This window comes from Lactuca virosa, chromosome 4 (genome assembly GCF_052849685.1).
Source record: "Lactuca virosa cultivar CGN04683 chromosome 4, Lactuca_virosa_CGN04683_v6, whole genome shotgun sequence".
Lineage (NCBI taxonomy): Eukaryota > Viridiplantae > Streptophyta > Magnoliopsida > Asterales > Asteraceae > Lactuca > Lactuca virosa.
This window is the reverse complement of record NC_136429.1, coordinates 44,196,353-44,268,441: the sequence shown is the minus strand read 5'-3', so window position 1 is coordinate 44,268,441 and position 72,089 is coordinate 44,196,353. Positions and strand designations below refer to the sequence as shown.

The 72,089-nt window shown below is 35.6% G+C and overlaps 1 protein-coding gene and 1 long non-coding RNA gene across 2 annotated transcripts; both read left to right on the top strand.

Moving 5' to 3' along the window:
- The first annotated feature begins 17,280 nt into the window (after positions 1-17,280).
- On the top strand, positions 17,281-18,339 carry LOC145109830 (uncharacterized). The gene is made up of 3 exons (XR_013709244.1): positions 17,281-17,548; positions 17,683-17,919; positions 17,992-18,339. It is a non-coding gene; the product is annotated as an uncharacterized LOC145109830 (long non-coding RNA).
- A 19,135-nt stretch (positions 18,340-37,474) lies between these two features.
- LOC145104366 (uncharacterized) lies at positions 37,475-40,488 on the top strand. Its single transcript, XM_079041629.1, has 4 exons — positions 37,475-37,484; positions 38,011-39,098; positions 39,176-40,145; positions 40,205-40,488. The coding sequence occupies exons 1-4, from the start codon at positions 37,475-37,477 to the stop codon at positions 40,486-40,488; spliced, it is 2,352 nt and encodes a 783-aa protein (XP_078897755.1).
- The last annotated feature ends 31,601 nt before the right edge of the window (positions 40,489-72,089 follow it).

The following is a 72,089-nucleotide window of genomic DNA, read 5'->3' as shown; positions in this document are numbered from 1 at the left end:
AGCCGGGGTGGCTGAGATGACATGGGCCGAGTTTATCCGGCGATTTGATTTGGAGTTTGCACCACCTATTTGTTGGAGATAGTGTCTAAGTCCATAACTATATTTGGTATGTACTTGACCCGACCCGGCATGGTCCATTTGGGTTGCACTTCACCCGAACAATTTATGGATAATCTTTTGAGAATAGTATAAGTTATGATTTATTAATGTATTATAAGTTCTAATATATTAATATAAAATCATATTATTTAATTAGTGTTGATCTATAATTAATTTAGAATTAATTTAGAGATCAAAAGTATGACTAATTAAATATGGGCTCTTGTATTTATATAGTGTGGGCTAATGCTTATTTGGAATGGGCTAGGCTTGCATGGAAAGTCCATGGATACTCCATGGAGCTTTAACTCATGGATCTCATGGAAATGAAAAGACATGGGTATTAGGGTTTACATGGATGTAACCGTAATCCACCACACTATATAAAGGAGGCTTTGGTTCTTGAAATAACACTAGTTGATGTGTGTAAACCAAGAGGGCCGATTTCAAGAAGTTTGTGACTATTCTCTAAAGTTTCCAAGTTTGTGGTGATTTGTGACTTCCATTTGAGGCATCCACATTATTGGTGCTAGGCTCTCAAACTCCAAGCAATCAACTACTACTACAAGGTAAGTAATTCTACTAGTTTTATTTGATTCAAGTACCCCATGCCATGCTAGTTAGGATAAGAACCTTGGAAAAATAATTATTTGCATGTATCTTAGTCAAACATAGATCCAAGGTTTCTAGGGTTGCATGTACACCATAGGAGTGTTAGAATGCTCAAAACCCATCAGTGGTATCAGAGCCTGGTTTGTTTATTTGATACTTGATGCAAAAAAAAAAAAAAAAAACTTGAAAATCGAAGTTTTGTTCAAAAGCTCATATCAAAATTTCAAGTTTTGTATATGTACTTACGATTCTTGAAATTTTTGATATGAACATTCATAAACATATGAGTTTAGAAGATCATAGAAATTATGTGCTAATAATTGATTAGATTAATTCTTGATCTTTATGTGTTTTAATGGAGTCCATAACTAGTTCTTAAGTTATGGATAACCAAAAGTCACATTTATAAATAACCATTAAAAGAACACATAGGTTACAAAAATGAAGAGTCTTCATTTTTAATAACCATTAACTCATAAGTTATGAGAAATGAAAAGTTTTGAAAGTTTACAAAACTTGCCCTCAAGTTTTGGAACATGTAAAGTCATATTAAAAACTTTAGTTCCAACCCTAAAATTTTAAAAGTTAAAATTCAACCCTTATACTTTATAATATTATAAGTTTAATAATATTTATATATGTATAAGATCAAGTCGTCTTACCGCTAGTACACCTCATTCACGAAGCCGATCTATAAGGGGGGTATAAGGTTGTTGCCTATAAAATGGCAACTTAATGGGTGTACACTCTCACCCACCGCTTCCTTGATCGGTGGAGGGTCGTTAGCCGAACGGGTAGGACAAGGACTTATAAATTCTCATTAAAAGTATAATGATAATACTAAAGTAACTAAACTTTATTGAATTCCCAATCTTAGTTATTTTAGGAAAATGTGAATAAGGTGCTAATCCATGAAATTACACTTTACACTTTGTTTAAGTCGTTAGTGGAGCGTGTGTGGTTAACCGGCACACTAACTTGAACTTAACAAGGTAGGTAAATGGTGACTTAATGTTTATCATAGTATCGATGGAGCGTGTGTGGTTAACCGGCACATCGATTGAGGGGTAATACATTAAGGGTACCAAGTAATTTGCATGGTTACTTCACACCTTGTTTTGTGATCCTCGGCATCCCAGTCATAAAACTTGAAGGGCACACTCGAGATTGAAACATGCCATTGAAGAAAGTTCAATGAATCTCAAAGAATCTAGGAGTTTCTAAACCAATTAAAACCTAATTAAATATTTTGTTTTTCATGGTGGAAATTGGTGAATCGTCATTCACCTACCTTCAAATATCTTATAGCTTAGATTACGACATCCCTCTTCTAAGTTATAAAATATTGTGTTGGGTCCTAGCCTTAATATTACATTTGGGTGTTTTGTTAAGGACTATCTCTATATATAATCTAATCTATTCCCTCTTCTTTTCAGATGTCTTCCAATAACAATGCTTCTGGCTCAAACCCTACTAGCTCTTTCTCTCTCATGAATCTTTGTGGGAGAGTCATCTTTGATGGGTCCAACTTTACAGATTGGATCAGAAACATCAGGATGGTCACTCGGTATGAGAACAAAGAATATGTTCTCGACAAGGAGCTGAAGGTACCCGAGCCAACTGCTACTCCTGAAGAGCTTGCTGAATATGAGGTACATGAAAGAGATGCTACAAAAGTGGCATGCATCATGATGGCCACCATGACAGCCGAGCTCCAAAAGTCCTATGAGGGACTATTATCCTTTTGAGATGCACCAGGACTTGATGGACCGCTACCATCAAAGTGCTCGTCAAGAGCGATATGAAATAATCTCCTCCATGATAACAACCCGAATGAAGGATGATGAACCCATCACGGGCCACATGCAGAAAATGCAAAGGTATGTGGACCGTTTACTGAAGCTGAATGTGAACTTCCCTGAGGAGTTAGAAATAGACATCATTTTGCACTCCTTGCCATCGTGTTATGATCAATTCCGCATGACATATCACATGAACAAGGAAGAAGTCACCCTCAACAAACTTCAAGGACTCTTGAAGACCGCCGAAAGTGGTCTAAAGGGTAAGTCGGTTGTTACTACTCCTACTCCTACTCCAACTGCGGCCAATGTCTTGGCAATCGGGCATGGCAAAGGGAAGAAGAGAAAGAACCTTCTAAGGGTACCAAGGGTAAGACCCTTGAAGGCTCCTCTTCAAGAAAAACCAAGAAAGGTTTTGTCACTCCTTCTGCTAACCCTAATGAGGCTGAATGCTTCTATTGCCATGAAAAATCGCACTGGAAGCGAAACTGCCCAAAGTACCAGCAAGATTTGAAGGATGGGAAAGTAAAACCCAACCATGCAGGTATATACACTATATTGTCTAATAACTCACCTCATTCTAAGTCTTGGGTACTTGATACAGGTTGTGGTATTCACATATGTTGTTATTTTCAGGGACTAAAAAGAAGTGAGAATGTGGAGCAAGGAAAGATAAACTTGATCATGGGAAACATGAAAGCTTCACCTGTCACCAAGATAGGAGTTTATTCCTTAGTTCTAAATAGTGGGTTTACATTATATTCGAATAAATGTTATTATTCGCCAGAAATGGCAAGAAATGTTATTTCCTTTCATGCATTGTATAAACAAGGTTTTACCTTTTATTTTGATAATAATAATGGTAGTATTGATGCTTTCTTTAATAATGTTCTTTATTTTAAAGCATTACCTTGTGATGGCGTGTATGAAACTGTATCTGTTGTAGATAATCTAGGAAATAATGTATTGTGTATTAACTCTTCCACTAGCTTAGATAAAGCATCCTTATGGCATTGTCGTCTTGGACATGTAAGCAAGAAACGCATAGGCCAACTCCAAAAGGATGGAGTCTTGGAGTCATTTGACCTAAAGTCAGATGATAGTTGTGAATCTTGTTTGCTTGGTAAAATGACAAAGTCACCTTTTACTGGCACTTGTGCTAGGGGTGAAGGTTTGTTGGACCTCATACACACGGATGTATGTGGACCCTTCAGAACCACCACAAGAGATGCTAATCGGTTCTATGTGACTTTTACTGATGATTTTAGTAGACATGGATATGTCTACCTAATCAAGCATAAGTTAGAAACCTTTGAGAAATTCAAAGAGTTTAAGCAAGAAGTGGAGAATCAGTTGGGCAGGAACATTAAGATGCTTCGATCTGATCGTGGTGGTGAGTATCTTAGTACTGAGTTCCTTGACTATCTTAAGGAATGTGGGATTGTCTCACAATAGACACCTCCTAGGACACCACAGTTGAATGGTGTAGCTGAGAGGCGCAATCGGACCTTGTTGGACATGGTTCGTTCCATGATGAGTCGAGCTTCGCTACCAATCTCATTTTGGGGGTATGCCTTAGAGACTGTCGCCCATATCCTTAATCTAGTCCCTAAAAAGAAGGTTGCCAAAACACCTCACGAGGTGTGGACTGGAAAAGTTCCCAATCTAGACCACATCAAGATTTGGGGTTGCGAGGCTTTCGTGAGACGCGAGACTCACGATAAGCTCGAACCCCGAAGCGAAAGGTGTATTTTCATCGGCTACCCACAGAAATCCTTTGGTTACATCTTCTACAGACCCAATGATAATGTGGTATTTGTAGCAAGAAGAGGATTCTTTCGAGAGAGAGAATTCATGAGCCAAGGAGACAGTGGGAGGCAAATTGACCTTGAGGAAATTCAAGAGTCAAGTGGTGAAGGAACCTCAAACCCTAGCCCTCAACCTGAGGATGAAACTCCTGTTGAGCCGACTGAAGAATCTATACCTCTGAGACGTTCCACCAGAGTTAGGAATGCACCTGAGCATTATTATGGTTTTCATATTACTGCAGAAGGTGAGACACTTATCAGTGATAACACACTGGTAAATCTGGATGAGCCTAACAGCTACACGGAAGCCATGGCAGGCCCTGAGGCTGCTAAATGGAAAGAGGCTATGGATAGCGAGATACAGTCCATGTATGACAATCAAGTTTGGAACTTGGTTGACAATGTACCTGATCGTAAGATAGTTGGGTGCAAATGGATCTTCAAGAAGAAGACCGACATGGATGGTAATGTACACACTTATAAGGCACGACTGGTTGCAAAGGGTTATTCTCAAACTCCGGGAGTTGATTATGATGAGACCCTTCAGAACCACCACAAGAGATGCTAATCGGTTCTATGTGACTTTTACTGATGATTTTAGTAGACATGGATATGTCTACCTAATCAAGCATAAGTTAGAAACCTTTGAGAAATTCAAAGAGTTTAAGCAAGAAGTGGAGAATCAGTTGGGCAGGAACATTAAGATGCTTCGATCTGATCGTGGTGGTGAGTATCTTAGTACTGAGTTCCTTGACTATCTTAAGGAATGTGGGATTGTCTCACAATTAACACCTCCTAGGACACCACAGTTGAATGGTGTAGCTGAGAGGCGCAATCGGACCTTGTTGGACATGGTTCGTTCCATGATGGGTCGAGCTTCGCTACCAATCTCATTTTGGGGACATGCCTTAGAGACTGCCGCCCATATCCTTAATCTAGTCCCTAAAAAGAAGGTTACCAAAACACCTCACGAGGTGTGGACTGGAAAAGTTCCCAATCTAGACCACATCAAGATTTGGGGTTGCGAGGCTTTCGTGAGACGCGAGACTCACGATAAGCTCGAACCCCGAAGCGAAAGGTGTATTTTCATCGGCTACCCACAGAAATCCTTTGGTTACATCTTCTACAGACCCAGTGATAATGTGGTCTTTGTAGCAAGAAGAGGATTCTTTCGAGATAGAGAATTCATGAGCCAAGGAGACAGTGGGAGGCAAATTGACCTTGAGGAAATTCAAGAGTCAAGTGGTGAAGGAACCTCAAACCCTAGCCCTCAACCTGAGGAGGAAACTCCTGTTGAGCCGACTGAAGAATCTATACCTCTGAGACGTTCCACCAGAGTTAGGAATGCACCTGAGCATTATTATGGTTTTCATATTACTGCAGAAGGTGAGACACTTATCAGTGATAACACACTGGTAAATCTGGATGAGCCTAACAGCTACACGGAAGCCATGGCAGGCCCTGAGGCTGCTAAATGGAAAGAGGCTATGGATAGCGAGATACAGTCCATGTATGACAATCAAGTTTGGAACTTGGTTGACATTGTACCTGATCGTAAGATAGTTGGGTGCAAATGGATCTTCAAGAAGAAGACCGACATGGATGGTAATGTACACACTTATAAGGCACGACTGGTTGCAAAGGGTTATTCTCAAACTCCGGGAGTTGATTATGATGAGACCTTTTCACCAGTGGCCAAGATTAAGTCTATTAGGGTTCTGTTAGCCATTGCTGCATTTCATGATTATGAAATATGACAAATGGATGTCAAAACCGCTTTCCTTAATGGAAACTTGGCTGAAGATGTTTACATGGTTCAGCCAGAGGGTTTTGTCAGTACAGAGTACCCTAGTAGAGTGTGTAAGCTCGAGAAATCCATTTATGGATTAAAACAGGCACCTCGCAGATCGAATCTTTGCTTTGATGAGAAAGTCAAAGAATTTGGCTTTTCAAGGAGTGAAGATGAATCTTGTGTCTATATCAAGGCTAGTGGGAGTATAGTCAGCTTTTTGGTACTGTATGTGGATGACATACTACTCATAAGAAATGACATCCCAACCCTGCAGGAAGTAAAGTCCTGGCTTGGGAAGTGTTTCGCTATGAAGGACCTTGGAGAAGCTGCCTATATCCTAGGGATAAGGATTTTGAGAAACAGGAGTAAAAGACTAATTGGACTTAGTCAAAGCACCTATGTGGACAAAGTGTTGAAAAGGTTCAACATGCATAACTCCAAGAAAGGAGAGTTACCCATCCAGAGTAACGCCAGATTGAGTAAGACACAAAGCCCTAGTACTGAGGCTAAGTAGCAGAAATGAGTCGAATACCTTATGCTTCAGCTGTAAGATCGATCATGTATGCTATGACGTGTACTCGACCTGATGTAGCCTTTGCTTTGAGCATGGTTAGCAGGTATCATGGGAACCCTGGCAAGGCACACTGGACTGCGGTAAAGAATATCCTCAAGTACCTACGGAGGACTAAGGACTGGGTCCTTACCCTCGGTGGCAGTGAGGACTTGAGAGTTGTAGGGTACAGTGATGCTAGCTTTCAGACTGACAGGGATAATTTCCGCTCTCAGTCGGGCTGGGTCTTTACTCTAAACGGAGGGGCAATTACTTGGAAAAGTTCCAAGCAGGAGACAGTGGCTGATTCCACTTGTGAATCAGAGTATATAGCAGCAAGCGAGGCAGCAAAGGAGGCTATATGGCTAAAGAACTTCATCGGAGACCTTGGAGTTGTACCAGCTATAAAGGAGCCAATGGAGATTTTCTGTGACAGCAATAGTGCGGTTGCCTTAGCCAAGGAACCAAGAGATCATGGGAGATCCAGACACATTGACAGAAAATATCACTTCATCAGACATCGAATAGAAGAAGGAATCCTCGTGGCAAAGAGGGTATCATCGGATGAGAACCCAGCAGATCCCCTCACGAAGGGACTGACTCGGGCTAAGCATCTCCAGCATGCTCGGAGCATAGGGCTGAAGGATGATATTAGTTTTAGTATTTAGATAATCTTGAAATTTGTAAAATGTAATTGACATTTGATGATAAATAAAAGCTGTTATTTATGAGTAAAGTGTTGCTATCTCTTGTCAATCGTTTACTATTATTTCTTTTTGCATGTTTTGACTTCCAGAATAATTATGTTATGGTTTATATCATATTATTCAAACTCTCCGCAGTCGGTCATATGTTGGAAGTAGATATGAATCAAGACTGTCATGGGTTGGCTTGTAGAGGTCTAAGATGTTAGACAAAGCGGGGTACAACACTCATGAGTGCTCATAAGTTCTGAGTATTGGATTCAACCCACGCTCACTTGTATCACTTCATGGAATTTATCTCGAGTGATCGTGAGACGGTAATATCATATAAGTCTTCAAACCTAGAGATATGATTTGTTGCCTATGAGTTGGTTATGCATTGATTGCACGAAAACGCATTGGTAACTCGATGTTATAAACCGTGCTTTTGTGTGTAATTCAACAAGTAGTAGAGCAAACATATGAGTCGAAGTTTATCTGTTCCTTCTAGAATTAGAAGCGATATCTGGGCCCCTCGATGATTTTGTTTTGACCTATGTACCGGGCCCGGTCAGATTTAAATTGATGTGTTCAGTTAAGTTCTATGTCAAACAAATCGGAAATCGGGAAACAAATGCTGGACAATAAGCAAGACCATGTTCCATGTATTTGTCCGACTGATATCTAGAACAGAGGATTATATGATCACTTATCTAAAATGGCGCTTCATAGTTCAACCGAGTTTTAAGAGCTACGATTGCTGATCGGTTCCTGAAGTTATATTTGCAACTATAGTTATTAGACTTATCCAAGTGGGAGACTGTTGGAGATAGTGTCTAAGTCCATAACTATATTTGGTATGTACTTGACCCGACCCGGCATGGTCCATTTGGGTTGCACTTCACCCGAACAATTTACGGATAATATTTTGAGAATAGTATAAGTTATGATTTATTAATATATTATAAGTTCTAATATATTAATATAAAATCATATTATTTAATTAGTGTTGATATATAATTAATTTAGAATTAATTTAGAGATCAAAAGTATGACTAATTAAATATGGGCTCTTGTATTTATATAGTGTGGGCTAATGCTTATTTGGAATGGGCTAGGCTTGCATGGAAAGTCCATGGATACTCCATGGAGCTTTAACCCATGGATCTCATGGAAATGAAAAGACATGGGTATTAGGGTTTACATGGATGTAACCCTAATCTACCACACTATATAAAGGAGGCTTTGGTTCTTGAAATAACACTAGTTGATGTGTGTAAACCAAGAGGGCCGATTTCAAGAAGTTTGTGACTATTCTCTCAAGTTTCCAAGTTTGTGGTGATTTGTGACTTCCATTTGAGGCATCCACATTATTGGTGCTAGGCTCTCAAACTCCAAGCAATCAACTACTACTACAAGGTAAGTAATTCTACTAGTTTTATTTGATTCAAGTACCCCATGCCATGCTAGTTAGGATAAGAACCTTGGAAAAATAATTATTTGCATGTATCTTAGTCAAACATAGATCCAAGGTTTCTAGGGTTGCATGTACACCATAGTAGTGTTAGAATGCTCAAAACCCATCACCATTGAGGTGCAACGACTAATGCGAGAGTTTCATGCTTTGTAGCAGACCACCGAGATTGTGGCGGAGATCACCGCCAAGTTTCGGGAACGAGCTTTGTTGATCCCACATTATGCTACCAATGAGGAGATGAGACGGACCCGATATCATTCCATGCTGAGGGATGATATCCAGGAGTTTGTGAGCTTTACGAGGTGCAAAACCCTGAACGAGATGGTGGAGAAGGCCCGTGAGAGGGAGATGGAGTTGGATTCCCGCACGAAGCGGAAGACTGAGCAGGTGCAGACAGCAGGGGCTCAGGCTAAGAAGCCTAAGACCTCTGATTCTTCAGGTAGAGGCCAGCAGGGTCGGGGCCAATGTGCCAAGTGCGGGAGGTTTCATAGTGGGGAGTGTCGGACAACTGGGATATCAGGATGTTACTCTTGTGGTCAGCAGGGCCACGTGAGCAGGGATTGCTCCAAGAAGGGCTTGATATGCTTCCACTGTAACCAGACTGGCCATAAAAGGCTGATTGTCCGAGGTTGCAGGGATGGGGAGGAGCAGTGGTGGCGCCCGCGCCCGCCATAATGAGGATCACAGATGGCCGTCCTGCTAAGGCGGATGCTCCAGCGGTGAGGAGCCGCGCCTTCCAGCTGACCACCGAGGAGGCACGTGCAGCGCCAGACGTTGTGGCTGGTACGTATTTATTCTTATCTACTCTATGTATCTGTTTCGCTTATGTGTACTATATGCTTGTATAGGGACCTTTTTGGTCAATGGTATGTCTGCTCATGTCTTGTTTGATTCGGGTGCTACCCGATCGTTCGTATCTCTTGCGCTTAGCAAGAAGTTTCGAGACGCGTCAGGAACCTTGGATTCCCTACTTGAGGTAGAGATTGATGAAGATCGCACCGTTAGTGCTGCGAGGGTATATCAGGGTTGTGTCCTGAATGTGTTAGGCGATAGGTTCCGCGTTGATCTAGTTCCGATACCGTTGCGAGGGTTGAAAGTAATTGTCAGAATGGACTGGTTGGGGGCCAACGGGGCCATGATTGATTGCGAGCGCCAGTTGGTTATGGTTCGAACCCCAAGTGCGGGAGAACTGGTTATTCATGGTGAGAGGGCCTCGCAGGGACCGACCCTCTGTTCGGCTGCGAGGGTTAGGAGGATTTTACAGCAGGGTTGCACGAGATTTCTGGTATATGTCTCGGATACAAGAATAGAGACCGTGACGGATGTGGGCAGTGTGCCAGTGGTAGAGGATTTTCAGGACGTCTTCCCTGAGGAGTTACCAAGAGTGCCTCCGGAGAGGTAGGTGGAGTTTCGCATTGACTTGGTGCCGGGTGCCGCTCCGATAGCAAAGGCACCATACCGGTTGGCATCACCGGAGATGCAGGAACTCTCTACGCAGCTTCAGGAGCTGCTAGACCGAGGGTTCATTCGTCCGAGCAGTTCCTCGTAGGGAGCACTGATTCTTTTCGTGAAAAAGAAGGATGGATCGCACATGATGTGCATCGATTATAGGGAGCTGAACAAACTAACGGTGAAGAACCGTTATCCGTTGCCAAGGATCGATGATTTGTTCAATCAGCTTCAGGGTGCGTCATGGTTTTCCAAGATTGATCTTCGGTCGGGATACCATCAGATGAGGATTCGAGATGATGATATACCGAAGACGGCTTTCAGGACTCGTTATGGGCATTATGAGTTTGTGGTGATGCCGTTTGGGCTCACCAATGCCCCAGCAACGTTCATGGATCTTATGAACCGGGTGTGCAGACCGATGCTGGATCGGTCGGTGATCGTTTTATTGATGATATCCTGGTCTATTCTAAGACAAGGGAGCAGCATGAGCAACATCTGAGGGAGGTATTAGAGACCCTGAGGGCGGAGAAACTTTATGCGAAGTTCTCCAAGTGTGATTTCTGGCTGCGGGAAGTATAGTTTTTGGAGGCATGTCATCAATCAGGAGGGTATTTCGGTTGATCCATCCAAGGTTGAGGCTGTAATGCGGTGGGAAGTACCGAGGAATGCATCAGAGATTCGTAGCTTCTTGGGTTTAGCGGGCTACTATCGGAGATTTATTCCGGATTTCTCCAAGATTGTTGTGCCATTGACCCGCTTGACCAAAAAATATGTGACTTTTCGGTGGGGTACAGATCAGAAGATGGCTTTTGAGGCCCTGAGACGGAGGTTATGCGAGGCTTCGATTCTAGTACTACCTGAGGGGTTAGATGATTTGGTGGTGTACTGCGACGTGTCGATTTCAGGGTTAGGTGCGGTATTGATGCAGAGAGGGCATGTAATAGCTTACGCCTCGAGGCAGTTGAAGCCTCATGACGCAAATTATCCCACTCACGACCTAGAATTGGGGGCAGTGGTGTTTGCCCTCAAGATTTGGAGGCATTACTTGTATGGAGTGCGGTGTACAATTTACATCGACCACAAGAGTCTGAAGTATTTGATGGACCAACAGAACCTCAACATGCGACAGAGAAGGTGGTTGGACGTGCAAAAAGACTATGATTGCGAGATTCTATACCACCCAGGGAAGGACAACGTAGTGGCTGACGCTTTGAGCCGTAAGACGGCAGGTTCCCCGATTGGGAATATGTGTTTGAGGATGACGGTGATCTCTCCATTGTTGGAGATGATCAAAGAGGCTTTGGGTGAGGGAGTGAAGAAAGAGAACTGGAAGGTAGAGAGGATCCGAGGACAGTATCCTTTGTTTGTTAAGGATAGTCGAGGCCTTTTGACGCAGTGTGGTTTGGTGTGGGTACCGACGACTGGGGGAGTGAGACAAAAGATATCGGAGGAAGCGCATAAGTCCAGGTTCTTTATACATCCAGGAGCTACGAAAATGTATAGGGACTTGAGGCTGAGTTATTGGTGGCCATGCATGAAGCGGGAAATTGCTTGGTTTGTAGAATGGTCCTTGACCTGCAGGAAGGTCGAGGCCGAGCATCAGCAACCTCATGGTAAGGTCCAACCGTTACCCATTCCCATGTGGAAGTGGGAGGAGATCACGATGGACTTCATTACGAAGTTGCCAAGGACGGCGAGGGGTGTGGATGTCATATGGGTGATTGTGGATAGACTGACGAAGAGTGCCCATTTCATTCCGATATCCGAAAGTATATACGTAGAGAAGTTGGCGGATATTTACGTGCATCAGGTGGTGGCTAGTCACGGGGTGCCTGTGTCGGTAGTTTCTGACTGCGATGTTCGGTTTACATCTAGGTTCTGGAAGAAATTCCACGAGGAGCTAGGCACTCAGCTACACTTAAGCACGTCGTATCACCCCCAGACCGACGGTCAGAGCGAGAGGACGATTCAGACGCTGGAGGATATGCTACGGGCATGCGTGTTGGATTTTGGAGGAAGTTGGGATACGTATCTTCCACTGGCAGAGTTTTCGTACAATAACAGTTATCATGCCAGTATCGAGCGAGCCCCATTCGAAATGTTATATGGTAGAAGGTGCATGACCCCGGTTTGTTAGGATGAGGTTGGACACCGGGTAATGGGGAGCACTGAGGTAGTGCTCAAGACTACCGGACTGAATCAACAAGTGCGCGACCGACTGCGAATTGCGCAGAGTCGTCAGAAAAGTTATGCCGATCATCGGCGTTCAGACCTGGAATTTAAGGTGGGGGATTTTGTACTATTGAAAATGTCACCCTGGAAAGGGATCATCAAGTTTCGGAAGAGGGGCAAGCTAGGGCCCCGATATATAGGACCGTTCTAGATTGTTCACCGGGTAGGTAAGGTAGCCTACCGCTTGGAGTTGCCGACATAGCTTAGTCAGATTCACAACACATTCCATGTGTCTCAGCTTCGGAAGTGTGTCACCGACGAAGCTGCGGTTGTCTCGTTGGATAACATTCAGGTGGATGAGAGCTTGAATTACATAGAGAAACCTGTTGCAATTCTGGATAGGAAGACCAAGGTTCTTCGGAACAAGGAAGTAAGGTTGGTAAAGGTGAAATGGCAGCATCAAAAGGGTTCCGAATGGACTTGGGAGTCGGAGGAGGAAATACGAGGGTACTATCCGGAATTGTTCGTTTCAGCAGACTTCGAGGACGAAGTCTAGTTCAAGTGGGGGAGACTTGTAACATCTATTTCGAGGATTGGCTGTAGTTTACCATTTAAGGGGAATTTTATGCATGGGCTCGGCGAGTTGGGAGTCCAACTCGTCGAGTAGGGTCGTGACATCTTGGACGCGGGTCGGAACTGACTCGACGAGTCGGAAGGCCCGACTCGGCGAGTCAGAGCTGTTTAGAGAAAACCCTAATTTCGGGGTTTGCCCCCTATATAAACGTCATTATCCGCCCCAGTAGCCTCCCTTAGCACCATAGAAGAACGTTCACGGCCGCAAACCCTCTAGTGTGTGAAGTAAGAGCAACTGGGAGCTTATCTTTGAGATTTTGGGGAGGATTCCAAGTTTGAAGGTTATGGCTAACCTTGAGGAGATGGAAGCAAACTTAGATCTGGACCTACCACAAGGATATGATTCAAGATCTGGACCTCCTTAGGTCCCAAATATCATAAAGTTGCACCTTTTATTAAGCTTATTCCCTCTCCATGCATGAAAACTTTGTTTGAAGGTTAGTCTTGGTGTTATGGCCATGTGAGGCATTGCATGCACGTAAAGTTTGCAACTTTACGTGTTATCTACACTAGTAGAGGATAGATCTGAAGTTTGGGACCTTGAGTCCCATTGGAAAAGGCTGTAAACATAATGGACTAAGAGGACTCGGCGAGTTGTGCAAGAGAATCGGCGAGTCGAGAGGGTTTCCTCGTTCACGGTCAAGGGTTCACGGCCAAGGATGTTCGGTTGGGAGTTTACGACCGTAAACATCAAGGAACTCGACGAGTCGCTCGGGTGACTCGGCGAGTCGATGAGTTAGGCAGGGAATCCGACGAGTGACTGATTGTACTCAACGAGTCAAGGTCAATATGGACTGTTGACCTTGACTATAGACCTTGACTTTGACCAGGGTTGACCCTGGGGGTATTTATGGGATTAGGCTGAGTTATTTACTCATTGATTATAGGCAGTTTAGGAGGAGCAGCGTGGGATATATCTGACTTCAGTTTGCCAGTTCATCCTTTGAGAGGTGAGTCTTCTCACCATACCCATGGGTCTAAGGCACCAAGGCCGGCCCATCATGTGATTATGATATATGTGTTAGTCGTTATGTGTTTTGGTATGTCATGTGAATGTGTGTTTTGCATGGAAGACCTCGGGGGGAGCCCGTGGCATTGGATGTAAGACCATGCGGGGTAGCCCATGGCTGTCCTAGGTAAAGACCATGTGGGGTAGCGCATGGCATTGGATGTAAGACCATGTGGGGTAGCCCATGGATTTCCTAGGTAAAGACCATGTGGGGTAGTCCATGGCATTCTTACATGTTTTATGTATGCATGACTTATGTGCTATGTGTGTAGCTTTCATTAGCTAACAGGATATGTGTATGTGTATTGTGTGTGGTATGCTCTGGGGAACTCACTAAGCATTTCGCTTACATGTTGTTGATTTGTTTCAGGTACATCTGAGCCGAAGGGCAAGGGCAAGGCATGATGGCGCTGCGTGCACTCTCTCCCAGACGATTTTATGGGACACTCTGATATTTGAAAATAAAGTTGTAATGAATATGGATTTGAAACAATTGTTTTGGAATTTCTTGATTTATGGAAATGTGTTTGGTTAATTAAAAATGAAAATTTCTTTGAAAAAATTGGGTCGTTACATTTTTGTACAAATCAATTATGCATAACAAAATCATTAATACTTGTCAAAATTTTGAATCATTAATTAATGAAGGTTATTAAAAATTTAATTCTGAGCAAAATCACAATTTTAAAATAATCCATCTATATAAGTTAATTTACATTTCTTAAACTAGACGCCGATAATAATTAATTAATATCAAATGTATAAATAGACAATATAAATATAAGTCGTAAACACAAATATTTTAATTAAAAGTGATAATTTTTTTAATACATAATAACTCATAATAAAATCCAATAATTATTTCCCCGTAAGAAAACTATTTGTCAAAAAACTATTTATCACCGCTGCTTTGTGCGGGCACACATATAGTATTGTAGTAATGTTCAATCAAACATCTTTGAAATTTTTAGATGGGTCAAAATATATAAGGAATGGTCGATATATATAAGGGTTCGGCGCGTGATGCGTTTGTATTATTTTTTGTCGTCATATTAACGCCACATCATATTTATCACACGTCTCATCTTCTTTACCACACAAAGGGGATGATTTGCCATTTCATGATATATATATATATATATATATATATATATATATATATATATATATATATATATATATATATATATATATATATATAAACAATTAATTTAGATAAAAACTAAAAATTTCATTAATTTAGAAAAAAATCATATATCATTAAATTAAAAATAACATAGTAATAAAAATAAAAAAGATAAAAAAGAAAGCTACATGTTTCGTTTTTATGTACTGCTATGTAATGTGTACCTCTTAATGCCAGTTTTCATCAAATCATGAAGCAATTGTATTTCATGTTTTAAAATGACTACCTCTTAAATTTTTTATAAGTTTTAGAAAATGAAAGAATATGTTTTATATAATCGTTTTAGAAATAAATGGAAATGTTAGTCAACCCTTGGTCAAATTAAGCAATGTCAACCATTTTTAAATGATTTTAATATATTTATTTTAGGTGTTAAGTTTATGTTTTTAATCTTTCTTGGTATCGCACAGTCGCAGTAAGTCCACTAAACTTCTCCATGTGTGATGGGCTAGTTGTTCAACTGGGCTAAAGTGTTGGACTGGTTGCTAGGCTGAAGTTTTGGGAGCTGTTTATATAAGAATGAAGAAGATGAGGGACTGAAGTTGCCTTATTTGAAGTATCAGGGTGGCGAGAGAGTCGGCAATGGGGTGCCTTATTCGAACCTGGTATGCATATTATTTAATTTCAAACCTTTAAATTTATAACAAATTCAAACTTAACCCTTCAATTATTATGTTATATCTTTGATCATTTTAGTCTCTCTCTCTCTCTCTCTCTCTCTCTCTCTCTCTCTCTCTCTCTCTCTCTCTCTCTCTCTCTCTCTCTCTCTCTCTCTCTCTGTATATATATATATATATATATATATATATATATATATATATATATATATATATATATATATATATGGTGACGTTCAATAGATAACCATAATTAACAAGTAACAAAGGAACCAATCGTGAGCGTCAGAAATCATAATGATCAACGGCTAAAGAAATAGATGTACACTTGTAAAAATTGGACGCACATACATCGGATTATACGAAAAAATTCACTTCCTTACCAAAAATCTACCTCTTTTTTTCGTTTAAAATTTTTTTTAGGCCGCATTTTTATCGAAAAAAAACCGAATATACCGTTGTTCTCGATTTTTCATCCTCTTTCCATAGAGATCCATGTTGATATATAAAAAAACGATTTTTTTTTCGAAAAAAACTCACTTCATTTTGTTAGTTTTTACAATATTTAAGTTTATTTTTATCAAAAAAAACTAATTATACCAAAAAAATCAATTTTTTGTAGTCTATTAAGAAACATCAACACCGACTAAAAAAACATCGATCAGTGTAGATTCACACTGTTAATCTAAACTGTAAATATTTCAATTTTTAACATTCACGATGTGAATCTGAACTGAAATAACGTTTTTTTTAAACATGAATATGAATCTATGTTTAAAATATATCAAAAAGTATGAATTTTGATATATTTATTAATTTTTTTTATATATATAAGTAGACATTAACTTTTCAACAAAGAAAATGAAGTGAGTTTTTTTCGAAAAAAAAAGTTCATTTTTTATATATATCATAATTGATATCTATAGAAAAAGGACGAAAAATCGTGAACAACGATATATTCGGTTTTTTTTTTCGATAAAAAAATGGCCTAAAAAATTTTTAAACGAAAAAAAAGAAGTGAGTTTAATTATAATCCGATGCATGTGCGTCCATTGTAAAAGTCTACAACCCTTCATTTTCCCATTGATCGCTTTAAATTTTGACGCGTTGGATTGATTTCTTGGTTCCTTTATTAATAATAGTTCTCTATTGAACTTTTACTTTTTTATATATATATATATATATATATATATATATATATATATATATAAACTTTGTTCCTTTAGAAACAGTGAACTTCCTTCGTTTTCGTCACTTTATCTCCTTATGTTGTTTGTTTTGTTGTTATTGGTCCATATGGTATTGATTTGTTTACTTTTTATTTACCCTGTCATTGTGTCTGCGTCTCTTTGAGTAATTTTTTGGGGGTTTTATCTGGTCGGTGGGTTTTATTTTGCTCCACCTATGTGACACTAATCGCCTCCTCCTAAACCACCGTCATTTGCTTCTAATCGATTTCCGACATTTGCTTTGTTCCTGGCCTTAGCATCTGCCCTCCCCTTCTTTCTCCATCAAAGTTGTTTCCCCTCAATTTAATTCCACTGCTGGTTCCTGTCTGCTGTCTGCTCCACCCACTATAGCCCGATGCGTTCCCTCCGCCTGCTCGCCGTCTGTACGCCCCACTTTTTTTTCACAAATCATTGATTTCACATGGTCCAGGTTCGATTTTTCTTTCATTCTATGCTCAATTTGGCTTTTGTTTTTGAAAAAAGCTGACCTTTGCGGCCATAATTCGCACTTGAGAACCGCTCAGATAATTCTTATTTTGAAGTTTTTCATTTTTGGGTGGGCAGACTTCTGCTGCTACTCCGATGGCATCGAAGACGACCATTTGAAGACTGAAGAACGCTAGCTGTCACACGTATCTATTTTTATTTGAAGTAGAGGCTTTGGTTTGAAGGAGGCTTTGGATTGAATATTAGTCTTTTGCTTTGTCATCGGTTGGCGTTTGTTTTCTTATAGGATAAACAAACATCGGCCGATTGGGGAGGAGCAAAGGTGGGAGGCTGGGCCTGAACCCTAATTTGGAGGTCAGAACTTCTCTTTGTTTTCTTTGGTTTTTGGGTTTTATTTATTAATATTTCCTTTAAATTTATCACCAGGCATATGTATATGAAACAGAGCTGACGTTATTGATGGCAACCATCAAAAACTTTAAATGTTTTACTAACAAATGTCGATTTAATAGAATTTAACAGGTACACGATATGCCTCAAGTTTCAGTGGTCTTAATGGGTTCAACTGTGAACCACATGTTAACTAAAACGAAGATTATTTTTTGTATGTGATTAAACTGTTAAAAGATTTATTGGTATGTTTCCGCCAAGTATGACCTTTTCACTCTTTAAAAACAAGGAAACTGAGAAAACGATATGCAGTAGTTGACCGGAACAAGACCCTTCCTACTCCAGGTATGGATTTCGTTTGTTTTCCTTTTTTTTTTTTTTTTTTTTTTTGGCTTTTTTCAACAATTTTAATCATGGATATGTTTAATTTGTATTTAACTTTCATACCTCAAAGTTGGAACTTAGATTGTTGATTCATGGACAAAGACTTGCATGTACAATACTATTATGTATAAATGAATTCAATTTTCACTTTGAAAGTGAGTTATGTCGTTGTTTTTGGTTGCCGGATGGATCTTTGATGGAAATTACCAAAGTGTATCCTTATATGCAGTTTATGGCTGCCCATAACATGTTCCTGAACGTGTATGTTTAACTTTAAGATAATATTTCTATAGTTTATGACATTATAAGTATCATTTATTAATATAATTTATATCTTGTAATAATGTCGGATTGTGTAGGTTAAATCAAATAAACCTTATGTAAGGTCCTTAAAGTATATTATTATTATTATTATTATTATTATTATTTGTGATTTGCAGCCCAAATATTAGCAGTAAACTTACTAATGTACTGCACCAGATCTTGAAGGAAACTCAAGAAGATTTGTCTAGATTTAAACATGTTCTTGTCAATCCGGTAGTTAAGTTACTTTCTATATATCATGATCCATGATTCATGTGATGTGTATGTTTTGACATTGGCTTTTCATGTATACATCCAGGTCCAGATGAGTAGACCACCATTTGTATTGTGAGTTTGAATCAAAGACCGGAAGAACATGAAAAAGAAGTTTTGTTGCATCTTTTCATATTTCCATGTATTTGATTTATGATTAAAAATGACATTTTTCCTGTTTGCTATGCGCAAACATAGGTTTCCAATATGTGGTTGTGGCAACAAAATTAGATTTGTATTATGTTATTCTATTTTTCTATTTCGTTTGTGGCTACCTAATCCACTTTTTAAATATAATTTGTTTTTTTGGCAGAATTAGCAACACAAACACAAATCCAAACCCTCCAACCCATGCAAAGCATGGGAAACTTCTCTAGTTAATTAATTAAAGCATAAAGCCTTAAGCAATAGTAATCTTTTAACCTCTTTAGACTTGTGCCACATAATTTTTATAGGTTTTACATTTTCTTCACTCTATCATGTGGTCGTTACGAACTTTGTTTTAATTCATGTTTCATGTTTTTGGCCATACAACTTTTTAAACTTTTCACTTTTCGTCCCCTCCTTACTTTTCTTTTAAATCCCTGTTGAAGCCAGTGTGATCTGTTTACTTGTTCTCCTTGTTGATCACCGTCACACGCGTCCACGTACAACCCTTCACTGCTTTTAGCTCCAATCAATTTCTTCCACAACATCTACACATCCATTGATTTCTTTCGCCAAACCAATACGTAAATTTCCTCATTTTTGAACATTCATCTCATTCAATCGAAAACACATTATAAAATTCAACCAATAAATAATAATCAAAAGATATCCCGACCAATCCAAGCCTATGCCAACGGCGTGCTGGGTCTTCATTTAACTATAAATATTTCATAACAATAGGTAGAAATATTTACAAATCAAGTCATTGCAAATAAACACCAAAAACGTGAAAGTGGAATATTTTTAAGAGCGAATGATATTATATATGTTAAATGAAATATAAACGACAATGTTTTTATTATGTTTTAAGTCAAGGTAATTGACTCGAACACATGTAAGAAAACTTTATGAGTCTCATATGGCCTTAAGGGAACCCCAAGTTTTTGTATGTGCATATTTATTTTTAAGATAAGCGAATCAGAAAAATTTAAAATATGTGGGTATGTAGGAAAACTATCCACATATACTCAAAGAAGCTATCAACATAGGATGAAAGGGTAATACCACTTGAAGTAAAAAATATATAAATACATAAAAATAATATGGTTATACATATAAAATACATAACAAATACATAAGCATCTATATAAAAAAACTTAAAAAAAAATACATATAAATATGTAATACATAAAAAATAACACTTAAAAATACATAAAAATATGTAAAATACCTTAAAACACATATAAATATACAAAATAAATACGTTTATACATTTAAAATACATATACATATATATATATATATATATATATATATATATATATATATATATATATAACTTAAAAAAATACATAAATGTGTAAAAATACATATAAATACGAAAAAATATGTTTATACTTTTCTTTTCAATTGTTTTTAGGACTATAAAAAATTTCCAAAAATAATAAGACTTTACCGTAGAAAACCCTAACATACTTTGTCTATACTATTATATTATGTTTTTGTGACATTTTGTCTCTAAAAAATTAATGGATTTAACAGCATTAATGTCACATAGATATTAAACACCACTAAAAATTATAGATTTATTTTCATACAAGTTATTATAATGCACTACACCGTTTCTTAGGGTTTTTGACTTTTCAGTTCTACCAAAATTTACTAATTTTACCTTATTCACTCTTCAAGCTATGGGTATAGGTCTAAAAAACCGTGGAGGGGGCTGAGCTGGCATGCCTGCACATCGTTGAGGCAATGGGAACACCGCCAAGACTATACATGTTGTGGCTTCATGTTGCAGCTTCAACGTCACTCAACACAAGAAAAATTAGGGGAACGGTTATATGACCGTTTGTAACGGTCGAATTATTTGTTACCTATGAATACATATCACCTCACTCAATTTTTTTACATCATTCTTTTCTTTCTTTCTACTTTACACAATTTCACAACCTCAAAAATAAAAAATGGATCAAAACCCAATCACTCCTCCATTAAACCCAAACCCAAACCCACACCTAGACCCAACCACAACATATCATATGGACAAAAACCGAAGGTTTGACGCCTGTAGAAGTGTTGCAAGCGTTGAAGGCACAAATCCGTGAAAAAAAATAGGGGAAAACATTTAAATTAGTTATCTTTTTTTTTATCGTAGCATTTTTTGGTCTTACAATATCTTTATTTTTAATTTAAATGGTATGTTTTTATTTAAATGATATGTTTTTACATATTATATAATTTATTTTTATAATTATTGAAAAAATGAAAAGAAAAGAATAACTCGAAAAAAAAAGATGACATGAAAATTAGAGTGGTGTGTTGATGTGAAGAGTATTTCATACTAAATATGGTGTGGTGTGGGGAGTGACATGACATGTGAGGTGACACAAAAATGGTATGGAGACGGTGACCCATATCCACTACCCTCAGTGTAACAATGCCAACAAATGTCAACTCCTTTGGTCCTCGCATGTTCGTACCTCACCCTTAGTCTTTGCCTTTTCATCTTTGCATTAAACCAACACCTTGTGTTACGATATTCTATATATTACACTTATTTTTTTTTGCTGATTTGGTATTAAATGTACTTTATGGAATCAACGATTTGAAATTGTTTGGTATAATATAGGAACCATGAAAACGAGATTGAAGAGGAATCGTAAGAAGGTGACCATGTAAGAGTAACACACATTTGAATTAGAAAGCATCCCAAAGGTCTTGGTAATGTCGTCGCAACCAATGGTGATTAAGGCTAAGCTTATTTTGAAGATTTTTGAAAAGAAGATTAAAGAGGCTAGTGGTTTTGTTCTCTCACAACTTAGGTTTGTTTTCAGTTTTTAATGCTAGTTTTGTTTAGTAGATTATGGTTCATGGATACTCAATATGTTTTGTTTGGAATTGAAATTCCTCATTATTATATTGATTTTGCTTGCATGATCTTTCATTTTGATTCAAAAGTTCAAAATAATAACTAGTGAACTTATTCTTATACATGAATCAAATAGAATAATTAGTTTCTTTGTATTGTAGTCTCTCGTTTGATTCTAGTTTCAATTTCCAATTGACGTGTCATTGTTTGATCGAATGTATCATTGTTTGAATGATATCTTTAACTTCAAATTCTATGTCGTTTTCACTAAAGTTGAATGCAGTTTCTAAAATCTTAGTAGAGGCTGTTACCTTGCCTAAATCCACATAAATTTTTTATATTAGATATGTTGTTATATGCTTATTTACAAATTGAGTTTATATGTTAAGTTGTATTTGTTTTAATAATATTTACAATTTTCGTTATATTTTTTTAATAAGGTTGTATTTGGAGTTGGAGTAGTTGATATTTACATGGGTGAGTTTTTGATTTCTTGCAGGTTGAAATTGCATGTAAGTTTAATAAGGTACCATTTGGAGTTTGAGTAGTGTCGGATCCCATGTATGTGTGCATAACTGGGAAGAAACTACCATTATAAGATATGTGTTATTACCAATGGTAACTATATGGGGTTGACCAGGTACTAGAATCATAAGAACTTATCTTTTAAAGAAGGTTATGGTTATTATTGGAAATGGTAGTGATATGCAATGTATACTTTTGCAGTGGTGAGTGTTTGGTATATGTGATGGACATTGTATAACAGTTGTTGCCTCATGATTCATCTGCCAACAAGTCAGTATTCCTTTCATGCTTTCTCTTTCAAACACACACATAGAAAGTTTTAAGATTTACCTTTTGTGCCTAAATTTTAACCATTTTTCTGTACTTTGCTGAGAGTTATTTTAAAAACTTACACTTCAAATAAGTCAATGATTATCTATCATTTAAATTTTCATTTCAACATTTAACCATTTAGGTCACTACTTGTAACGTCCCAAAAATATGGCCCAAAATTTTCATTTTTGATTTAATAAAAACATTAATCCAATCATTGTTATATAACCCCAAAAAGATCAAAGTATGTCAATACATCAAAACATATTGGAGTAAATCTCAAAATGAGGAAAAAGGTGGTGTCTGCCCTGCAATCATCCCGGGCTCTTCCCTTTCGATCTGGAAGTACCCGAAACATAAACTGAAAACCGTAAGCATAAAACTTAATGAGTTCCCCAAAATACCACATACCATACATACATAAATAAACACATAATGGGACCCGCATGGGATCGAGCCCCGCTCGGTATACAGATCTGTCAGTCATCAGGCCCCGCCCAGTATACATATAAACATATAATCACATAAACATACAAACACATGCGATAATCACAAAGATAATAGCATACAATACAACCATCATGCCTCGCCCTACATCGAGCCTCGCCCGGTAAACATACACACATAACATATGCAAGAGTCAAGCATACAACTAGCATACTAAAACATCAAACCATGGGCCAGAATTGGTGCTTTCGACCCGTTAAGCACAGTGAGGAAACTTATCTCAGGCTGCTGAATCTCACAGATAAAACTCTGACTGCTGGCACGCTAAATATCCCCGCGCTATAATCACAAATAACATCCAATTAATAATTAGATCCCGAATCACACAAGGAGTCCATTCTAAGTAAGAAGACCTAATTTACCCTTTCCCTAAATTGGCCCAAGGCCCAAGTCCAATCCAAATGTCCAAAAAGCCCAAATTCTAAAATAATCATCCAAGGCCCAAATATGGACCAATTTTCCAAATTAGGTCCAAACCCCTTCATGGGCATTCAACCAAAGGTCCAATAAAATATTATTAGCCCAAAATAATATTCTGATGGCCCAACAAGGCCCTAAACATCTTGAGTCCAAGCATAGCCCAACACCGTGAGCCTAAACATTCCGAAGCCCATCGGCTGAGTACGCGGGACGTACTCAGCTCTTACGCTAAGCGTACTTGCATTGGGGCTTATAAGCGCGACGTACCAGCTTGTACGCCCAACATACTCCCAGCTTGCCCAACATTCTTCATTCATCACTTATTCGGTTAAGACTTCGACCTAAACCTTAGATCTGACTTCCCTAAGGTGGGTTATCACGTAAAGTTGCCAACTTTACGTGCATGCGTGGCTTAATGGGGCTCTATAGCTCAAAAGAGCTTAATAAATGACTTAACACATGCATGAGACCATTCCCACCATAAAGTTTGCACCTTTATGCTTAAGAAACCCTTAATATGCCCAGATCTACAATGATAAGCTCCATAAACGTCCTTAGCTCACAAAACTAACCAAAAAGGAACCAAAATAGTAAAAAACAAGCCAAGGAGTATATCTATGAAATGATATGACAAGCTTTGAACTTTATACCTCAGAAGCCATGAAATGAAGGTGCTAAAGCTGGATCTAAGGTCATCTCCAAAAGGATGAGTCTTCAACCTTCTCCTTCCCCTTCAAGATGCACAAAATACACCAGAAAAGATTCACAAGAGCTCAAAAGCACCACTCAAAGGCTAAGGGACGAATTAGGGTTTTCAAAGGTATGGAGGTTGGTTAAACAAGGCCAAATGAGACTATCTTATGTCATATATAGGGTACAAGCCCTAAAATTAGGGTTTCCAACTTGCTTACGTATGTTAAGCGTACTCCACGTAAGCCCAACGTACGTGGATGAGCTCCGCGACCAGCATCTGCTAGTACACCCAACAACAAGGAGTATGCCCAGCGTACTCCATCTTTCCTGAAGTTGGCAATTCTGCTCCCTAGGGACCAATTCTGCAAACCATTACACCCCAAGGGTCTAAACTGAAAAGTATAATGAACCAAGTGTTACACTACTACTCTCACTTTATAACTTCAATCACCCATTTTGTTGATTTGTGACCAAACTCTTGCTAATCAACTCTTCTTATATCACGGGTAACATTTACTAGAATTTAGGGAAGTGATGTGAATTTGTATCATTTAACTTGAATTTGAATTCATTGGCAAGTTCTTGTTTCTCTTATAACTGATAATATATATATATATATATATATATATATATATATATATTATCGACAAGAGGTTATGTTGAAAAGATGCGATAAATAGGTGGCAACAAGTAATTACCATTTGCTCATGGTAGTGGAGAACCACCCCTTATGGGAAGTCATATGTTCTACGTGTTCTAGATATGATTTCTTGTCTTTTTGTCACTAAAATGCCCTCCACAAGCATACGAATGACAATAACTAGGAATGTTTGTTTGCTCCATGTACGGTATGCAACATTTAATCACTTGATTCACTCTAATCTTGAAGAGATCCGAATCCTCCCATATGTAGTACTTTTCATATGAATAAATGTACCTCCTTTGTTGAGAACTATAATGTGGCGGTGTTTTTCTATCTGTAAAGGAATTGACTATGTTAGCAAAAAAATCACATTTACAACAACAATATGCTCATCCCTGAATATTTTCCTGAGTTATTATTGGTAACAATCATATATGTCAATATGTGTGATCCACCATTATATACTCAAAACCCTTTTTGTCTCGGATTTCCAAATCAAACCCTTGGAGAAGGAGGATTCATCTAATAAGGCTATGTCAAATGGAATATTTGAATTTATCTGGTGCAAAAACAACCACAAACAACTATTTTTCAATTGTAGTGAAAGTGAGTTGGGCTTTTATATATATATATATATATATATATATATATATATATATATATATATATATATATATTATTTGCATAATAAATTGCAACATAATTTTTATTCACCCTTTGCCCAATATCCCCAACCACATAATAACTTGCATAACACCTAATTTCAAAAAGTAAATTCCAATCTGGTTATTGCATAACACTATTTAAACAAAAAATTTAAACACCCAATCTCCTAAAAAACGGTGACAAAATTTGATCGATTGTCGTTGATATGATAAAAAAATAACCAAATAAACCTAGGTAGCTAGAGAAAGTCGGGTCGATTGCACAAGGATTTTGTGGTCAAATTTATGTGTGTAAAATAATAAATAAACTTGATTAAAAGTAAAAAATATGTTGCTAAAATGATTGTGAATAAATTTAAAAAATTCAAAGCTATGTAAATACAAAATATATATTTAGAATTGACAATTGATTAATTAGAGTAAACAAGATCACTTATGGTTCGGTTGTTTAGATTATTAGAATTACCATACTTATCCTCTCATATATTCCAACTTAATTAGATAGACATAATTAGGTTAATTCGCATGCAAATATATAATTTTTAGGGAAATTAATTTTAGACATACGATATGTTGATCTAACTAATTGTCTTAGTCCCTACACATATTGGATTAAGCACAACTAGTTTTTTCAATATCATGTCTTACAATTAAACCCCTACAATGTTGCATATTTCATGTTAAAAATTATGAATATTGTATGTTGATTTACTGGACCATCTTATTCCCTATACTAATTGAACTCGAAACGGTGTATGAATTGGAAATACAATATTTTAGTTAAAATAACAAACACGAAAGTAAAACACAAACTCAAGTACTACTAGTTGAATGATTAATGTAAAAAAAACATAATAACACTAGAAATCATTCGAAATAAAGGTAATAATCAAAGTTTATTCATCATAACATCGTAAAACCTTACCAAAAGTAATCTTTAAGAATTTAGCCTTCCATCTCTTAGAAAAAGCGCAACATAATGATCTTCAAAAAAGAATAAACATAGCACGCCAAGCCGAAATACTTGAAACGACCGAACGGTTAATTGATGAGCACCCTCCAATTATTCTTGCATGATTGAATCTTCAAAATTGTTGAAACGAAGACTTATATGGTGTAGATAAATATTATTTTTGTGCTCAAGAAGATTATATTTATAGGAGAAAAGGATAGTTAAAAGAGGTTGAATTGGAAGAGGATTGAAAAAACTAAAAATATAGTATTTTTAATAAAATTGGAGAGGTTGTATCAGAAAACCGGAGACCTCAGACTAAAGCCGAAGAGATCCATTTTTTTGGGTGCTTTGTGAATCAGAGAGATTGTAAATAAGAGAGAAAATCAAAATTATCAGAATTGCTAGCTTTAAAACTGGAGGGCTAAACTTGAAAAAGCAAAGATCTTTGATTGTGTAGAGTGAGATCTCCGGTTGTGTCAAAATGCAACACAAACTCTTAAGGAAATTCGTGGATCACAAGTGAATCTAAGGTATTGAATTCGGATAGCATGAAAGAAACGCGGGTTGCATAATTCAATAGGGATATATCATTTAAAACATCTACAATCCATTAAACTATATATAGTTCAATGGATTGACACATGTTCCATTAAATACATATTCGATTTTACTTTTAACACCTACAATCGATTGAACGCGGGTTGCATAATTTGTGCTCGTTTATGTTCGTTTGTTTAACTGATAAGCGAACATAAACGAACACAAATGAACTTAAAAGAGAATAATTGAACATTAAATAACATAAACGAACTACTACAAACGTCTTAAATGAACATAAACAAACAAATATATGAAATTAAATGAACACAAATAAACTTAAATGAATAAACACATAAACATTTTTGCATGTGTGTGTTTGTGCATGTGTCTATTTGTAATAAAATAAATGAACGAACATAAACAAACGAATGTTAGCAAACATAAATGAACGAACGAGAGCATTGTTCGTTTTCGTTCGCTAACTAAACGAACGAGATAACTTATTCATGTTCGTTCGGTTATTAAATAAACGAACATAAATTAACTTCTCACCAAACGGTTTGCTTTATGGCTATAATAATAATCATCATTTGATTATCTCTATTGAACCTTATTTAAGAGTTAGAGTGATCATTGAATTCTTTTATTCAACTCCACTTTATGCCATCACTCATACTCCATTAACCACACACTCAATCGTAATCAACATCTTTATTCACGGATGCCCCAAAAGGAATATATATAGGTGATAATTGGTCGATAGAAAATAAATATTGACGGGCATCCATGGTGGATCCACACACACACACACACACACACACATATATATATATATATATATATATATATATATATATATATATAATTTTGTATTATGATATTAAATATGTAAATCTTGAAAAAAATTATATATATATTTGTAAAAACATAAAGTCATGACATACAAATTGTAGGGGGTAATTGTCTGTCATGTGTTTCAATAAAATGTCAAAAATTATGTCATACAAAATGACGATCGTAAATGTTTGTCGTAATTCTATGTCACAAATGTTTGTTGTAAATTTACGATAGATAAATATATATCATCAAAATGACGATCGTAAATGTTTGTCGTAATTCTATGTCACAAATGTTTGTTGTAAATTTACGATAGAGAAATATATATCATCTTTCATTTACGAGAGAACTTTCAATGATACATATTTCTTTGTCATATATATATATATATATATATATATATATATATATATATATATATATATATATATATATATATATATTCTACTAGCTATACATGTTTTGTTATCATATGTTTTTATGCTAATAAAAACATGAGTAAATTACATGAATGGTCCCTATGGTTTGGGGTAATTTGCGCGTTTGGTCCCTAACTTATTTTTTTAACTCGGAAGGTCCCTACTGTTTGTTTTTGTTACGTACTTGGTCCTTATTGTTTGTTTTTGTTACGCGTTTGGTCCATGTCTTACCTAAAAAAACTATTATTTAAATAGGGAAAAATAATGGGGTAGGTAAGGTAAGGTGAGGGGTGGGGTTAGGGTGTGTTTATTTAAATAAATTAAAAACTAAAGGGAAAAATAGTCTTTTTAGGTAAGACAGGGACCAGACGCGTAACAAAAACAAACAGTAGGGACCTTCCGAGTTAAAAAAATAAGTTAGGGACCAAACGCGCAAATTACCCTAAACCGTAGGGACCATTCGTGTAATTTACTCTAAAAACATTAAAACAAAAAACATTTTAGAATCAAAATAAAAGGGAAACAATGAACAAATTCAAACACTTAAATCTAATGATAAATTCATTTTTATGCATTTTAATTTGTTTTCTTGAAAATGTAGATGTGTATATTTTATATACACAACTTCCCATTCGTGTTTATAAGATCATACCTGTACCATTCCCAAATTTACGGTTATTTTAAAAATTTTATTTATGCTTATTTTAAAACAAAGTATTTCTTTTGTTGCAAAATTGGTCCGAAAAATATTATTTCAATTGAGATAATATTAACATTAAACATTTCCGAAGAAACGTTCGATATTGATATCTTTTCAAAACTTGGGATGTCGTAACTGATACAAAACATAAGTATAAACAGATCTTACATTAATTAATACTAATGATCTACGTATTCTTTAGTCTCTCAGTGTAATGTATCTTCGCGTGGATACATGTGATGCAAATATACTGAGTGAGTCAGGTTGGGAAACCTGGTGAGATACATAGAGTTTTCAACCCACAATAATATAGTTAATTTGTTTATTCACATATTTCATGTCAAACAATTAACTGGATTTCCCATCCCCTTTTTTCTTTTTTATTCTTCCCTAAGGATTTATCCTAAGGGTCATATCTTACATCACATTTACCTATCATTGCCTACATCATATTTCCTTATATGTTTGTTGCTAAGGACTTTAACTAGGGATCATCGCCTATATCGCAAAGACCATACTGTTTTGGGGATTATTCCCCGAATATGTGTTCAGTAAGGGTTAGAGTATCATCGCATGAATACGTAGTTAATACATCGCCTAAACTTGTAATTCATCACCTACAGGTTATGAGCCTACATGAGTTTCCACATGACTTGTTTAGATTAGTTAGTGGTCCCCATCTATACTCTGGCAGACGAATACATTGCAACATCGCAAGTCAAGGTCAGGGCATCTCCTAGTCATCTCCTATTTATCATCACCTATCTGCCATCACCTATCTATCACCTCTTATCTACGATCACCTATTACTACCCAATATATATATATATATATATATATATATATATATATATAGAATACTTATATATATATAATACTTATATGTTTAAATCAGCTAAACATCATCTAATAATATTTTATCTAACACATAATATTCTCAGCACAGATAATAAGCACATACGAATGTAATTATCTAGATATTTCATATCTATGTGTAAGATGAAAGTAACTATGCACTCACCTGACGAAAATGGGTAACTGACGATTTCAGTAGCGCTTCGCTTGGTACTTTGAAAATACCTAGATGCATAAAGTGCTAAGCCTTAGTCTAGTTTCGTAATCATGGTGACTATGATAATTATAGTCTAGATTCCTCACTAATCCCAATATCTATCTATCAACTAAGGATCATCCAGGAAGGACAGTTGGGAAGCATGACCATTTCAGCGTATAGCCTTTCTGAAATCCAACAACCAAGCCAATGTGACCATTCTAGACACCTATCCCATAAGTTAATCAATGAGTATAACGCTTTGGAATCACTGATAAATCTTATTTGTAGGTTCATAATAATGATTTTTGACTATAAATACAAGTTACACTGAAGGAAATAGAGTGTAGCTTAACTTATAGCGAAAGGTCAGGAATTTTACTGCCAGAATTCCTACTCGAGAGCTTCTATTTTTCAGGATTTTTGATGCCTAGAGCCTTGCTAAACACCCCTAAGGACTAGAAGGACTTGGACTCAAGAAGAAAGAAGTATTGGAGCAAATGGATTTGCAAGATGTGAGCAAAAGGGTGATTTTCGCAAATTATTTATAGGCTGTCAGGATGGAGTATGCCCAACGTAATTTCAGGTAACGCCCAACGTAATTTAGGGCTACACGCATCGTAGTGGCGTGGGCAACAAGAAAATACAAATGTAGATTTTAAATCTTCATAAATTCATTACTTTTTCATACGGGCTCCGTTTTTTATGTTCTTTATATCCACGCGTAGCTATCGATGAGATCTACAACTTTCGTTTAGACTCCGTCGGTTAATTTTGACTTTATTTTTAAAGTTATATTTTTAACAGGCTATTAAAGTCCGTTAAAAGTTCATAACTCTCTCGTCTGACGTCAATTCTCAATTGTCTTTATATCTTTGAACTCCTACTAATTAGACCTTAAATTCTTATTTAGATCATTTTGGATAAAAATCCACCAATCTAAAATTCGATTTCTAAGATGTATTCAGGTATACTGAATCTTAGAAAAATCATAAGTTCCTCCATCTAAATTCGGTCTCTTTGGACGTTCTTTATATGTAACCTATCAGCTTAACGAATACTACGACTTCCATTTAGACCTCATAAGCTAAAAAGTAATTTATCAAAAATTCACTTTTTACGATACGAAGAGTCGTGCCGGTTTAATAGCGAAACTTCGAAGAAGCATAACTTCTTCATACGAAGTCGGGTTTCAACGTTCTTTATATGTACATAATCCTTGTCACATATACTATAAATTTTGTTAAGATTATTTTTCCTAACTAATCTTCTATCAATAAGTCATTTTTAATGCTTATTATCTCTAAATTGACTAGCCCGAATATACGAGCGTTACAGTTAGCTCCCCTTTAGGATGATTATGTCCAAGAATCATCAACAAAACGGGGCTATTATAACGACTCTACACATTACCTTTCCATCATAGGTGATAACCGTAACTCTTTATGTCTTTACATTGAGTTTCTAACTCCGAAGCTTCTTGACTGTTGACGTTGCTAAATTCTACACTTGCACTTTCATCTAAATTCGGTCTCTATTGGAGACTACTTACTATTCTTGAGTAGACATAAAATCTTTATTTTGACTGTCGGACCGATGGTTCATGTTCTAATGACTTCCCATCGTATGATGCAATGGCTAGACTCAGGTCTCTTTGAGTCAGACTCTAACACAAAGGATACCTTCCTTCATGTTCTAATATGATAAAATCCCATTGTAGCAGGTAGAAATCTCTAACTATCGGGTGTTAAGCTCTAATGACGATTTGCAATCTGTCTGTCGATTGCCTTGATCCTTTCCTTATTCGATCTTTGACTAAAGTCGGACACTACGTCGAATATGGTTCTCAGAACCAAGTCTATTACTTTACGAATATATCTTAGTCAGACTCGATTTGATATGACCACTAGGGTCGGAATAGCAACCATCTTCTTTAGTCATTACCGAGACAAGGGTAATGATGGAAATGAAGAAAATAACTTAACTATTTAGGACTTAGTTACCTTGTCACTTTCCGGTAGTATAGGCCTCTACTACCTTTCACACCTACTCATACTCGTCCCAAGAAGATCAGACAACAACTTAACACATTGAGTCATATAACATAATTAGGGATTATATTACTTCTTGAAAAGCGATTTCAAGATTTATTTATGATATATTCCTATCACATCAGGCTACACACCCGAACTATTGCTTTCTCATCAAGGATCATATGATAGGCCCTATTTATTATATTACTACTCATACTCGTCCCAAGAACTATTGCTTTCCTATTTATTATATTACTACTCATATTCTTTTTCATATCCCATACTTGAATAATTCGTCCTCTATTCCCGAACTATTGCTTTCTCATCAAGGATCATATGATAGGCCCTTGCCTTCGGCTTTGGCGGCACATTTTGCCTTGCTGTTTCGTTTTTCTTTGGGAAGTTCTTCGAAATATTCCCACCATCTCCACATTCGTAACATTTCTTATTATCGAATGTACAATCTCTTGATTAGTGACCGACCCTACCACACTTATAACAATCCACTTCTCCATCACATCTTCCAAAGTTCTTCTTCTTGTACTTCTCACACCACTTAGCTTCGCTGCTACCCCAGACTTCTTGTCATCCGGTTCAGAATTTGTTAATCTTCCCTTCTTATAGGATCTTAAAGATCCCTCCAGCTTCCTCTTCTCTCCGGTCTCCGTTCTCTCCAGACCCTTCTCCTGAAGTTAGGTCTCCACATTCTTGGCTGCCCTGACGGCTGTCTTTAAAGCAATTGCTATTTTCACCGTTGGGCCAAATTCTGTCGGCAACCCGTTAGCAAACCTCTCTATCTTGGAGAGTTCAGTCGGCACCAAGTAGGGGAATAATTCATCTTCTCGGTGAATGTGGTGGTATACTCATCAACGCTCATCTCCCCCTTCTTCAGGTTATGATACTCAATGTTCATGTCTATCAGATCTACTTCTGAGCAGTACTACATCTTCAGCTGCTCCAGGAACACTTCTCAAGACATCTTCATGGATTCTACCTGCGACATTGTATCTTCTAACAACTTACACCAACTTAAAACCCCGGTCTTTAGTTTTCTGAATGCAAAGACAATTTTCTGCTTGTTGTTGCAGTTGCAGCTCTCAAATACCATCTCCATCTCGAAGATCCGATCCATAATATCTATTAGCTTTGGGCTTCCTGGAAGATTTGGTGGATTCGCACCCAAGAAGTCGTTATACTTACACCCATACTTGTCAATCCCTCTTTTCAGATCGTTCCTCCTTACCACTCAAGGTTCAGCTTGACTCACAGTTCGACTGTAATTCCCTTCCTTCGATTGTTCCTCCTCTAACTCACGCTGCACAATGGGTGCAATAGGTTCTATTATACTGTACCATAGTAGAGTCCTTTTCTCTTCCATTTGTCGGTCTAACATTACTTGTATCATCGCCATTGTGATAGGTTCGGGTGCAGGTGTGATGACTGGTGCACGACCCATCGCTCGCACAGGCTGTTGGTTTCCATTGTTGTTTCCTAATCTGCTTCTTGTCCTCACCATGTTGTTCTATATACTAAAGTGACATTTAGTGTGCCGAGATGAGAATATAGATAAGGAAGGTTTAGACGTGTAATCCTCCTTATCAATCCGAAACGTTATATTCCAGTTCTAATATCGTAATTAAACGTTTAGAAACCTGAACACGTAAATTTCCTAACTCTAGGTCGGCAACATACCTTAAATCTAATAATATCAATTTATATAGGCTACCTAAGGAATCTCAAGGCATCTTATATCACTCAAAAGTCATTTAGCACAATAAGCAAATTAGGCATCTAATCCTAAAGTAAGCTATTGCTTGTGTCAATTCATGTGTACTACCTAAAATATAATAGACACACTCCTCACGATCATCGCTTAGAATTCTAAGTTTAATTCTATAAATCCTACAAATTCCTAGTTCGATTAAATTAATGTTCTGATACCAACTGTGGCATCCCTATGCTTATTTTAAAACAGAGTATTTCTTTTGTTGCAAAATTGGTCCCAAAAATATCATTTCAATGTGATATAATATTAACATTAAACATTTATGAAGAAACGTTCGATATTTATATGTTTTCAAAACTTGGGATGTCATAACTGATACATAACATAAGCATAAACAAATCTTTCATTAATTTATACTATGATCTACGTCTCCTTTAATCTCTCAGTGTAATGTATCTTTGCATCGATAACTATGATAGAGATAAACTGAGTGCGTCATGTTGGGAAACCTGGTGAGATACATAGGGTTTTCAAACCACAATAATATATTTAATTTGTTTATTCACATATTTCATATCAAACAATTAACTCGATTAACCATCCCCTTTTTCTTTATTTATTCTTCCCTAAGGATTTATCCTAAGGGTCATCTCCTACATCGCATTTACGTATCATCCCCTACATCGCATTTCCTTATATGTTTGTTGCTAAGGACTTTTCCTAAGGATCATCACCTATATTGTATAGACATTACTGTTTTGCGGATTACTCCCCAAATACGTGTCCAGTAAGGGTTAGAGTATCATCGCATGAATACGTAGTTACTACATCGGCTGAACTCGTAATTCATCACCTACAGGTTATAAGCATGTCGGTGTTTCCACATGACTTGTTTAGATTAGTCAGTGGTTGCCATCTATACTCCGGTAGATGACTACATCGCAACATCGCAACTCAAGGTCAGGGCATCTCCTAGTCGTCTCCTATTTATCATCACCTATCAACCATTACCTATTACTACCCAATACATACATATATATATATATATATATATATATATATATATATATATATATATATATATATATATATGTGTGTGTGTGTGTGTGTGAGTGTGTGTGTAATACTTATATGATTAAATCAGCTAAACATCATCTTATAATATCTTATGTAACACATAATATTCTCAGCATAGATAATAAGCACATAAGGATGTAATTATCTAGATATTTCATATCTATGTGTAAGATGAAAGTAACTATGCACTCACCTGATGAAAATGGTTAACTGACGATTTCGGCAGGCTTTGCTTCATACTTTGAAAAGACCTAGATGCATAAAGTGCTAATCCTTAGTCTAGTTTCGTAATCATGGTGAATATAATAACTATTGTATAGATTCCTCACTAATAATAATATCTACATTAGGATCTATCAAGTAAGGATCAAGCAGGCAGGACAGTTGGGAGGCATGACCATTTTGGCATATAGCCTTTCTGAAATCCAACAACCAAGTCAACATGACCATTCTACACACCTCTCCCATAAGTAGATCAATTAGTATAACAACTTGGAATTACTGATAAATCTTATTTATAGGTTCATAATAATGCCTGATGAATATACCTACAAGTTACACTGAGAGAAATAGAGTGTAGCTTAACTTACAAGGATTTCTAGCGAAAGGTTGGGAATTGTACTGGCATAATTCTGACTTGAGAGCTTCTATTTGTCGGGCTCTTTGTTGCCTAGAGCCTTGCTAAACACCCCTTATAAGGACTAGAAGGACTTGGACTCAAGAAGAAAGAAGTCTTCGAGCAAATGGATTTAAAAGATGTGCGCAAATGAGTGATTTTTGCAATTTATTTAAAGGTTAACAGGAAGGAGTACACCCAATATAGTGAGTACGCCCAACGTAATTTAGGGCTACGCCCAACGTAGTGGTGTGGGCAACAAACAAATACGTATGTAGATTTTAAATCTTCAAAAATTCATAATTTTCACATACGAGCTCCGTTTTTGACAATCTTTAAATCCACGCGTAACTATCGACGACATCTACAATTTTCGTTTAGACTCCGTCGACTAATTTTGACTTCATTTTTAAAGTTATATTTTTAACAGGCTTAGACTGCTGAATTCCGTTAAAAATTTCATAACTCTCTCGTCTGACGTCTGTTCTCGACTGTCTTTATATTGTTGAACTCCTATTAACTAGATCTTCAATTCTTGTTTAGATCGTTTCGGCTAAAATTGACTAGTCTATAATCCGACTTCTAAGTTGTATACTCCTACGCTGAATCTTAGAAAAATCACAACTTCCTCTCACGAAGTCAAATTTGGAAGTTCTTTATATGTACGCTCTCAGTTTAACGACTACTACGACTTCTGTTTAGATCTCGTAGGTTAAAAAGTAACTTATCAAAAATAGACTTTTTACGATACGTAGAGTCGTGCCGGTTTAATCGCGAAACTTCGAAGAAGCATAACTTCTTCACACGAAGTCGAATTTCAACGTTCTTTATATGTATAGAATCATTGTCACATATACTATAACTTTTGTTAAGATTATTTGTCCTAAATAATCTTCTATCAAAAAGTCATTTTTAACGCGTATTATCTCTAAATTGACTACCAAATCTATGGACGTTACAATACCTCAATAAATTTTTCACAAAATCAATTTAGTGCGAATAATATGAACAAATGGATGTGATACCACTGTTGGATCATGATGCATATTCCATTTAATCATAACATAACGAAAGCCCTAAACACAAAACATCATGATTGAACCATGAATCATAGTTCAACATCATGATGCATATTCCATTTAATCAAAACATAACGAAAGCCCTAAACACAAAACATCATGATTGAACCATGAATCATAATTCAACAACAAATAACAACCCACTCTATAAGTGGTTAAAAGAATTACTATTTTGATGTCAATAAGATCAATGATTCATAGTAGAAGCCATCTAATGGAATTGTACCTATTGGCTTCAAAGTAACAAGCTTTTCGTTATTCCTTGGTGCACAAGCAAACCCGCTAAACCCTTATGGAGGTTCTTTCTTGCGCCCTCGTTGAACTAAAGAGCAGAAGGGAGAGTCTATCTCGAATTAAGGTTTTTGCATAAGGAGCCTCCTTTGCTCTTGCATTCCTTATATAATGAATTCAAACCCTAAAAGCGTTTCTTAAGCTTCAAGTTTGATGAAATTACCATAACAAACCTATGACTATTATTACATAAATAATATTTGTAGTTAATTTTAGTTATTTGATTGATAAATTAATAAATAACAATTTAATCACTTTAATTATTATTCTTACTTTTTATTGGAGTTAAATATGTAATCTAAATAGACCCATGTTAATATATATGGTTAATATAGTGTCACTATCATGCGTTGTCTGAAACACCTACCTCTTGTAAGTTACTTGATATTTTTAGGAAGGGGTTGTATATCTCTCATTTTCAAAGTCTTCAATTCGTACCAAGGTGTACGGCATGGGCGGAAGTAATTAGTTGGTAGGGGTAGCACGTGCTACCCCTCAATTCTTCCATAGAAATAGTATTATATATATAATTACAAAGTCAATTATGATATGCTTTTTAACCAACTGTCAGATTATATTTAAAATAGAAGCTCATAGGCCATAGCCTATTAATTTGAATAACTTAGCCCATTTATTAAAAAATATGGGGTTTTGTTTTGTGAGCACCTAAATTACGAAGGATCCTGGGGAAAAAAGAAATTGATATATTTTTGCTGTTCTTGTGATCATCCTTTTACTGCCGCTGCCTCCTGCTTCACTATAATTTTTCTTGGCAAAGCTTATTCACCAATTTCGCTATTGGCTCACTTACGGAATATGAAACAAGTAATATTTAATTTTCCATCTTTAATGTTTGATGATTTAATGTTTAATGATTTAGTTTAATTTATTTGTTCAAATTGAAAACCTAATTAACCAACTAGTTGCTCACTTGTATTATGTTTAAATCTTCAATTGTGAATTTTAAATCTTTAATTGTATTTGTAGGGTTTAATTGGAAATTTTTTAAAAGGACATTGGATGTTGGTAGTAGTGATGAAAGTGGTGGAGGAAAAAGACCTCATCCTCAACCTCAACCTCAACCTCAACCACAACCTCAACCACAACCACAATCACAATCACAGCATATTGCACCTAGTTTTGATATTAATAATCTTCATTCGGACCCGACGGATAGACCAAGAATTACATCATATCATCCAAATCAAAGGGATGAAATAAGGATAGCATATTGGATTAAAGGACCTTCTCAACCAAAAGGCCATGATTTTCCATCAATAAAAGTTGGTAGTAAGAACATACGTTTTGTAAGGGAATGGTTTGATGAATTTAATTGGTTAGAGTATAGCACAAAAGAGAACAAAGCTTATTGTTTATGTTGTTACTTGTTTGGAGATATTGTGGGGAAACAAGGGGGGAGAGATGTATTTGTGACGGGAGGCTTTGACACTTGGAGTAAAAAGAAATCATTGAAAGATCATGAAGGTAAAGTTGACAGTCATCACAACAAAGCAAAACAAAAATGTGAAAATCTAGTAAAGAAAAACCAATCCATTAGTAAAGCTTTTCATAAGCAAACTGAAGTTGAAGCAAGTAACTATCAAATTCGATTACGTGCTACAATTGATACTTGTAGATTTTTATTGAAGAATGCGTTACCATTTCGTGGTCATGACGAGTCGGATGGGTCAATTTCTAAAGGCCTTTTCATTGAAGAATTATCATTCCTTCGGGACCATAATGAAAGCATTTATAAGGTTACTTTAGAAAATGCTCCAAAAAATGAAAAGTTGACGTCTCCAAAGATTCAAAAAGAGATTGTTCAATGCTTTTCAAAAGAGATAATAAAATCCATTTGTGAAGAAATTGGTAATGATGTGTTTACTATATTAGTAGACGAGTCTAGTGATGTATCCAAAAAGGAACAAATGGCTATGGTTTTGCGATATGTTAATAGCCTTGGATTAGTGAAAGAAAGATTTGTTGGCATTGTTCACGTGAAGGATACAAGTTCTTTAACTCTAAAAGAAGCCATTGATTCGGTATTTACCAACAATAACTTGAGTATATCTCAGGTAAGAAATTATGAATTCTTTTTTTTATGTATTTGAATCTTTATCTATTTTATTTCTTATATATATATTTGATATAGGTAAGAGGGCAAGGATACGATGGAGCAAGTAATATGCGGGGTGCATTTAATGGTTTGAAAGCATTGATATTGAAAGATAATCCTTCGGCATATTATATACACTGTTTTGCACACCAACTTCAATTAGTGGTTGTGGCTGTAGCAAAAAACCACGATGGTGCTGATGATTTCTTTGAGCAATTAGCTTTGGTGGTTAATGTGGTGTGTGCTTCTTGTAAAAGAAAAGATATAATACGAGATAGTTATAAGGAAAGGGTTCAAAAAGAAATTGGTAATGGTGAAATTGAGACTGGAAGAGGGTTAAATCAGGAGACTTCTCTTGTTCGAGCTGGGGATACAAGATGGAGCTCACATTATAAAACAATAATAAGTTTGAAGAATTTGTTTCCGGAGGTTATCAAGGTTCTTAAATATGTTGAAGAGGAGGGGTCTAGTTTAAATAACCGAAATCAAGCATACGGTATTTTGTCGTATTTCAAGACTGTTGATTTTGTGTTTTATTTACACTTGATGTTGGAGATTTTTGGTCTCACGAATACCTTGTCAAAACATCTTCAAAGAAAGGATCAAAATATTTTGGAAGCGGCTTCTTTGGTAAAAGTGACGATGAAAACATTCAAAGCTTTTAGAAATAATGGGTTTCCTTCAATGTTTGAGAAGGTATTTTCCTTTTGTCATAAACATAAAATTAAAATTGTGGAAATGTCTGAATTTTATGTTACTCCAAGAAACCGTAGGACCAAGGTTACTAATCAACATCACTTTGAAGTTGATATTTTCAACACGGTTTTGGATATGCAAATTCAAGAATTTGGGGACCGTTTTAGTGAAGTGAGCACCGATTTGCTTGAATACATGGCGGCTTTGAGTCCTTGTAATGCTTTTTCTATGTTTGACAAATCAAAGTTGGTGAAGTTAAGCGAGTTGTACAAAACCGATTTTAATGATTCGGAAAGGGTGTATCTTGATGGTCAACTTGAAACCTATTATCACTCTTTGATTGATGATGAGAGATTTTCTAATTTGAAGGGAATTTTTCTCGTTTGATGGTGGAAACCGGGAAACATCTTTCTTTTCCTTTGGTTTATCTGTTATTAAAATTGACTTTGGTTTTGCCCGTCGCAACCGCAACCGTTGAAAGATGTTTTTCCGCAATGAAGCTTTTGAAGACCGACTTACGTAACAAAATTGGTGATGATTTTTTGAATGATGCTTTAATTTGTAGTGTAGAAAAAGAAGCACTTATGGATGTTAAGATCGAACGAGTGATAGAGCGCTTTCGGAAAATGGGTAATCGTAGAGGACAACTTTAAAAAATGTAATTATGTAAGATTTTTGCGCTAGTTTGTTATTTCTAATGAAACCATAATTAAAAAAAATTATCTTACTATCTTTTATCGGGATTTTTTTTGTGCTACCCCTTGCAAAATTTTCTAGTTCCGCCACTGGTGTACGGTCTATCCACCATTTTAGTTGTTAGAAATGGACGATGATCCGTACACAACACTTTTTAGCAATACACAACAATTTATGTTTTATATAATTATATAGTACAACCATCTAATGCATAAATTGTTATGTATGACTAAAAAGTGATATGTACAAATCACTACCCAACTGAAATGTTAGTGCAAGTATGCATGCTTTTGTTAGAGTAGTCAATAATAGTCAAAAGTTCAACCATCTTATTGAAAGGTGTTGTATGTGGTTTAAAGCCTCCATTATGTGTATTTTATTATTTAACGACGGAATCAATCTCTCTCTCTCTCATGATTTATTATCCAATCTTTGTATTTGATGGGTTTATACAAAAGAAAAAAACATGCTTTTTTGCAACTTGTAGTTCTTAAAAGATTTAAATTATCTTAGCATAACTAAAAAACCCAAATGCACATATCATTTTAATTCTCAATATGGATTTCTAAACATCAAAATAATTCCAATAATCATAATCCAATCCCAGTCAAAGAGAAGAACAGCACATGTGGTCAGAAGTACATGGTTATGAACAGTTCATAACTGTAAAACCATAGAAATTGGCAAATGTACAGTCCCTCATCAATATATGGTCTAGCCAAGAACTTCTAATGAGCCCAAATTTGACCCAAGAGGTGCCCAAAATCAACTTCCAGAAACAGACACTTCAACAATATACGGTGCAATTCATCTCCAAGAAAGTTAGCACATATTTTTTAAATGTGGATCTAAGAAACTACCTAGGTGCATTCAAATTCATAAATGTTAATGTAAAAATGGAAATAACTTTCAAATTGATATCTAGGCCTGAAGTAAACACAACATGTAATCAGCATCAGTCATTAAACATATGACTCATAATAAATTTGCCTTTTAAAGGACATAGTATAGTAAGGAACTAAGGATCTGTTAATTAGTTAAAAGAGAAAGGCTAACTCATAAGTATGAGGCGCTTTTTCTCGTGTAACGCGCGTGTTACTGGAAAAAGAAAGCACTGGTTTTTTTTTTCTTCTGTCCATTTGCAGTTTCTGGTAGTTTTTTATTTTATTTTTATAATAACATAATGTATGTTCAATCCATAGAATATTAATGGTAATCATAAGTTGATGCAAATTGCAAAGTCCTTTTTTATTATAAACAACTTGATAAATTGACATCATATAACAACTTTATTTGTGGGTCTTCTTTCCATTGAAGATGTGAACCAAAAGTTGGCCACCGGCACCACAATATATGCTGACCCTAGAAAATCAAACTTTGCTTTCTCTAATTTTATTTTAATATTTTCACCACTTTTATAATTAACATTATACATCGATCATATACATATAAATAACCTGTATTCTTTGATCTAACAAGTATTTTTAGGGTTTTCTTGACCAGATTGACCGTAAATCTGAGACATAGTTAGTATTATGATCCTGAATGTCTGTATTTTCTTATTTGTTTGTATTCAGATTCTCTCGAGAATTATACATGAAAGTGATAGCCAGGCCTGGAAATGAAAGAAATGCCATCATACAACTTGTTTTTGAGTCTCCGACACCATGTTCTCCTTGTCAGCCCTCTCTTTCATCCATAAGAAACAAAAAATATAATACATCAAGTGTTCCAAGGAAACAATCAGGAATAAGCAGATGCTGTATATTCTGTAGTCCTCGTATTTTTGTGAACGTGTAGTGTGTGGAGATATATGACCACTCATACAGAATTTGTTGGGTAGTCCAGGCGTATTAATTAATTAGAATATAGTGAGAGCAACCTCCAGGGTTCAAGTAGGGGTATTTTTAAAGAAACTCACACAAAAATGTGTTGGATATGTTAGTTTATTATGGGAATGTGTCTAGTTGATGTTGGTCTCCAACACGTTTCTTGATAGCATCCACTAGAGTAAATCCACTATAGTATTGTTTTTGTCACATGATCAATGGCTGATCAGCACACCAAAAACCTCAAAATATCTAAGTATACTAAGTTTTACCATAAAAGTTATTTATTTGTCCTAAGAAAGTGAAAGATTATGTAGATGAATAAAGTACTATACGTACTACCTTCATCTCTATTTCTCGTTTTTTTATCTAGTCTAAATGTCCCGAATATACCTCTCGCTCACACTATAGGAGATGGTAGTCTATTATTTATTGTATTATTTGTATTTAATATTTCGGCTCACATCCCTGTATTCGATTGGGCACAGTGTCCATGTAAGTATTTTCTGTTGAGATGATGGAATGGTGTTTAGGTGATGTAAGACTCCAACATGATGTGATTTTGCAGACTATATGAACTACGAAAAGTTGAGGGAGATAAATTTTGTGACATCATCTTGCAGTGATCAGTAAACCTAGAGTTTACTCTGAGGGGGGTGGGTATGTATCTTTCCCTTCCCACATGTCACTTCTCAAATCACATGAAATGGTCCCTTCCAACAACTATCCAATACTTGTATATACAACTCACCCTATGAATAGTTGACGTAGTAAACACAGGAATTGGGAAAGCCGGATAGGAAGGGTAAAGCGCCACCCGGGGCGGTGTTCCCACCAGTACCACCATACCCGGCCGCAAGGCTCTTCCCGAGCGTATCCCACACCGACCACAAAATATCCTGAATCAGCTCCAATAAGACGTGATTGATATAGGTTAAATCATGGGTATATGGACATGATAGAGTTTATTTCAAACCAGGCAAACCATAATTATTCAAGGTGGGTGAAATCTTGGGGTAACCGAATATGTTGAAGTTATTCTAGATAAGATCTAGCAAGAGGCCATAAACTTTCTGGTCACAATGTGCCAGAATTTCACTGGTTACATTATAGGGATGTAAGAACCATTGAGACCCACCTCGGAAAAGTTGACAGTGGTTCTGAGGTCCAAAGATATTCGTTTTTCAACATTTATACACATTCTTCTAACAGTCGACGAGCCTAACACAGAGGTTAGAAACATTTCAGGGCTCAAATCTCGTGTGATCATGTTTTGGGGAAATCCGCCATTGCCGAACTTTGAACCAAGTACAATTGTGAGATTTTGAACTAGCTCCATGATGCAATAAACATCTTTACGAGACATCTTTCTTAGATATTTCACGCATAGAAGAAAATCGAATGACTCGCCTGTAGGGCTCACATAGTTTTTATATAGTTGTGAGTACCATAAGTTCTTAGTTCCTCAGGTGTGAATACACTTTACTTTTAACCAAGGAACTCAAATATTTTCCTCGGGCTCCAAGAAGATGCGATTCACTTTTGAGCACATGTTTTGTACTTTCATTTTCATTTCGGCCATGTGAGAAACTAGTGATCATATCCGACGCACTTAGGTTCAGTGTGATTGTGGGGCTAGAATTCTTAGTTTCAAATTAAGAGATTATAATTTGTTTCGACTCTGAACTTACCTCGCTTGAAGGTGAGTACAAAAAGGGGTAAACTTGTGTATTCTAGGGAATCTCAAACATGGAATCTGGACTAAATACACATATAGCTTAGTCTAATAAAGTGTAACCTAATGAAGTAAGCTTTCTGCACCTATTTTGAGACCTTCATGAGACTCACGCGTACACACTTTTTATTGGGAACGAGATGAATCTCACCGAAAGTTTAGTAATAGGGCTTGAAATCTTTTTGAATCGGAACTACTGTACACAAATATTGAATCAAACTGAGCACCTTTTTAAGTTATACTGAAAAATTTCCATCTAAAGTAATACACTTTTTTATTATATAACTAAAACCTAAACCCCGTATTAATGTACACCACGAAATCAAAACGCCTTCTCCAATTACAAAACACAAATGCAAGGTTTTCCTTGAAAGTGCTACATGTCATGGATTCTAGTGTTTCACTTATGCTATTGGAATTTTTAGTTTTGAACGAGTTTTATCAGAAACCAACATGAATTGGTTGATCACTCCCTCTCACACATATAGATGACAACAAAAATAAACCAGACAAATGCCACAGCTATCAATTGCAACAAAAAGGGGCCATCACTTTGCACTATACCCATCAAGGAATAATTGAGGCGCACATGCATAAAAATGTTTCTAATGTTTGTATCCCTCCCCTTTTTGTTCTTAAATCTTTCTCACTTTTCTGAAATGATTAAAAGGGGAAAGAAGATAGACCCATAAAGAAAATAATTAATTTCTAAGCAATACCCATCATTTCAAGAAGGTAATTATTGCTTGGAACCATCTCTTGGATCCAAAAAAGTGAGCGGATTGGCTTCACTCATTGATGCCTCTTCAACTGTTTGTGTCTCCCATTTATGTTTTTGAACATGCTTTGATTATCCATTGTTACCAACTGCTTAAGGAATGGACACATCTTTCCTATAAGTTGAAAGCTAATGTATGCTTTGCATTTTATACGATAACTAAGTTTCACTGCTTTCTAAGCTATGGAAGCTATGTTCTCGTATTCTATTAGAGTAACAAGTGCCCAATCTTGTCAGTTTTTAAAATTCAATAACTCTTTATCTTCTAACAATTTGAGACCATATCTTCTTTTACATACAAGGAGACCATGCTGGTTCTTAAGTTCTAAAATAATATTATCTAATAATGTATTAATATTGGTTATGAAGAATCTTTAACAATTTATTCATGAATGTTAAATGTCCATGAATATTAAATGTGTTTGTGCAATCAGGATTCCACATATACAAGATATATGTATGTCCCTTTTATGCAAAGTAAATAACAATTAGTCAACTTGGCTTTGGTTAAAGTAGCTTGATACTAAAAATATATAAATATAGAAATTGGAGGCTTTAATGTTGGCTTTAAAGTTTAAACATAAAGGGACTTGGATATTTTGCATAATGGTGAATTCAAGGTAACATATAACATCTTTATCAAAATACCACTGCAAGAAAGCATTATTGACTTCTAGTTTGTGGGGGATACTATGCTTTTTACAATAGAGAAGGCTAGCATACTTGTTTCTATGGTCATTTTTTTTGCCAATATGAGGATATATCTTGGAAATCCTAACCACTTATTTGAGTAAAGTCTTTATAAAAACTATATGCAACCAACATATATATTGTCATTAGGTACAACGGTAAGATCCATGTATAATTTGGTTCCACGTTAAAATTGTCAAATATAGTGACAATGATAATAAAGAAAAGCAATTAATATTGCTATTATGATATGAGTAAGGTAGATATGAAAGGGGAAGAAGTTTATCCATTTAAACTTTTATTATTCAAATGGAAATTTGGTGTGTCTTTAGGCGTTGAGTAAGCTAAAGAATAGAATGGTTGATGTGTTGGGTTCATGAATCTTCCGGTGATAGTGACTTGATTGTGTTTACTATGTAGGGTAGGTAGACATGTTAGAAACTTAAGTATGTGAGTTTTTGATCTCTCATCCCACATCACTTGTGACATTACAATAAGTAGGAGAAATATAGCAATCAAATTGTTGTCCTTTTAAGTGTGAAGGAGTTTTAATAGAAAGGGACATGCCATTTAACAATCGTCGTTTGATGGACATACCTTTTAACAATTGTTGTTTGATTTTGTAAATCAAGGAGCAAATAACCACTATAAATTGAATATAACCAAAAAAAAAGATATGTTTAACTAATCCACATTAATTATATGTTATGATATTGAGGCATGGTAATTTAATGATCACGATGAAGGCAAGATGGACCTACTAATTCTAGGTCATACTTAAGGCCCAACATAAATAACGATATCAGATCGTACCCGACTCAAAGACATGGATAGAGTAAAGCATGCTTCCGATAATTCATTATCAAATTATAGTACAAGATCTATGATTTGAATTTATAATGCAATTAATAAATCAATTAACTATATAAATACCAAAGGGCTTCTAGCACAACGATATCAGTTGTTGCTCTCCCTCCTTGAGGTTAAGAGTTCAAGTCCCTTCGTGGACGTATGTGAAATTATGGAGTAGTTTAGGAGAAGATTAGATTTACCGTTTCAAAAAAAAGATAACTACATAAATAGCCTTAGAGGTACCACTAAATGCAAGGTTCTATATAAATAAGTAACACATTCTTTATATGCAAAACATGGAACTTTAGACTCATTCAACTTGGGTCCTATGATACATATAATTCAGGTTTACTTAGACAATTAACAAAGTTACCTTATTTAGAAAATGTAAGATAATTGATGACTTATTAGGTCTCATAAAAATTGTTTTTTACAATTTATGGATACTTTTAGTATAAATAATTATGTTTAACTATATCTTTAGAAAATAAGTTAGGAAAGAATATTACATTTACTCAATTTTGCAGTTAACTCCATGTAGAAAGCCTTAGTGGAATGGTATGTCTAGGAGGCAAAATTAAACCTTATTAGACATTCTAATTTCAATGATAAGTTACACCAATCTTTTATTTATATTATGGGCATATATACTTAATACTTTTTGAAGATCACTAAATAACATTCCAATTAAAGCTATTAAGAAAATATCATATCAATTATGGAACTAGAAATATACTAACTAGCTTTCTTCTAGGACTGGTGTAAGGCTTCGTTACACCCAATACAAACAAATAGATTTATTATATATCAAAAAGAAACCAAAGAATACTACTTCTATATTTTATCTAAGAAAAAAGTATTTGTTTCTTGGAGTAAGTCTTTATTCGAAACAACTTTGATTCCGAAAAGGGTAATAAGTGTCATGATCAATTAGAAGAAACTTAGGAACAACACGATGCTTAAATGCTGATTAAAGTTAAGTCAAAACAATACATCTTCTATCACATATGACCTTGTTGTTCTAGTAGGTTCGTCAAAAAACATAATAGATATGGTTATCACATGATAGAAAAAAATTATAACATATGTGAAAAATGGACCAAATAACTATAAGTTAAACATATTAAAATTAGATTCTGAAAGATGGATCAAAGTGATGAATTCCGCAATGAAATCTAAGTATGATAGTTAAGTATGATACTTGGATGAATCATTACAAATATTATGACTATTGCATGGAATTTGGTTTTCCAGATGAAAACCGACATGCATGGTAGTGTGCATACTTCTATAACATGCATACTAACAAAACCTATTAAAGAACTTATGGTATAGACATTGTTGAAATATTTTAGCTTGTGGCCATGCTTAATTTTATAAGGATCTTATTTTCCATTGTTGTATATTATAAATATGATTTATGGAAATTAATATGTCAAACCACATTCCTTATTAGGAATATATTGGATGGTTTGAATATAACACAACCTTATGTTTTTTTTCGATAAAAAAGTTTAATGATAGAGTATGTAATATATATATATATATATATATATATATATATATATATATATATATATATATATATATATATATATATATATATATATATATATATATAGAGAGAGAGAGAGAGAGAGAGATCTGGTAAGAAATTTTTTTTTGGCAGGAAGGTAAGAAGTTTTTTTCTACATATTTTTTTGACGAACAAAATAAATGAATCACTAGATGAATAAAAAATAACATGATTCACAAAAAAAAATCTCAAAAAAACATCTAGATGATTCATTTATACAATGATTTTGTTGTTATTCATTAAAATTATCATAAAAGTGAATTTTTTCTTAATTTACTTAAAAATTAATCATGAAGATGTTTTTTTGGGAATTTTTTCTTGTGAATCATCTTACAAATGAATTATCTAATGATTCATTTTGTTTGTTCGCTAAAAAAATATGTAGAAAAAAAACTTCTTACCTTCCTACCAAAATTTTCCTTCTTATTTGATCTTGACTCTCTCTCTCTCTCTCTCTATATATATATATATATATATATATATATATATATATATATATATATATATATATATATATATATAAGTTTCTCAAATTGGGAATATATGATTTAAACAGAAAAGTAAATAGTTTGGGTTCCACAAGAATGTATATAACCCATGTATTTATAGGAAATTTATTAGGAATGTGATTGTTTTCCTAGTATTGTATGTAAATTACATGACTCTTTTAGAAAATGACAACATGCCCTTGAGAAATTTCATGGCTTGGCTAGGAAAATGTTTTTCAATGAAATTAATATTGATATGATATCCGACAAACAAGTATTTTTATTGTAGTGCCTATTATATATAAACCTATGAGATCACACACAAAGAAAATTAAAAAATAATGTAGTTTTCTTATTTTATTGACTGAAGTGTAGCAACTGTTTGTGGTTGTAGATGTGGTGATGCTTTTGATCATATACCAAATGGTCTCTACTTTCATATATGGTAAACTTGATAACCTCCTATTCTTGTGCTTGGTTAATGATGTCTGATTAAAATGGACACTCTTCTTGAAATTAATTTTAAATTTTATTTTCCGTTGTGTTGCTTGGTTACTTAATTATTTTGTATCTTATAATTCTCAAAAGTAATATCAGAGCCTACTTCTAATGGGAAATTTTATGCGTACCCCCCTCCCCCCATATTGCATTGTGTACCCCCTTCATGTGAGTTTAATAGTGCTTGTGTATCCCCATGATGTGACAATTTATGTGAGTAGGGGTACATATAATAGTACTCATTTTAAATTTTTTATTACCTTTGGTGAAGTCGTGTTTCTTTTTCTCCACACCATCTATGTATATATAGACTGTTTGAAAAAAAAACAAAACTTTCTAAATTTATAAATGTTGTTCATATTTAACTTTTAATGGTTATAATTTTACTTAAAAATTATTAACAAATTTATGAAGTTCCCATGTACGAACTCTATAAACAAATGGTTTAACATTTTTAGCATGTGGATGTAAGTGCATTGGATTTTCCAATGTGGACCTTATGTTTGGTTGATTATTTTGGCTGTTCTTGTGGATATTTATAGTGCTTTTTTTTGTTTTTTCTTGGCATTTGAAGCCTTGTAACTATTGTAATTGTCCAAGATTTTTAGCTGTATGTTCTAGGTTTTACATGGTAAATTAAAAAAGATAGTGTTTTCTTATGTAAAATCGCACATTTGGAAGACTCGAAGACCATGACAACAAATTGAAAGCTCCTATTAGCGCAAGAGTAGCCCAACAACAGAATGTAACCTAAGGTGACATTGACCAATCGTATGCCATCATTAGCAACCGGGGCGAATGTCGACATTAGGCAGTACTCCAAGTCTATAAGGTGGAAGCACAATGAAACCCTAGAGACAGTGTGTGTAGGGTGTGAACTATATGCATTTAATATTGTTTTCATTGAAAATAAATTAAAACATTAAAATTGAGTTTTTATAAATTGTTTATCGATTAAAACACGAAAAACTGAAAATTAGTTTTTAACATTTTAGATTAAATTTCCTGTTAAAATGATTTTATTGAAACACAAACCGGTTAAAATTGTTTTAACAAATCACATTGACGAATTGTCTATATGCATGCAAATTGTTTTAAACACAAATCTTTTTACAATATAATTAGACAAACAAACACTACCCTTTAAATTTGAGTCTTGCCATCTACCTATTGAATACTTGCATGTCTAATTTAGCACCCTTGTAAGGACTAAGCCATATTAAAAATATGTGGTGAATCTTATGCCCTTACTACTTTTATTAAACAAGATATTATACTTAATACTTTTGAATTTTGATATGGGCTACCTATGTAGATGTTTATATTGGATCTGTTGGATTTAGAAAGTAATCCTTCTACCTTAAACAATTTTATATACAAAGTGAGAAATCCTTCTACCTTAAACTATTTATAAACAATTTTACAAATATGCAATTTCTTTTAAATTGTTAAGTATTAATATTCTGAATTGAAAACAATAATAACAAATATGAAATGACCATATACAAAGTAAAAATATACAAGCAGAAATTCATGATTTCAATGTTAAAAGCATCACCATCACCATCTCCTCCACCCCCACCCTTAAACAATGTTATTATTTTTTCATTTAAATGCATTTATATGTTTTATTAACAATATTAATAATACAAGTTCAAAAAATAGTATTCTTATTTATATTTTTAATAATAATAATAATAATAATAATAATAATAATAATAATAATAATAAGGGTTTTGTTTGCAGAAAAGTCCTGATATTTTTGTTTACAGAAAAGTCCTAATATTTTTGTTTACAGAAAAGTCTCAATATTTTGGGTTACTTTATGAAATAATCCCAAATTAATTTGGTACCGGTTTCAACCGGTCAAAAAGGGTCAAACTGCAAATTTTTGCCGGTTTTTAGGACTTTTTTGTTCAAAAAAAAAAATCTTGGGACTAATGTGTAATTTTTCCGTAAATATTGGGACTTTTCTAGAGATTGCCCTTTGTTCACATCCTACATGAGTACTCCTTTCCATAAACTTGCTCTGTTTCGGGTATAATAATGACTCTGGAAGAACAAGGATTTTAGGGTTTTTGAACAGTGTCAAAATTTTGATGTTGGAGATGATTATAGTTGCTTGAAATCGCCGAAGAACTGAAATGATGTGATGATGTCGGATAAATTATGGGACCTAAACATGTAGAGTATAAAATGACCTAATTGCCCTTAAAAATACAATATTTCATATTTGATTAGTAAAGGTATTTTTGTAAAAACACATAATTCAAAAAACCATATTTCTTTGAAAACACAACCGCTGCAATTGATCTATGTCTTTTCAAAACCCACTAATTAAGGAGAAAATGACCTAATTGCCCTTTTAAGTAGATTGATTCATATTTTATTAGTATGCGTATGTTTGTCAAAACACATCAAGTCAAATAGTGACTGATATTTTATGTTCTCCAATCTCTAGTTTCATCGTCACTTGTTATTCGATAATTTTAATTATTACAGAATTAATATTCAGTTAGATGTATCTCGTGTTCTTCGTTATTTGGAAATATACAATAGAATTAAATGGTCTAATAACCATCTCTATAGTTATGATTTTGAAAATAGTAAACGATGTTACTTAATGAAATCTTGATAAACAATTTTATTCTTTCAAATCAATCTATGTAAAAAAAATATATATGGTAAACTTGTTTTTAGTACTAAAATTTTATTAGTATTTTATAATTGTTAATTATTCTTTCAAATTTCCGTATACAAATTAAATTCAAGCCAGATGATAATAAAAAGCATGTTAAAGAGATGTATGTATGTATGTTAAAAAACATATCGAAATGTATGTATGTTAAAAAGACATGTTGGATGATCGGTGATAATGTTACGACCCATGGATGACCGGTGACCATGGGTAATTAACATATGGGTCATGGGTTAAAGGTTATGGAATTAAGTCGTATGGTTTAGGGTTTAAGGGTTAATACATTAAGTCACATGGGTTAGGGTTTACGTGTTCTGGCATTAAGTCACTTGGGTCATGGTTTAAGCATTATGACATTAAGTCACACGGTTCAGGGTTTAAGGGTTATAGCATTACGCTGTATGGGTTAGGGTTTAAGGGTTATGACATTACGTCATTTGGGTTAGGGTGTAAGGGCTATGACATTAAGTCGTATGGGTTAGGGTTTAAGTGTTATGACATTAAGTTGTATGGATTATATGTAATTTTTTTAAACCATTTTACTTTAGATGTATATATATGTTACAAAATGTACATTTGATGTTCTTTTAATTTTTGTTATCAATGGTAATAATATATATAAATAAAACTTATTGAGTAAACAAATCTTACTTTTAAATATTATCAAATTAATTATAGCTTATTTATTTCGTAGGTAAGAAGATAATTATTAAACTAAATTCACCATAAATGGATTAAACCAACTAGTTTACCGCCATCATTACCCCTAGTCTTCCACTGTTGCTTTATCTTCTCCAAGACCATCCCATCGATCGACTTTTTAAAAAAAACCCATAAACATCTTGTTTTTGATCGGAAAATTAAGAGTTCTTTCTTTAAAAAACTTCATCACCATGTATCTGATAATCTCATTGACGATCAAACAATCAAAGTAAGTTTTTCTTCGCCCCCCTGTTTCCAATAATCGTTGTATATGGCATTTGTCTTCTTACAAAGTTTTATAATCACTGACTGGATTTACAACTTTTGTTTTGGTAATAGAATGAGTCGCAAATTCTTATCCATTCCCATTGATGCTCTTCCTGAACCCATTTTAGCTGATATTATTGCAAAATTAGGATCAAAGTCGACTAAAGGCATAGTCTTTGCAAGAACTCTGTAATTCTCACACACCCAAAATATAAATGTATATTACAAAAACTACGACTTGATTTATTATTATTAACATTTAATTTCTACTTCATTAGTTGTAAATCAATTAATCAAGCCGGGCAATATGAGATTGTGTATAAACTAGCATCACTTGATCATTTTACTCCAACTCGAGGAATGGATTTGGAAATTGAAGACGAATCCTTTTTAAGTTGATGTTTAGAGGAAGGAAACCCCGCTACAAGATACCGATTAGGAATGTTATACATCTTCTGTGATCAATTTTATAGGAATATATTTAGTTTTTTCATTGTTATTGGTCTTATGCTGATGTTAATCACATTTACAGGTTGAGTACTTCTTCAAGTCTAACTTTGAAGAAGGAATGCGGATGTTAAATTTCGCAAAAGATACAAGCCATCTTGAAGCATTTTATGTGTTAGGGATGATTTGCATCTCCATAGGAAAGCCTGCATGCTCTCAAGGTATGTATATAATATACATTAGTGTATTGTTAATATATTAAATTTGTACAAGGTATTCACTATGTAAGACTATAAGTTTAGTATTCATGTCAAAATCTTGATTTAAGTATATTTTGTTGTTTTGTATCTTATGGAAGGCAAATTGAAAGTGTTAAATTAGATGATTGTTATTTCTAATGTTTAATTATAGGTTTGGAGATACTTGAAGATGATTTTGGTGCAATGTCACCATATGATGAAGAAATTATGGATTGTTCAACAAATGTGAAACAGTTTATGGCGCATATATTACTTGCTCAAAAGCCAACAAAAATTGACATCATCTTACAATGTGCATAGGATGATCATTCAACCAAACGGGCCTTTGATCAACACGTCGAGTTTGATATCTTATTGGATGATTGCCCTATTTGTAGTTGGTATAGGGAGTACAATGCATTTTGTAATTTTCTCAGGTATCGTTATTTGAAAATTTATGGTAATTGTTGTAAACACTATTTTTTTGTCATTTTTTTGGATGTTTGGTTAGTAGACAACACTTAATTATATGTAGAAAGCAATGCGTAAATGAAGCTAGTTATCTTAGTATAGTAAAAATGATTGTGTTTTAATTAAGTCGTATGGGTTAGGGTTTAATGGTTATATCATTAAGTCGTATGGGTCAGGGTTTAAGGGTTAGGTCATTAAGTCTTATGTGTCAATGTTTAAGTGTTATAACACTAAGTCGTATGGTTTAGAGTTTAAGGGTTAAGGTATTAAGTCACATGACCATAAATGACTTATAGCCACTTGTTTGTTATGTTTATTATATGTCGTTATTTTATATTTATAGCCATTTAAAAAATTCATGTGACCATAGGTATTACCTTTCACTACATTAGAATCCATTACACATTAGTTCCGATAAAGCATACACAAATACATGACAGGTGGTCATATTTGGCCACATTATTCAACTGAGGATAAACGATACATATGGACACACAAGGTAATAAAAAATATTCCATCATAATACGCTTACAGTCACATGGTTTGTTACTTTTATTATATGTTTCTAAATCATAGATATGGTCATATAAACATTTCATGTGACCATAGGAATTACCTTTAGCTATATTAGAATCCATTACACATTATTTCCGATAAAGCGAACACAAAGACGTGGAAGATGGTCCTATTTTGTCATATTATTCGACAGAAGCTAAACGATACATACAGACACAAACTATTAAAAAAAACACCATCATAATATCCTTACCGTGACATGGTTTGTTATGTTTGTTATATGTCACTAGATGGTACATATGCTTATACAAACAATTCATGTGGCTATCGGTATTACTTTTAGCTACATTAGGTTTCTATATGTATCGCTAGATGATACATATGGTCATACAAATAATTCATATGACAATAGGTATAACTTTTAACTACATTAGATTTCTATATGTGACTATATATATATATATATATATATATATATATATATATATATATATATATATATATATATATATATATATATATATATATATATACTAATCGTCTCAACGATAACCATGATGATTTTTAAATATGGAAAAGTAATCTAGGATCTTACCAATGATAATTTGCCACACTTTATAATGAAATTGTAGAGTCTAATTGTGTTATGATATGTCGAACCTTAGGTAGTGGTCTTGGTAACGAATGTTTGTAAATGATGAAGGTCCACAAGACTTTGTTATGTATGTATTTTACTAGGCACATTTATTGGTTCACTTTTCAGTCACGAAGTCCTAGTATATTTTTTGTATCTGTGAGTATCCTATAAATAGGGTAGATACATAAGTATGTTGTAACTTTTGCACTCTTATGCATTGAGCTTACTTTCTCTCTGCAACTACACTTGTACTCATTCCAGATTTATTTTGAATCAAAGATCTTATTTACTCTCAGTGTTCATACTTTCTCAGATTTCATTTTAATTTTCATTGAAACTTAATTTAAACAACTTTTCATGTAACACCCCGTTTCGAAGACAAACCCTAAAATCCGAAGATGTGTTTTAAGTATTATTTTATTTTGATATATGTATATATTTAAATAAAGAGTTTAGTGGAAAAGTGTGTAATTGGAATTATAATTTGTTTTGGATCTCTAAAGAGTGTTTTCGGGGTTCGTAGCGTAAAGAATATTTGGACATATGGCTAAAGGATAATAAATTGGGCTCGTTTTGTAGTTTTTGGACTTATATTGAAAATATTTTGTAGAAGAGGGGCTATTTGGGAAAATTTGGATTTAATTTGAAAGAAATAGAGAATGAAGGGCTGAAGGGGGGGGGGGGGCTAAGTGTAATTCCGAGATTAAAAGGGTATTTCCAGATTAGTTTTGGAAAAAAAACTCTCAAAGCGGAGGGGTGTTTGGTAAAGATTGGATTCATGTTGAAAGAAATTGATATGGAACGGCTGAAATTGTAAATATGGGAGAAGTTGCAAAGTGTGTGTGTGATTATTATTTTGGGATGCTTGGACATATTTAGCCAAAAATCATAACCACCACAACGAGGTGGTGGCCGCCGCCGTGAGCCGCCGTTGACCACCACTACCCGAGGTGGTAGTGGGTGGTGCCCGACTTATATAACCTAAATTGACCTAAGGAAGCCCTAATTGACCTAAAAGCCTAACCATGTGACTACTGGGCACGCGATTGGGTTGGAAACCCTAATACGCGGGTCCCGATAAGTCCAAACCAACAAATCCAAAATTAGGGTTTAGAAAACCCTAATTTTGGATTTGTTGGTTTGGACTTATCGGGATCCGTGTTTGGGCCATTGGAATTGAATTATGAATTACACCCGATCAAACAGTATGATTTACCTAGTAGAGTGATGGACTTAATGGATTAAGTCCTTATTTGGTTAAGTAAGAACACTTAACCCTAATCGTCATTTTATGTGAAAACCCTAATTTTCTTTGGGCCTTGAGTTGGGCTTTTCTGTTGGGCTTTGGTGATTGGGCTATTGATGGGCTATCCAAGAACAAGTATATAAACTATAATATTTGGATGGGCTTTAGAATAAGGCCCATTGGAAAGGCTTGAGCCCAATTTGGAAAATTGGGCCATAGGTGGGCCATAATTGGGCCTTGATGATTATGAGATATTGGACCATTGGAATACCAAGTGTTTCGACTAGAATAAATGGTTGGGCCTTAAGGTAAGACCATGTGAGGGTTTGGGCCCAATTTGGAAAATTGGGCCATATGTTGGGCTTTGGTTCATTGGTTGACTTTTGGGCCTTTGGAGAGTGAGTTTGGGCCTTGGGCCTGAATCAAACTAGGTTGGGGGTAAAGTAGTCTTTTTACCCCGAGCATTGACTTATGGTTATGTATTGGAACCCAATTATTAATTGGGTGTTGTTTTGATGTTGACAGTTCGGGAATCTGTCATCCAGCAGCTAGGGTTTTGTTCGCGGGACTTCAGCAGTGTGACGTGAGTTCTCCTAACTATACTCAAGGGTCTAAGGCACCAAGGCCGACCCTTTGGATTGTTATCCTGGTTATCTTATGGTTGTGTACTATAATGATCTGTTAGACTGGTATTCTGGTAGATAGGATGATGCGATGCTTAGGGATCTGCTAGATCTGCTTGACTGTCTGTAGACTGTTATGTGATTACCTGTTATATGTGCACATGTTTGATTGATAGTTGAGGGTATTCTATCCTGAGGATGATTGGACCCTGGTATGTTGTCTTTATAGACTGTTATGTGATTACCTGTTATATGTGCACATGTTTGATTGGTAGTTGAGGGTATTCTATCCTGAGGATGATTGGACCCTGGTATGCTGTCTTTATAGACTGTTATATGATTATTTGATATAGGTGCACATGTTTGATTGGCAGTGAGAGTATTCCATCACGAGGATGATTGGACTCATAGTATGTGGGCATTCCAACCTGATGGTTGTGGGCCGAGAGTATTCCATCCCGAGGACGATTGGACTTGTAATATGTGGAAATTGCAACTCGATGGTTGAGGCCTGGGGTATTCCAACCCGATGGTTGATTGGACCCATAGTATGTTGGCATTCCAACCCGATGGTTGAGGGCCTGGGGTATTCCGACCTGATGGTTGATTGGACCTATAGTATGTTGGTATTCCAACCCGATGGTTGAGGGCCTGGGGTATTCCAACCCAATGGTTGACTGTACCCACAGTATGCTGTTTGCCGTTATATGTGTGTTGTTGTTTATGGGTATTTTAGGGGTAACTCACTAAGCCTTCGAGCTTACATTTATCGATTATTGTTTCAGGTACTTCGGATGACCGTGGGAAGGCGAAGGCGTGACCGTACACTTCCTCACATGTTATGACTTTGTTTTATGGGATACTCTGATTTGAACTATTTTGGGAACATTTATAATAAATAATGGTTTTTGAATATCTTAAAAAGTTTTAAATTTTTGTGAATTTTTATGGATGTTACAAGTTGGTATCAGAGCCTTGGTTTGAGTGAATTGGAGGAACACTCGTGTGAATCCAATATCAAACCGAGGAAAAGATTTTCAAAATGATTTTCAAATGGTTTTCAAAATACTAAAGGAGGATGCAGAGTGTACGATCAGTCGGAGCCAGTAAGTAGACCCCAAAATACCATACAGTTATTTGATATTGTGATATGTTAGAAGAACATGCTAGTGATAGGCTAGGGATCTTCAGGAATTGCATTATTGAATTGCCTGCTTATATGATGTAACACCCCATTCTTTTGAGTCAACAAGAGTCAATGAAATGCACACTAGTTCAATCAAAGCTTGCATTAGATCAAACTAAGAGTTACATCTATTTATATCTAAGTTTAATACTTAGCTTAATTCATATTATATCTTATTATAATTGTGATTATGACAAAGAATTTTACATGAAAGCTATACCCTTGAAATCATGTAAAAGCTTAAAACAAGTCAATTGTGTACTAGTGCAAGTTAAAGGGGTTAAACTTAACATTTAAAGGAACTTGTGAAATATATATATATATATATATATATATATATATATATATATATATATATATATATATATATATATATATATTGAAATTGGTTTTTGGAATCAAAGTAAAGTGCCAAAACCGAACTCCCCTTTAAGAAAAGAAAGTCAAAACCGAATTCACATATTAAAGTGCCAAAACCGATTTCTTTGTTCTCTTTGACTTGGAAACCGAATGCTACTTTGTGCATTGACTAGAAACAGAATTCTCCTCATTTTGTCCCACTTTAGGACCGAACACAAAGGGAATTCGGTCATGAAGGACCGAATTTACCAAGATAAGGCCTTAAATGGCCGAACACCTCAATAGTGATCCCTTTGACACATTTTCCTAAGCTTACATTCACCGCCTTAGAAGTTCCTTCATACTTAAGGAACAAATGAATACATTTAACACTTACAGTAAACAAAATTCAATTCATATACTCTCAAGTATCATCCCAGTTAAACTTCAAACTCTCAAGAACACTTCGTATATCATTCATAAGTTCTTCATTAATAGTAAGTATACTTCTGCAAATTATTGTTTTGTTATAATCAATTACTTGATAATTGATTTTTAATCAATATTATGTATATAATATTATTAGGATACGTTTGTTAAACACGTGTTCTAACCCGGAAATCGTCACTACCACCTTGTTATCACCTAAGAACACACATACTAGGTGAGTTCATACCCCTGCATTTTTACTATTTTTCACTGTTTTAGGGGGGGGGGGGGGATACAAGTCTAACACAAGAATATTGTGTTTACAAATAAATGATTTCTAAATATTTTAAAATGACTTTAAATGTTTTATAAACTCTTTTAAATTTATATTTTGCCAAACTCACATATATATATATATATATATATATATATATATATATATATATATATATAAGATTTAAAGGGCTTAGGACTAATAATTCGCTTTATTTCCCTTTTCCTTGTTTGGATGTGGGCTCAGGGTAGAGTTATTTGTCCGAATGTCGTTTCAATTTTATATATATATATATATATATATATATATATATATATATATATATATATATATATATATATATATATATATATATATATATATATATATATAAACGTTAATTCAATCAGATTCATATACCCTTTGTAACATGTCGAGCAAAGGGGATACTTTCATGAATATTGCATATCAAACAAAAAACATATATAAATTATAATAGGTATAATTTATGGAACTCTCAGACTATTTTCAAGAACTAGTTATACAAAGTTTAACAGATTACTCTTGCACAAATACTTTACATTCAAGAATACTAGAGAAAGATCATACTATCCGTTTATCATTTGTTTAAAAACGACTTTTATTCATTTGTTATATATACGTAATCGTCAATATGCTTTTTGTGAGACAATGTTTAGTTGCTTTTTCATTTAGGCAATACAGTTAAAGTCCTGATATTATAACCAGAATCTCCGGATAGAGAGCGAGAAAAATGTGTATAGATCTATACGGGATTGACAATCCCGCACCCAAACTGTTAGCTACAGCCGGGAAGGCATGCCTATGAGTGACAAATGTCATTAACAGTTCTGACACCTACAAAGCGTCATAGCAGGCCAATTAGTCATAGTATGGTTATAATAACTCACCAAAAGATATGAACAAATACGATTAGTATATAATTAATTAAACCAAAGAGTACGAATACAAAGTATTGGTTTTACAATAATACGATTTACAATATTACATTACAATTACAGTTGGTGGTGCCAGGCATATTCATTTTTACAGGATTTTCATAGAGTACAATTACAAAACTTGGAAAAACATAAACAATACAGAAAAACATTCTTTTTACGGTTTTATGGTATTAAAACTACTTATCAATTATATTAGAAAATATTGGATTTTCTGAAACAATAAACATGGTTACTATTTCAAGAAACAAACAGAAAACTTTTAAACATAAATACTTATGCACTCACTCAACTTAAATGTTGATACTATCTTTTCAAAATACTTGTATTCTCAGGGAACCAGTAGACAGGTACATCCCCTGGATTTTTGAGAAGACGGAGCAGTATAGAGTCATGTCTTCTATCTTTTGTTATAATACTTTTGAAGTCATATATACAATTACTTGAAAACATATGTAAAACTTATACATTATTAATGCAATGTGTATTGTACTTTGATTACTATAATGCATGTGTTGTGATACTTAACATGAAGTCATCCACCCCCGGACGTTTCCGCCGCTCCGGTTTGGGGGTGTGACATATGATGCCTTAGTTCCTGTAGGGTTCTCTTGTTGAGATGATATGTGACTCTTTCGCATGTGAACCGGCTATTGAGTGGATACGCTAAGTCACATACTGCAAGGTTTAAAGAATCTTAGGCTGAGAGGTTTGGTTCTGCTGTGCAGCTCTTGTCTAAGTCCAACCGTTGTGGGATTGAATCTTTTAGCCTAAGATGGCTTAAACTGTGGAGTATGTAATTGTATTCATACGATAGTCATTTGGAACCAATGGAGGGTCGTGTGGCCGTTAGTGGTAGGAAGGATGAGTTGTGCGGGGTAAGTCGGCCAGTTATGTGATATTTAGCCTTCCTCTAGGAGTGAAGATTCAGCGCTCGCCTATGCTTATGTATATTGTTAGGGCATTGTGATGATACTTGATGCAAATATGGGTATGTGTGGAAGGTAGTATGGGCCCGTACTACTGAAAGCACAGGACCCATACGAGCAGCGAGGAAGTCACAACCCCTAGGGTTTAGTTGGGAGTTGGTTCCCCGTTGTTTATATGGATTATCTGAGATCTTTCTAGCGTATTATCAAAATGGTGGTTACGAGACGTTTTGAGACCGGATCCGGATCAGGATCGGGAGCCAGCAGTAGTGATAGGGACTACTGGTCAGATGTGACCAGTGGATTTGGATGCTAGGATTCGGGAGATCCTGCACGATGAGGTTGCTGCTCTTTTTCGGGCACAGTTTCCAGAGATGTTTGGGTCTATCAATACTGCCATGGTGGAGTATTTTGATGAGCGTTATGCAGCCATTGCAGAGACGGCTGCCGCTGCAGCCTCCGCAGATGTAGCAGCTACAGGTGGTGGGGCTGCTCGGCCTTTCCAGTATTGAGACTTCGATAACATGAAGCCCCCGACTTTTAATGGGGTTCAGGACCCGATCATGGTGGCTACTTGACGTGGAGGGATGTTTCTTCACATGCTCATGTCCTGCTGACCAGAAGGTCAGGTGCGCTCTGAACCTGCTGAGGTCCGGGGCGAAGGATTAGGGAGACTTGTTAGTGGGACGTATTCTGATGAGCAGAGAGATGCAATTACTTGGGATCAGTTCAGGGAGATGTTCCGTACTCGTTATATTCCGCGGGTTGAGCAGGAGAGGCTGACACATGAGTTTCTCGATTGGAGGCTTCAAGGGTTTTGCTCGAGGTCGGGATGCGAGTCGCGGGACTCGGGAAGAGAGTGATGATTATGATCAGCTTGAGTTTTGCAGCTGGAAGTAGAATGGTTGATTGATGGATTGGAATGTCGTTTTCTAGGGCAAGGATTGTGCCTTTTCAGTTTTTTTTCGAGTTCGAAAGAGTGAACAGGCTTGTGACGCGAGGGTCAGGTTGTATTCCAGTTCGGGGTCACTTGGTCGCAAGGGTTGGTGACAATATTTCAGCGTTGGTGAGCATGGGTGGGTCAATTGTTGGGTTATGAGCATTCTAACACTCCTAAGTGTACATGCAACCCTAAATACCTTGGATCTATGTTTTCTCTATTATACATACAATTATGAACATCCAAGGTATTATCCTAATCTAGCATACAAAATAATAAATATAACAAGATAGAATACATACCTCTTTGATGTAGAATGTCTTCATGAAGCTTGAGTGCCTAGTGCCCCAAGTGTGACACCTCAAATTGTTCACACAACACCAAATACACTTGGAATAACTTGAGAGAAACTTGAACACTCCTTGAAATCGTCTAGCCCTCACACTCACACATTAGTGCACGATTTCTTGAGCCATGGGATTCTTTTATATGGTGGCTATTAGGGTTACACCATGTAACTCATAACTTTACCCATTCCTTATGCTCCATGGATTTTAACCTCCATGGAGTATCCATGGGTCACCCCATGGACTTAGTCCAACATAAGGAATCTTGGATCACAAGCCCACATATATAAGAATGAATGATTTACACAATCAACCCATATATTTAATTAGTCTCCTTTTGATCACTTAATTAATTCCAAATTAATTCTTGATCAATACTAATTAAATAACCTTATTAATATATTAGAACTTATAATATATTAACCAACCTTAAGTGTTATTTCTCTCATTATAGTCTATCTAAATGCATGATGCCATGCAACCCAAATGGACCATGCCGGGTCGGGTCAAGTCTTACCAATTATAGTTATGGACTTAGACATTAATCCAACAGTCTCCCACTTGGATAAGTCTAAAACTATTATTGCGTATGACTTCAGGAACCGATCAGCAATCGTAGCTCTCAAAAGCTTCTGTCGAACTCTGACCTTGTCGATGAACTCTGACCTTTGTCAATGACTTGTCCATTAGATAAGGGATCATATATTCCTCCATTCTAGATATCATATGGACTGAGACATGGATTATCAATCATTCTCTCTGTCCATTTGTTGTTTCCCGATTTCCGATTCATGATGACTGACTGATTGAACAAATCAAATCAGTCCTGGCTTGGCCAAGCACTCACATGTATCATCTTTAAATCATCGAGGGGCCCACATATATCGCTTTTATCCCGAAGGTAAAAGGAATGGATAAAATTCGACTCATATGGCTTGTTCTACTACTTGTTGAATCATACACAAAGGCACGTTTTATAACATCGAGTTACCAATGCGTTTTCGTGCAATCAATGTATAACCAACTCATAGTAACAACTCATATCTCTAGGTTTGAAGAATATAAGATATTATCGTCTCATGATCACTCGTGATAAAATCCATGAAGTGATTCAAATGAGCGCGGGTTGAATCCAATACTCAGAACTTATGAGCACTCATGAGTGTTGTAGAACCACTTTGTCCACCAACTTGGACCTCTACAAACCAACCCATGACAGTCTTGATTCATATCTACTTCCAACATATGACCGACTGTGGATGGTTTGAATAACTTAATCATTCAGGAAGAGCGACTTAGTTATTCTGGAAGTCAAAACATGCAAAGTGAAACACAAGAATAAATGAATCAAATATGGTATCAAACCCTATGAATATAAATAAACACTTTTATTTATCACCATACTGATTACTCATTATTCATTGTTTCGGTTTTATCAACTTTATACTTGAATTTAAAACAATAGTTGTCCCATGCTCCAAGCATGTACACTATGTTTTCTAAACACTAGTCATGCCATACACCAAGTATGCATACTATGTTTGTCTATGATCTTTACTTTGTAAAATAGATCAATTGAACATCACTCCAATGATCCTCTTTTCACAGTCCCAAATCCTTACTGCAAATGCAAGAATTCCAAATTCATGCCATTTACTGAAATCTGTTAGATTCTAAACTTATATGCATTGATCCTCTTAATGATTATGCACAAAGTCAGAAAGACTTGACAACAATCATTACAGAGCATTCCAAAGGAGATCAGCTCCTTGGAAACATCCTTCTTTCATTAAGTTTCCTAATCTTACACAGATTGAATAATTTCTAACTTTGAAACATTTCCATATTCCATTTTGACTATCACTTCTGAACAAGAGTTGCCTCCTTACAGATTATGTCAATATGGTCCTTCCAGAATTAACATTATACTTCCAACTGTCCTTGAGCAACCAATCTTTGGTAAACCTTAGATTGTCCTCGACAATTGCTTAATCATTTTAGTCATATCCAATTCTAGACCTTTTCCCTTCATAATGCCCCAGGCATTTGGAAAATTTTAGAAAGGATGAATATAGCACATGTAATCGATCCTATATCCGAAGCATATGGGACACGATTCATGATGTCTCACGTAAAGACTAAACCAGTCTTTTGCTATAATATTTCCATTTCAATTTGCCAAGTTCTCAAAATTCAGATTATGAAAAGGGATGCCGTAATCATAATTGAATTTTAGAACGCAAATAATGAACCCATATATAGAATTTCCTTATGTTGAGCCATTCCAACATGAAATTCATATATATATCCTTGATTAAATACGATTAAAATCTCAATCTACGCTTTTAGAATTGAAATGAAGTATAATGAAGTATAATTTCCTCTCCCTTAATTATAGCAAAACAACTTTTTCAACCCCTGCAACCTCACGAATTGAAACTTTTGTTTTCTATAATTAACATTGCTAACTTGCAACCTTTGTCATAATTATCATGCTCCCACTAACATGATGATTATTAGCATAACACTTATGCTCCCACTAGCTTTGACATGTACTCAGAAATCAGCTGACTTTCTTACCAAAGTTGAGATTTCTGATACTAGATTGCTTTGATAAAACTTTATCAAAATCATACACCTCTCTTAGATAGCTCACATGTGTGTCTAAACAATTTTAGAACTATGAAAAGGGATGCCGTAATCATAGTCTCAATTGTTTAGACCTTTGCCACTCCTCACAAGTCCATGTTAGTGTGCCGGTAAACCACACACGCTCCACTAACGACTTTAAGAATGCAAATATCACAATTGCTATCTAGCTAAAATCTACTTAGTGAAAGTGTTTCCTCACCATCATTTTCATGTATCGGAGAGAAACCTTATGACACTTAGATTTAATAGTGTATGTGTTCTTATCCATGTGAATTTGTCAAAACCATAATCACAAGACAAGGTTAGTGACAAATCCAAACTCATATTGATTAAACTTGTGCAATCTTAAATTCTTGCCATTTGGCAGCTCAGGTGCCTGCCATTGCTTCCAAGTAGTTGTGCAACCAATTGAGAACTCTCAGAACTCCTATGCAAAGCCAACTTGAATAGGCACAAAAATTTCAACACGATAGGTTATAAACCTCAAGTCGTGTGCTAGTGAAGGACTTTAGGTTTTATTCTTGATTAAGTCTTGAAACTTTCAAGAGCTTTAAGACTCCCACTGTCCTCTTGACATATAAGACTCCCTTGTCAAATATTCAAGAGATAGTGCGGATTCTTTATCAAGACTAACACTTTACACAATTGGCCTAAGTTGGTCTCTGTTTTATCCAAAACATCACAACTTATCAATTTCAAATGTACAAGAGTAGATAACCTTTTACTCTTACATTTGACTAGTGTTAACAAACCCTCTTTAAGATATGTCACTCAAGTTACAATCTTGGAGTATGACTCTAAGAATTGTTTTGGAAAGAAGTATGACTCATCTTTTTGATTTAACCATTTCAACAATTCATGACTCCTCTTCTTAGTCATAAGAATGCACTAAGATGACTTTAGAGGACCAATTGTGATATGGTATCTTAATCATTAAGATGATCATAAACATGATACTAAAGTACTCTCCCATCTTTTCAGATTTGAGAAACTTTTATCTTTCTGCCATACTTTGATTCTTCTTATTCGTTCTGTCTCACATTGAAACTTCTCCAATGCTACAGACTTATACTTAAACTTATAAGTATAACCATATTTACTGAACTTAAGTAAATCATGACGAATAGTCTTCTTGATCTTTTGTGGTGGACTTGACCAGTGCACAAGAATGTGTACTCGATCCCTTAGTCCTTTCCTTATTCACATAAGGAATTAGTCTTAATTTTCCAAGCTGAAAGTTCTCATTCATCATACTATACAACTTGCATGATTCCAAGTTTCGGTCCAATTGAACCTTGGGTGATGAGAATCTTTCCTTATTTGGTAATATTAGACACTACCACAACCGAAAGAATCAAATCCATTTTTCCAATATTGCTATCAATGGAATCTTATAAGCAACAACTTTTCACAAATGCCATTGTAAGGATACTTAAAATAAATAAAATCAAAACCTTTTTCTTTTATTTTAAAACTTTGCGGAAAAACTTATCCTTACAATCCATATGAAAACCTTGTTGTTATCTATTCCTAAGCAATATAAATATCATAACTCTTAAGTAATAGCCCAAAATTCTGATCACCGAACCATGCGATTGAAATCCATCTTCGCGATCAGAATCAGCATGTACTTAATAGAGTTAGACAATGGACTTTACCTGAAGTAGAGCCAAACTTATTGACTTTAACATCCTTAGGTAAATTTGGCAGCTTCGGAACCAATGCCCCTTCCTTTGGCAATAGTTACCTATGGACCCTTGATAATGGGACTATCTCAGACTTCGCCTCTCTCTTTACCATTGGGTCAACCGAGTTGACTATGGCCGATCCCTTTCCATTGGGAAGAGAGAGCTTTACTGGATATCCAATGTCATCATTGTCAATGTCTATAACGTTTTAGGAAGTTGATCTTAGCAAATAGATAAGATCATTAAGGGTCTTGTCTTAGTCTGTTTCATAGGATTCCCAAAAGAACTCACTATGTGACTTAGTAAGTAGTTGAGCCACCAACTTTCTCAAGACTTTGACACCCAACTCTCCCGGCTTGTCAATATGTGACTACATCTCCAAGATGTGATCACACCTAGACCTTGCCTTGCTAATAGGGCTTGAGTGACCTTAAACTTTTTAGGAACTTGTGGGTTAGGGAGAATAATTGGAGGAGGTGAAAGAAGTATGATATCCATGGGACATCATCTTCATTTAGGAAAGCTTGTTGATTTGGGAAGATCATAAATGTCTAGACCAGACATCTTTTTGGGAGATATTCAAGATAGTTGATTTAAAGTCCTTAATATGACACCCAATATGAAATATTAAGGCTAGGACCCAACAAACTATTTATAACTGGAAGAGGGATGCCGTAATCCGAGTTATAAAATAGTTGAAGGTAGGTAAATGACGATTTACCAATTTCCACCATGAAAAACGAAATAATGTAATTAGGTTTTTAATTGGATTTGAAAATCCTAGATCTTTTGAGATTCATTGAACTTTTCAATGGCATGTTTCAATCTCGAGTGTGCCCTTCAGGTTTTGTGACTGGGATGCCGAGGATCACAAAACAAGGTGTGAAGTAACCATGCAAATATACTTGGTACCCTTAATATTTACCCCTCAATCGATGTGCCGGTTAACCACACGAGCTCCACCGATACTATGATAAATATTAAGTTACCCTTTGCCTACTTTGTTAAATCCAGGTTAGTGTGCCGGTTAACCACACACGCTCTACTAACGACTTAAGCAAAGTGCAAAGTGTAATTTCATGGGTTAGCACCAAATTCACATTTTCCTAAGTAACTAAGATTGGGTATTAATAAGAGTTTAGTTACTTAGTATTTATCATTAATACTTTTAATGAAAGGAGAATTATAGTCCTTGTCCTACCCGTTCGGCTAACGACCCTCCACCAGTCAAGGAAGCGGTGGGTGAGAGTGGACACCCATTAAACTGCCATTTTATAGGCAGTAACCTTATACCCCCCTTATAGACCGGCTTCGTGAATGAGGCCTACTAACGGTAAGACTGACTTTACTCTTATACATATATATAAATATTATTAACTTATAATATTATAAAGTATAAGGGTTGAATTTTAACTTTTAAAATTCTAAGGGCTAACTTGGAATTAAAGTATTCATAAGTGAAAAAATTTCAAATTCCAAAACTTGAGGGCAAGTTTTGAAACTATTCAAAACTAATTAATTCCATAACTTATGAGTTTAAAGTAGTTTTAATTAAAAAAAAAAAAAACTCTTCAAGTTCCATAACTTGAGGACAAGTTATGGAAGACTTTAAACTAATTAATAAAAAAAAATAACTTTTTTTTATTGTAACTTATGGAACTAATTAAGGTTACACTTTTTTTTAATTTAATGAAGAGACTCTTGAACCTCCATAACTTGAGGACAAGTTATGGAGTCATAAAACCATTTAATTAGAACTAGACTCTTCATTTTGTAACCTTTGCCAACTTTTATGAGTTTTATGATTCTTAAATGTGACTTTTCATATAACTTGAGGACAAGTTACAAAAACACACTTTGGAATCAACTCTTAGATTAAAATGGATTGAAAACAACTATTTCACACAACTTTTCTATTAATCTAAGAACCTCATAAGAACAAGATAATTCAAATCATCAATCTTCAAGAAATTAGCATGAACATACAAACTAATACAAATCTTGAAATTATGACAATTATCTTAGAAATTGGATTAGCATGAACATTACCACATCAAAAACAAGTTTACAAAAACATCTTAGGGTAATGTTCCTAGTCCAATTCCAGCCAAAACAATTGAATATATGCATCCAACTCGATTTTTCAGCTACTTTTGCAAGTATAACAAGAAAACAAGCCTAGGCTCTGATACCACTATTGGGTTATGAGCATTCTAACATTCCTAAGTGTACATGCAACCCTAAATACCTTGGATCTATGTTTTCTCTATTATACATACAATTATGAACATCCAAGGTATTATCCTAATCTAGCATACAAAATAATAAATATAACAAGATAGAATACATACCTCTTTGATGTAGAATGTCTTCATGAAGCTTGAGTGCCTAGTGCCCCAAGTGTGACACCTCAAATGTTTCACACAACACCAAATACACTTGGAATAACTTGAGAGAAACTTGAACACTGCTTGAAATCGTCTATCCCTCACACTCACACATTAGTGCATGATTTCTTGAGCCATGGGATTCTTTTATATGGTGGCTATTAGGGTTACACCATGTAACTCATAACTTTACCCATTCCTTATGCTCCATGGATTTTAACCTCCATGGAGTATCCATGGGTCACCCCATGGACTTAGTCCAACATAAGGAATCTTGGATCACAAGCCCACATATATAAGAATGAATGATTTACACAATCAACCCATATATTTAATTAGTCTCCTTTTGATCACTTAATTAATTCCAAATTAATTCTTGATCAATACTAATTAAATAACCTTATTAATATATTAGAACTTATAATATATTAACCAACCTTAAGTGTTATTTCTCTCATTATAGTCTATCCAAATGCATGATGCCATGCAACCCAAATGGACCATGCCGGGTCGGGTCAAGTCTTACCAATTATAGTTATGGACTTAGACATTAATCCAACATCAATGTGGCATGAGTATCTGGTCAGACATACGCGATTTCCGTCCCTACCCATAGGAGCTAAGGTCCAGTTCCCCTTGGATCTCTTGTATCCGGTGGCAAGGATTGATTGTGCGATCTATTGTGCTTTTGGGATTGGAGACTATGTCTTGGGAATAGTTTGTAAACCGGTTTAGGGCAGAGGTTGTTTCAGCTACTGCGGTTCAGCTGTGGACGATTGAGCTGGTGAGTGAGTCAGGGTGCGAGACCCTGAATGATATGATTTCTAGAGCCCGAGAGTGGGAGATTGGTTTGGAGCACATTGGGAAGAGGGGACCAGATCAGGTGCATATATTGGAGGGTCCCGGGAAGAGACCCAAGTTTTTGGATCAGATTTTGGGAGGTCAGTAGGGCCGGATTCAGTGTAGCACTTGCGGGAAACTACACAATGGAGTTTTCGTTCCAAGCGTTTGGGAATATCACTGTTGCGGGGGTTCGGCAAGTGTTAATCTACTCTTCAATGAGTGTGTGGCCTTGTAAGTTGGCTAGTAATGGATCACTAGCAAGGTTAAACGTTAGTAGTCAGCGGGTCAATCGTCGTAAGGTAAGAAGGATTGGGAATCCTTCAATTCTCATGTGCCTTGGGAATTTAGTTAGTTCAAAGTGGGGGAGAATAATTCAGGTATACAGGAGCAGGAGCGGTTTTGAAACTGGGATAAGTTTCGCATCCCTGTCAGGAAGGAAGGCGGCCCAAGTGGCTGTTTGGTTTGAGGGTGGTGTGAGTTGGGAGTTCGGTAAAACTCCCCAGCATGTGAATTGCGTCTTCTTGGTGTTTGATATCAGAATTTAGGGAATCAAGTTGGGGTTAGAGTCATGAATTGACTTCAGTTCGGGTGTTCGGTCGATTGTGTGCTCGACTCTGAGGGTATTTGGATTGATAGATTGAGGGTAAGGCATAGGGTTGCGGATGTTGTAAGGTGAAAGTATTGTAAGACTACGGGGGGAGCCGTAGCATTCACTAGTAGTCAGTTGGGGTGAAAGTGTTATGAGACTGCGGGATGACCCGTAGCATTCACAGATTCTTTCATATGATTCGGTCATGGTGGGACAGTTCGCAAGATTGTGGGTAGACCACAGCATGAATGGAATCAGGAAACAGTAGGTCGTTGGAGACCGGGCATGATGTAAGACTACAGTTATTCTGGTAGCATTCACTTTTCGCATTGGATTCGGTGGCAACAGGTTGTCGGGCTATTACGATTGGATGGACCAGAAGGAGTGATGGAGCCATGAGTGGTGATATAGCTAGGGTAGTTATTTCTAGTTGAAGTTTCCTTCAGAGGTCGTGTGGAGCGACTGTAAGATCGCTCGTTGGTTCAGCAACCGGGCAAGAATCTGGTATTCTGGATGAGCTTTTTGTCAAGTATAAGTGTACTGCAGGGAAATTTGTCCTATGACTCTGTCTTCTAGTAGGAACCTCAGGTTATCAGAAGTCGAGTAGCCAGTTGGGAGATAAGTGCAATGAATTCGGAAATGATTCAGTATGGGCGGTCTGTCAGGGAGACAGACCATCTCGAGACTACAGATTTCAGTCGGAGTAAATGTGATCATGTTTCAAGGAATTCGTTCATCTTCGGGTTTTAGAACCCTGCGAGGGATGGTTTTAGTTTCCTTGGAAAGGCTAGGGTATGCTTGTGGTTGTGGTCGTGTTGCTCAAGTTGTTTGGCGTATCAGGATTGGTAAGGAATGATTTCGAGGACGAAATCTAATTTAAGTGGGGGAGAGTTGTAACAACCCGTTTTGAAGACAAACCCTAAAATCCGAAGATGTGTTTTAAGTATTATTTTATTCCGATATATGTATATATTTAAATAAAGAGTTTAGTGGAAAAGTGTGTAATTGGCATTATAATTTGTTTTGTAGGTCTAAAGAGTGCTTTCGGGGTTCGTAGTGTAAAGAATATTTGAACATATGGCTAAAGGATAATCAATTGGGCTCGTTTTGTAGTTTTTGGACTTATATTGAAAATATTTTGTAGAGGAGGGGCTATTTGGGAAAATTTGGATTTAAATTGAAAGAAAAAGATAAGGAAGGGCTAAATATGTCATAAGTTATATTTTTTTCGGGGGGTGGGGGGGGGGGCTAAGTGTAATTCCAGGATTAAAAGGGTATTTTCGGATTAGTTTTGCAAACAAATTCTCAAAGCGGAGGGGTGTTTGGTAAAGATTGGATGCATGTTGAAAGAAATTGATATGGAAGGGCTGAAATTATAAATATGGGAGAAGTTGCAAAGTGATCGGGCATATAACCCGTCACCTTGTCCCGAAACCCTAACCCTAAGAGTCTCCTTCAGCCGCCACCCCCTTCCTTGACGATTTCCGGCCCCACCTCCTTACCTGTTGAAGTCGGAGCGCCCGTCGTCAGCCACCCAGAGGCCACCGGTGCCATTCTGCTGCCATTGAAGACGTAGAGCCGCCGCCCGTCTTTGATTCAGTCGTGAAGGCTGTTGTTGCTCGTGTTGGATCGCGCCTCTTCTCTGCCACCTTCCTTCCACAGTGCAGCGCCGCCGACCGCTAGAGTTGGTGTCGTTTGCAAGATCAA

Coding starts and splice junctions, on each gene's coding strand:
- LOC145104366 (XM_079041629.1), top strand. Junction 39,099..39,175: donor ATAACTTGAGTATATCTCAG/GTAAGAAATTAT, acceptor TATTTGATATAG/GTAAGAGGGCAAGGATACGA. Junction 40,146..40,204: donor GGAAAGGGTGTATCTTGATG/GTCAACTTGAAA, acceptor TCTAATTTGAAG/GGAATTTTTCTCGTTTGATG.